Source organism: Equus quagga, chromosome 4 (genome assembly GCF_021613505.1).
Source record: "Equus quagga isolate Etosha38 chromosome 4, UCLA_HA_Equagga_1.0, whole genome shotgun sequence".
Classification (NCBI taxonomy): domain Eukaryota; kingdom Metazoa; phylum Chordata; class Mammalia; order Perissodactyla; family Equidae; genus Equus; species Equus quagga.
Genome location: NC_060270.1, coordinates 110486604 through 110554281, shown reverse-complemented (window position 1 = coordinate 110554281; position 67678 = coordinate 110486604). Strand labels below are relative to the sequence as shown.

At 40.2% G+C, this 67678-nt stretch overlaps 1 protein-coding gene across 4 annotated transcripts; it reads right to left on the bottom strand.

Annotated features, from left to right (window-relative positions):
• Nucleotides 1–16405: 16405 nt before the first annotated feature.
• Nucleotides 16406–44145, bottom strand: ERICH2 (glutamate rich 2). 4 transcript variants are annotated; one of them, XM_046657928.1, is made up of 12 exons: nucleotides 44018–44145; nucleotides 43855–43900; nucleotides 37050–37085; nucleotides 36040–36070; nucleotides 35786–35834; nucleotides 35524–35560; nucleotides 33331–33426; nucleotides 30816–30964; nucleotides 27741–27928; nucleotides 22109–22166; nucleotides 17470–17541; nucleotides 16406–16596 (listed from the first exon to the last, which is right to left on the bottom strand). In XM_046657928.1, the coding sequence occupies exons 1-12, from the start codon at nucleotides 44043–44045 to the stop codon at nucleotides 16475–16477; spliced, it is 912 nt and encodes a 303-aa protein (XP_046513884.1). In that variant the 5' UTR covers nucleotides 44046–44145; the 3' UTR covers nucleotides 16406–16474. The 4 variants fall into 4 exon arrangements, with proteins under 4 accessions (XP_046513884.1, XP_046513885.1, XP_046513886.1 ...); XM_046657929.1 differs by having other exon boundaries at nucleotides 33331–33405; XM_046657930.1 differs by lacking the exon at nucleotides 17470–17541.
• Nucleotides 44146–67678: the final 23533 nt, after the last annotated feature.

Here is a 67678-nt window from a genome sequence, read left to right as displayed (position 1 = left end):
CGAGGGCGCGGGGGATTCGGCTAGGAGGGCAACGGAGGCTGAGCGTGCGATTTTCCAGCGGAGCCGCGACAAGCCCCATTGGGCTCTCAGCAGCCGGCGGGCGGGCAGGCGGGGGGAGGGCGCACGGGGCGGGCACGTCTGGTTGGGTGTCTGGTTCCCGTTGTTGTGTCTGGCTAATTCCCTGGAAAGAAGGAGGCTAACTGCTCCGAGGCCCGGGGACTTAGATGAGACAAGGTGAGAGGAAACAAGGGTCTCTATCTTTACGTTCTCTCTCAGACTTGGCCGGGGAAGAACTATAGGCACCTTGCACTACCAGACAGCTAGGAAGCAGCGGGCTGGAACCCCGCTCGTCTCCTTCTTGTCCCACCCCGCTTGGAGCCATCTCGAAGCCCAGGACGAGGCTCGGTCCGGGTTTCTGTATTTCCCTTCGACCCAACTCTCCGAGGACCCCAGATTTCTCGCCGTACAGACCCGGAGAACGTGAAGGAGGCAAGAAAGGGGAACGTCACCGGTGAAACGAACTTGCGCTCAGTGCGCCAGAGTCGGTGGACAAGGATCCGTGCGCGGCGCCTCTGCTCGGCGCTGGCGCGGTGGCATCCAAAGGCCCCGGGACAGAGAGCGCGCGGGCGAATCTGGGTAGATCTAACACCCAGCAGAGCAGCGCCCGCCGGCCACCGCCTCCACACCTTCCATAGGACCCCGCACCTCGCCCCGCGCGCCCACTCGCACAGCAACGCAGGCAGCAGGTAGAGCGCGGCTTCTGGGGAAGTAACAGGTTACCGCTCCGAGTCGCACCTTCGGCTGCTGCTGCCTAAGGACCCTTCGGTGAGATGGGCGCTCGCAGCAGGGAAGCTCAGGGGAAAATCGCTCTCCTTCCACTTCAGGGCGAGCTTCAGCCCGTGTGCATCCCCGGGGCGTGAACCCCGTTGGTGCGGACAGGGAGGGAGAGTGCGAGGGCAGGGGTCCCTGCGCCGCGCACCAAGAGAGAGCCAGGACTGGGGCGGGAGGGATGCGCTCTGCTCAGGAAGGTAGATGGCGGTGGCTGGAGGTAGGGGTTGGCCGAGAAACCGCGGGTGAAGAGGACCCAGCTGAACCGCCGAGGCTGGGCACTGGGAAGTCCCGGCGGCCGCGCGCTTACCCACCTCGGCTTGGTGGCAGCAAGCCTGGCGCTCCCGACGCTCCTCTGCGCAGCGCCCAGCGGTGTACTCGGCTCGTCCCGGCCCTGCCACAGGCGTGATCTGTCCGGCGTCACCTCCAGCTGCTGCCTCGCTCCCACTAGCACCGTCCCGCACGCGAGCGCCGGGAGGAGAAGACAGAGATCCGGAGAGGTGGCAGCTCGGCTTCGGGGGAGGCGGGGGCGGAGTGGGGAGGCGGGGACCGGCTCGGCGGGGGAATCACGAGGCCGCTGCTCGCGGGGGCAGCTCGTCGGTAGAGCGGCGGGGCTCCTTTGCAGGTGCCTGACCGCCTCTGGAGCTTTATAGGGCGGTTATAAATCCAGATCACGGTTTTGCGCCCGGAAAAACAAAAAAGGCCCTATGAGTAATCCAGAACGTACTCAGCACACTCTATTTTTTGAAATAGGCACAGTGTCGGGTAAGACGAGGGAAAAGATAATTCCTATGAAGGCTTATGCCTCGCTGAGCGCTTCTTCCTCCTTCCCCTCCCCCTCCTATGTCTTCGAAAAGACAAGAGCAGTGGCTTTGCCTTTCTTTCTTTCCCCGCGACTCCCCAAGAACTGCGACCCCGCGACGCTTCCTTGAGCGAATGCTCGCTCTGGATCCTGTCCTCTCTGGCTCTCTGCTGAGCCAGGATTGTTGCAAAAGCAGAGGCAGAAAGGGGAGGGGGCGGCACTCAGACCCTGGAGGAATCTCCATCTGCTTTTCACTACGGTTTCCTCATCCACCTGGGGAGGTGGGGTCAAATTACCTCACCTGAGCGCAGCTACCCAGTGCCACCGGCAGGGAAAAGGGTCCCGTTTCCCACGCACTATGCTCTCCCTGCTACCTTTGGTCCCCTTGATGGTGGGGAAAGAAGTCCTCCTGATTGATCACATCTGAAGGTTAATAACACGCACGAGCGCCTCTCCACACACACAGGGAACTCGAGCACAGAGGTGGCCCCGGGCAGGGGCTCGGGGCGGGGCGGGGGTAGGGACGGATAGGCCTTCCCTGCCCAGACCCCCTCCCCTCACTCCCCCTTCAATTTCATGCTTTAAGGATTCTCCTTTCTCAGTATTTAAGCATATTTAATGAATTGCCGCGCTCGGAAAAGCCCCTCACGATAAACAGGCGTTCCCGAAAAATTTTCCACCAGAGGGCGCCAGGCGCCCAGAGACCGAGAGGCCCGCTCCTAGCTGGGTCTTTCCTCCCGCGCCCGAGCCCACACCTGGAAGGGCCGGCCAGGCTCTGTCACTCTCCTGCCTCTACAAGACATCCCCCCAGCCAGCCACTCTCGTCGCCCATTTATGTTCTCCTCTTTCCTCTACCTCAGTTTCTTTTTCTTTAGAGCAAAACAAAGGTGATCTTTGTGTGTGTCTGGGTGACACCATGTAACCAGTGATTCCTTTACTCATTTTCACAGTGATTTTTTTCCTCTTGTGGTGCTGCAGGCGTGGGTTATTGATGGACACGTCTGCGGCCTTGCTGGTCCACCCGAGGCCGGTCCCTTCTCTCTGAATGTCTTATCACCTTTCACCATGACACAGTGGGAATGCCAAAAATCTTACAAATCACCGAAAATTTCATAAGGGAGATCGAAGATTCTGCCCTGAGAAGATACAGTCCGATCAGTAAGAGGGATCTCGCTATGACGTTTGAAATAAATGCGTTGCCCTTGATACTAAAGAAAATACTGTCGCCCTCTCTCCACCTTACAACAAAAGCTCCGGCCCTTCTTAAGGACACAAAGGCATCCTGAACGGCGAGCGTGCAGTAACCACAACTCTGGGGCGCGAGCTCCGGGCTGGGCATGGTGTGCGTGCTTGCTCCGCTCAGCTTCTCCGCTATGCTTCAAATGAGCGGTTTATTAGGAGGTCAGGCTCGGAATTCCACCCACGCCCCCTCCTCGAGCTTCCCTGAAAGAGACGGTTGCACCAATCAGGGAGGCTGGTGCCAGGGACGCGGGACGGGATTCGGGACGCGCGCGGGGCAAGGTGACAGGCGAGAGGCGGCAACAAATCCCGGCGCCCCTCGGGGTCAGCTGTCCCAGGAAGACGCCCGCTCGCTCTCTGTCTCGTCAACCTTCTCCCAAGATTCGAGATTCTCTAGAAAGGAAGATTTTTACCTTCACCTGTGGCATCAGACTGAGAAGTTTCCAACCACGCCCTCTTGTGACCCTCGTGTCCAAAAAGCTCAGCCCTAATGTTTTAGCCAAGAAAATTATCTCGTTGGAAAAAGAAATCTCCTACAAGACTAGGCATCGCAAATTAAAGCTAAGTCCGTCCAGCTGTGAGGACGTACCTCACTTTCTGCTTTATGGAGGGGAAGGGGAGGAATAAAGGCTCCTGCTCGTCTTTAATTTAAAATTGTTTAATCAAATATTAGTAATTAATTAAACGAATATTTATGAATCACCTACTATGTACCAAGCACTGTTCTTACAACCGTCCCAGCAACTTATATTATCCCTGCACTTAAGGAGTTGACATTCCAGTTAAGCGAGGAGAGCTACAGACTTGGGGAATTCATGGCTTTGATTTATTTTCAGATTATCTCCCATTCCAATCCAGACTCGGGCTCAGCGGAGATAATAAGGAACTGAGGGCCTAGAATCCCACACAGTTCCGGCACATCTAGTTCGGAGCAGGGCCCAGCTCTTTCAGCACCAAGGACAGCGCCCACCATTCGGTCCCTTGAGCCTCGCTTAGGTCGGCTTCAGACATCAGCCCTTAGCCAGTCGCCCCCGCCCGCCTCCCTCCTGGTAGTAACGGCTGTGTTTGTTTTCCCTTGTTGAGAGTATTTCGCCCCCATTTCTCCTCGGTAAGAATTTTCTCGGAGAGTGGTTGTGGTTGTCTTTTGGCTCTACAGAACACTTGGAATCTATATTTTTGTTTGTGTTTTTCACTCTTCTTTTCATCTTTTATTACTCTTGGGGGAAGATGCTTTGAATAACGGGGGGTGGAAATAAGATATCCTCCCTGGGGCCTCGAACCGGTGGTGAGGGGTGGCCCGGAAGGGAGTGGTATCCGCCCAGCTGTTTCGTTTGCATTTGATCTAAGGTTTAGTGCTTTGAAGAGACGAGAACACGACGCCCAGAGGCAGAAGGAGTGGGCGAGCGCGACCCCTCTGGACTCTCTTTCCAGGGGTTCGCGAGCCTGCAGCCCCGGCTACTCGATCCTGCCCGCCAAGGACAACCTTCCTTTAGGTCAACGATGGCTGGGACTTGGGAACACGACCCTCCACCTACAACGTCCTTTCCCCGGGAGGTTTAAAGATATTCCAACCGGATCTGGAGGCGAGCCTTTCGGCGAAGGAAAAAAGGGAGTAGGTAGGAGGAGAGTAAGGCGCAGAAGGGTCACCCAAACAGGCTGCTGGGATTTTTATGCGTAAAAATATGGTCCAAGTCAAGGTGAGTAAATAAGAAACGTCAATCTATTTTGTTTTGACGCATTTAGCATTTTTAGCCTCCAGGAAAAGTAATTTAGAGCCACAGTGTTGGTTCATTTCAGCTGGCTCTTTAAAGTCTATTTTAAGTATCTAATTTATGACCAAAAAAGAGAGAGAAAAAAATGGCACTGCTCACCGTTTAAACGTCTGTCTCCAGAGACGAGGGCTGTGGGAAGCGTTGTTAACCTTACGCTCGGCTTTTCTTAAGTCGGAGCTAGTGTCTGTTCGGTGTGTTTGCGTACTTTAAAGATAGTTCCCCAAATAATTCTGGACTTTCTTTGGAGACAATAGCTAGATCGACAGCTCTACCCCAACAGACCACACCACACTCGCTCCTGGGAGACAGGAAAGGGTTAAAATGGTGGCGAGGGAGGCAGAATTCCAGCCAGAACGCTGGAGAGGACTCCGGAAATTACAACGTTTTCTTCTTAAAAAAAGAGAGCCGAGTCCCTCAGATAATCGTCAAATAGTCCCTTTCCCCTTGATATTGAGAAAATGAAAATATTCTAATATTAAATAAATTAATCAAGGCGGACAGAGTGGTTTGTATTTGGGCAAGTCTTGTGCAGATCTTAAGACGCCCAGTTCTTGCTATTCCAAACACGGTGACAGAGGGACGACCACCAGATGGCGATAGATTACAATTTCTGAAAAGAAAGGAGGGGCCCCTTCGCACTCATACCGTGCCATATTTCACAAAGCAGGGCCTTTATTTCATGCTGAAAGATGCTGCCAGAAGTGGCCTGAAATACCCAGAGTCTCTGTCCCTTTGGTGAAAGAGAAGAGGATGCGGAGTATCCGTTTCTTTCCCACACAGCTGCTCCTCAAAGGGAGCCTTAGGATGGGAACTCTTTGATATCAGGCAGTGTTTCACCGCAAAACTGGAGACCAAGGAAATAACAGATCTGAATTGTAATTCTGACAGTTTTTAAGATGTATCTGTTTTAAATTCTTCTCTCCACAAAAACTAAGTCTAAATCAGTCCTTTCCAAAAAGAGTGGGATGAAAGAAAGATGATTTCCTACATGAGAGGCTTTGAGTGAAAGAGTATGGAATGGAATACTAGGTATAGTAATATTTTTGTCCAATTTTTTCAGCGTAAAAGCTCTTGAACTATTTAAAATAACAGGTAGTTAGCCCTTGTTTTCAGACTTAGGTGCCTGGGACTTCTGTTTGTGAGAAGGTTCTTAGTTGTGGAGAATCTGGTAACTTAAACGTCTATTTCAAATCCGATTCCTTCCCTGATCCTACTCAGGGGAGAAAACTGGACACTTAAGAGGGATTCATCATTGCTGCTCTAGCTCAGTCCCCTTCATGTCAAGAATTACATGTAAGAGCTCATGGAATTTATTCACACCTGAGGTTCTCACTTGTATCATCTGCAAATCAGTGCCGTGGTTTTTCCCAAAGCAGTTAGTCACCTGGACCCCGTTCTTTCTCTCTTACCTTCAGTTGCAAGGCTGGAGTCCTGTCTTCTTTGCCTTTGGGTGAGTCAGGAATCCTTTAGATCTGCACAATCTGAAATCTCAAGCAGTCCCTAAATATGCAGATTAAATGATAATACCTTCTCACTGGGGCTATAGGCACACTGTCTCAACTTCTTAGCCAGGGACAAGTACGGACAAGCTTCGGAGCATGGGGAGACTTGAACTGGCAAAACTTTTCTCTTCCCTAGCTCAGGACTGTTCATTCCACTCCACCCCACCCCACCCTCCTCTGATTCCTAGAGAAAATTTTCTGATGGAATATTTAGACTTACTTGAAAAGGGTGAAAGGAAGCCTGTTTTGTGATGAAGTTCTTACTCTGTTCTTACTCCAGTGACACTCGCCTCCTGTTTCTTGAACATTCTAGGCTTGCTCCCACCTCAGAGACTTTGCAATTACTGTTCCTCTGCTTAAAAAGCTCTTCCCCCAGGTATCTGTAGGATTTGTTACTTCTTGTTCTGGCATTTGTTCAAATGTTCAAATGTTATTTTCTCAGTGAAACTTTCCTTTATCCTTCTATTTAAAATTGCACTTCTCTCCCTGCCATGGCACTCCCCATCCTTTCCCTGTTTTTTTTCCTATAACACTTTTTACCACTTGACATACTATATATTTTACTTATTTATTGCTTTTTTCTTCCCACTAAAATGTAAGCTCCACGAGGGCAGGTATCTTTTTTAAAAAAAACAAAAAACAAAACACCAAGTTATTCCCAGAACAGAATGGTTCCCAGAACACTATAACCACTCAATGCATATTTTGCTGGTTTTTATTTTGTGCAGCTGAATAGACAATGTATTCCTAAAATCTTCAGGTGGTCATCTGGAAGGCAGCTGGCAACTGCAGAATGAGTGTGGGCAGTCATTTTGCATCAGTTTCTTTCTTCTCTACATCTGGATTCAGATGAGTTGAGAAAACATAAAGAAGAAATAAGTCCCAAAAAGAGCCACCTAGGAGAACTCAACTAGCCTATGAAGGAGTAGCCAGTTACACTAGTATTGAAATCATTGCTCTAATAGGTTATAAAAGATCTCACTTTAGGAAGTTTTAGTTTGAGACAAGTTTCAGACTCTTTCAACTCCATTTAGTACATACGGTTTTTAATATTTTTCCTCGTAGTTTCCTTCATTGGTGGATTGCAAACTAAGAGAAGATAGCTTTAGGATGATGATGTTATCTGCTGATTCAAGTGTTCTGCGCCATCTTTGCTTGAGTTCTGATGCCAACAGGAAGAAGCTGGATTTGGTACCCATTATGATGAGGAGGAGATTTTCCTCCTAATACACCGTCTAGTGGTAGACAGGGAACTGTGAAATTTACCATCTTTGCAGGATGCTCACCTTCAAATAATCATTTTTATGAAAACACATTTAGAATAATTTTTATTAGAGATGAATGTACTTAGGGACCTGATGGCATGAAACACCAAAAGCCTTGTTCCAGAGTAGAAAAGGAGGCAAGCCAAAGTATTAAAAAAGAGGGAAAAGAGCTCATGAAAGTTAATCAACTATTAAAAAAATATTTTTACAGTTATGCAACAATAGGAACTACATAAATTTTAAGAAAACAGGGACTTTTGAGGGGTTATTGGTGGTGGATTGCAATTATCCCTACTTAAATTTTCCAATTAGGCATAAGGGTAGGCAAGTTTGTGAGTGGACTAACTGGTTAATCTTCCATGAAGATCAGCAAGTTTCTGTCTCAGATGACATTTCCTTTCTGAACATAATGACCTATTTATTTATTAGTATTCATCCTCATTAGAAGCTTCCAGCACACCAAAAAGGGAACTAAGGCCTGCTAAAATGCCTCACATACCACAGGCACTCCACAAATACTGTGTTTTGTTTCTTCCATTCTAAGTGTTAACTTTCCTGTACCTCAGGTCACTTTTACCTTAACTCTCAAAGTTTGCTTCTTTAAAAAATACATAACTTTTCCTTTAAAGTAATATATCATTGTTAAAGAAAGTATATGACTTTATAATAAAGAAAAATGAAATAACCTCATCATCCAAACACAACCATGGTTAACCTTTTTATTAAGTGTGAGGTATATATGGCTTATAGTCTTAGAGGACATTATTGGTATCATCATGCTTGCTATGCTGTGGCAGATACATTGGGTAGGACTTTCTCAGCTGCAAGTAATAGGAAATCTGAAACAGGCTTAAATAGTAAGAAAATTTGTTGTATTACATAGGATATTCAGAGATAGGATAGGTACTAAACCAGAGTTGGTTGAGTCAGTAAAATCGTCAACAAAGACCAGACTCTTATTTTCTCTCTGCTCTGCTGTCTTTAGCACTGGCTTCAGCATACGGCCTCCTCATGGTTCTAAGATGGCTGTGAGTAGCCATGAGGGCTACACACTTTCTCATCCACATCTAACTCCTGCTCATGTTTTATTGGCTGAGATTGGCTGATTCTGTCTATGTCTGGTAATAACTAGTAGCAAAGGGATATTGGTCAGAGGGTACGAAGTTTCAAATATGCAAGGTGAATAAGTTCTGGAAATCAGCATGGTGATAGTTAATACTACTTACTATATACTTGAAATTTGTTAAGAGGATACATCTTAAATTAAGTCTCAACACATGCACACACACACACACACACACATTGGTAACTATGTAGAGGTGATGGATATGTTAATCAACTTGATTGTGCTGACCATTTCACAATGTATATCAAATCATCAAGCTACATGTCTTAAATATATATAAAAATATGATTTTTATATGCCAATGATATCTCAATAGAGCTGTTAAAAAAAAAAAAAACCACCACCTAGAGGCCAGCCGGGTGGAGTAGTGGTTAAATTTGTGGGCTACACTTCGGCAGCCCAGGATTCACAGATTCAGATCCTGGGCATGGATCTAAACACCATTCATCAAGCCATGCTGTGGTAGCGTTCCCACAGACAAAATAGAGGAAGACTGGTATAGATGTTAGCTCAGCGACAATCTTCCTCAAGCAAAAAGAGGAAGATTGGCAAGAGATGTTAGCTCAAGGCCAATCTTCCTCACCAAACAAAACCCCAAAAAACAAAAAACACCTATTAGCAAGGAGGATGGGAGTACCAAGATTAGCTTACACTTATCATCTAGGTCACAATGGATGTAGGAAAATCAATCACAATGTCTGCTATAGGCTGTCTCCTGGTTCAAAGGTACATTTTGAATAAGGCTATGCAAGCCAACTTCATCTCCCAGTGTGTCACTTCACAAGCCTCTCCAAGCTCTGTACACTTCCCTCACCCCATTACAACTCATATCCCATGGCAGCTGGGGAGTTTATTAGGAAGGCCAATCAGAGAGACCTTTGCCCTCCTTAGTCTGGCCTTGGTGGCCTCATCTTACCTGCCTCTTGTGAACTCTCAATACCTCATGATACAGGACACTTGCCCAGAAATGCTAAACATTTCCAAGAGATCTAGGCTTTCCTTCACATCTGGCATCATGAGTTCTGTTCATGTGCCCCCCCTTGTCCAACATCAATATTTCAGGCAAAAAACAAAGTTACATAGATCTTACATGTCAACCAGGGTAAAGTTAAAGGGAAAAAACACACCTCAATTAGAGAGAATGCAGGTTATCACACTGTTTAATATATAAGGAAATGTGGGATAACTGAAGACTATACTTTAAGGACTAATACTGGAGAACAAAGGAGAGGCAACACTGACTCCATACTTGGACTCCTGGGGTAGCAGTCCAAATGGAACCAACTACCACACACTAAGGTTATGTTATATACATTTTGTAAGGTTATTAGATAGACTTTACTTCACAAATTATCCCCCTTTCTTCAATCTGTTTCTCTCTACTGTTCTCTTAGAGGAGAAAGGACGTGGTGAAAGGCAGAGCATTAGAATAAAATGACCTAGATTTGGGATACTGCACACTCTTTCTTTCCAACCTGGGCCCAGTAGAATGGCTGTTGCAAGGGGTGGCAAGAAGAAGGGCCATTCTGCCTTCAATGAGCTAGTGACCACAGAACACACCATCAACATTCACAAGCCATCCATGGAGTGGGCTTCAAGAAGTGTGCCCCTCGGGTGCTCACAGAGATTTAGAAATTTGCTATAAAGGAGATGGGAACTCTGGATGTGCGCATTGACACCAGGCTCAACAAAGCTGCCTGGGCCAAAGGAATGAGGAATGTCTCATACAGTATCCGTGTATGCTTATCAAGAAAACGTACTGAGGATGAAGACTCACCGACAAGCATTGGTTACTTATGTACCTGTCACCATAAAAAATCTACAGTCAGTGTGGATGAGAACTGACCATAGATTATCAAGTAAAGTTATAAAACCACCAAAAAAAAAAAACCTAGATTTGAATCTGCCAATTCCCAGGTGTGGGATCTTTAGAAAGTTACTCAATCTCTCTAGGCCTCAGTTTCTTCATTTATAAACAGGGATAATAATGTCTACCCCATTATGTTATGAAAACGAAAAACATTAACATATGGAATGCTTAGTGCAGTGCCTAACACAAAATACACTATCAGCACATCTAATTATCATCCTTCCTACTAAATATGCTCATCTTAAAAAATTTTAAAATAATACTCCTTTTGCCTTGTGTCTTTCAACAATACTTCATCTTTTTTCTTTACTTCATACTCAAACTCCTTGTTCTCCTTTTCCTTACCTCCAGTGCATTCAAACTCACTGGAATATGGCTCTCCCCTACTACACTCAACAGATTCTCCTCTCCCTAATGCCACCAACTGCCTCTTTGTTGCTATCCAATCACTCTTTTAAGTTCTTATCTTCTTGTCCTCTCTATAACTTATGATAAAGCAGATTTTTCCAGACCTACCTACCAACTGTTTTCTGAGTTTCTGCAATGTATTCAATATCGGGACACTTTTGGCAGCAGGTAAAAGAAATCTCAATCCAAACCAGTTTGCACAATAAGAAAGTTTCTCTCACAATAACACTAAGCTCAAACAGAGGGCTGGCTGGCTTCCAGAGCAGTTGATTCCATGGCTGAATATCACCAAGAACCTAGGCTCTTTTTGCTCTACCATCCACAGCATCAGCTTCATCCTAAGATTAGTTCCTCTCATGATCATAAAATGGCTGCCAGCAGTAAGCAGAGCAGCATGCTTCCTGGTTCTTAACCAGAGGAATGGAGGAACCTCTCCTCCCAATCATGAAATAAAATCCTTGGTCTGATTGGGCCAATGTAGGTCACATGTCCTCATTTGGAAAAATAACAATCACCAGAGAAATGCCATGTACTGATTGGCTGTGGGTGTCTTTCCTGAGTCCCATGGCTATGCGTGGGGAGTGAATATTTGATCAGAATCAGGGCTCTCTTAGCAAAGAACCAGGGAGGGATAAACGCTGAGTAGGCAACCAACGGTATCCACTGTATTTGCTTTCCTGATTTTCCTCTTGGCTGTTCTTCTCAGTCTTGTTTGTGCCTTTTTCTTTCTTGGACTACCACTTAAATGTTCTTAAATGTATTATTTAAGATAATTCTATGTTCAATCCTCTTCTGTTCAGACTACACTTTTTCTGTGGGCCAACACTGCTTATCTTTGATTATCTCTAATCAAAGAGATATCTCTGTTATGTGTTATCTAATTGAGTCTAAACTGATAACTCCTAATTAAGGTATGTATCTCCAGCCAAAGTGTCTCTTCATATCCATGAAGCTCCATACCATGAGTTCCAAAAACATTAACACTTACCTAATCCTTCCTGTGGTAGGCAGAATGCGTCCCCCTACTCCCAAAGATGTCTATGTCTTAATCCCCAGAACCCATAAATATATTAGGTTACATTGCAAAGGGTAATTAAGGTTGCAGATGGAATTAAGGTTGTTAATGAGCTGAGTTTAAGATAGGGAAAATGATACTGGATTATCCAGATGGGCCCAAAGTCAATTACAAGTGCCTTGAAAGGTGGAGGAGGGAGGCAGGGTGTTGAGAGTTTAGCTAAACTATTCCATAATGTTGCTGCCTTGGCATCCATTTTGTGTGGCTAAGCAGCCTACAGGGGCCTTGAACTGACACTAGCCTCTCCCTCAAGTGAATGCCCTAGACAAAAGCCCACGCACCAGAGATAAGAGCCCACAGAGTCCCAAGTAAGTTCCTGATGTGACTTCCCTAATGCCCCTGATGATAAATAGTCCCTCTTGCTTCCCAGTTCCTTCCCCTTGTGTGCTCCTGGGATAAGACCCCCATGGAATTTACCAAACTCTGCTCTTTTTGGTTTGACTAATCTGGCCTCAGCCTGGGAACCCCAAAGCAATCACTCATGGACTCGAACAAAGACATGTATCCCAGGTCCTGCCGCACACTCTGCATGCACCTTGACCTCCCCATGTGGGCCCTCCAAGGCGGGCATTGTACCTCCTCCAGGACCTGTGAGTAATAAACTTCTCCATTTTACTTTCCTTGGTGGTCTTTGTTGAACCATGGCTCACCATCTGACCATCCAAAGTTCCACTTAAGTGTTAATTTAACAAAAATCACAAACAGGGGAGAGAGAACTTGAGAGATGGCAATGTGAGGAGGTCTGAGTCAGACATTGCTGGTTTTTAAGATGGAGGAATGGAGCCACCAGCCAACGAATGCAGGCGGGCTCTAGAAGCTGGAAAAGGCAAGGAAACAGACTCTCTCCGAGAGCCTCCAGAAAGGATGCAGCCTCGCTGACACCTTGATTTGGGCCGAGTGAGACTCATTTTGGATTTCTGACCTCCAGAACTGTAAGATAGTAAATGTGTGTTGTTTTAAGCCACTAAGTTTGTTCTAACTTGTAACAGCAGTCATAGAAAACTAATATTTCCCATGCTCAACTTGTATAAGTGAACTGCCATCTTCTCCAGCAAATCCGCTTTTCTTTCTGTGTTCCTTTTTTGGAGGAGGGCACCACCAAACACTCAGTTATCTAATTGGAAGTCATCCTTGACCTCTACCTCTCCCCGACATTTAACTCATCACCAATTCCTGTCCGTTCTTTCTACCTCTCAAATAACTCCTCCCTTCCATTACGTCTCCCTGCTATTACCTCTTTTCAGGCTACAATTCTGAACTGCTAGAATTAACTATGTAACAGTGGAGTTTTGTATTCCACTCTAGTCTGTCCTCTACACTTTCAGATATATATTTTTTAAATTGAGATCCATAGGAAGAAATACGTTTCACATCAAGATCTAGGACACACACACTCTTGAACCAAAAGTTCCACAAAACCATAATTCCAATACTCATTTGCAATTTGCTATTTTCTATTCTATGTATTTAATTTTAAAAAACCCCAGCTATTAGTGACTCACTACAATGATTTCATAACTGACCAAAGGATCATGACCTGTAGTTTGAGACATTTTTCTACCTGGCTACTAGAATGCTCTTTCTGAAATACAATCATTATTTTCCTTAAAATCCTCCAATGGCTTCCCACTACTTTAAGGACCAAGTTCCAACGTTAACGTGGCTTATGAGATCCTCCATTACCGAGCCCTTTTATCATGGTAGCTTCATCCATCTCGTCTCTAACTGGTTCATTTTCATTTTGAATCCAACCTTACCTACTTACTTGCTGGACTTAGAATGTATTTACTGATAGAACGTTCTTCGGCACATCCTCTTCTTGTAGCTATTTCTTATTCGTTCTACCTTCTCAACTTAGACTTCCCTTCCCTCTCAAGGCTTTCCCTGGATGCCTGGCCTGGGTGAGGTGCCCCTGCTGTGTGCTCCCGTAGCACCCTGGACTTCCTCAATGGTGGTGTTTATTAGCCTGTATTTCAACTGCAACAGTGCTGTTTAAGAATAGGGACTGGGTTTTGTTCCCCATAGTATACCTAGTAGGCCTTCAGGAAATATTTCAGTATTTATTGAATAAATAAATGAAACTATTTCAGTGCGTTCCCATCTTAAATCCATTGAGTAAACATTCTCACACATTCCCATGTTGTTGGATATTTGGGTTCTTTCATACAAGTGTAACGTGTTATAAAGTTTTGAAGAAGGCACACGTCTGGAACTGAACACTTTACATAGACACAACTTGCTTGCTGATTCATCACACGGTTTCTAGAGTTTAGCTACGTGTGAAGCAATGGAATGTTGAGTTAAGATTCACTAGATCTCATACTGGGACATAACCTAGCATCTCTAAGTCTAAATTTCCTCATCTAAATTCTAATACTCCAGTTAACTTCAACCCTTGGATATCCCTAAGCATCCCAAATTCCATTCACGTAACTGACAGGGATAAGCATGCTCTTGGCACTAGTGTGAGAAGCCAGTGGGTTAAGTGATATAAAAATACTTTGCAGATTATTTCTTAGCTATTACTACTACAGACACACATGCCTATGTTAGCTTATGCCAACACTCTAAGTGTCATTGACTAAGGAGTGCAATTAGTATGAAGAATATAGATAGAAGGGGACTGATCATCCTGCATGAGCAAACCCTGCAAATTCTTAGATTTAGGTACAACATAGCCTATGAGACCATGGCTATTTATTCAGAGAGCTTTGTCCTCAGAACTTTCCTGTTCCTTTAAAAGAGAACAAAAATCTTACCAGTGTAACTTATTTAGTCTGCAATATCAGTTTTAGGTTATTTTATGGACTTCTTATGGGAAGGGGAGCTCCATAATCAGGTAAGTGTCATCAGATTGAAACATGGTGGTTTTCCTGTGGTGGGGAGGAATAACAAATCCTCAAATGAAAAGAACAAGCCATTCCTGAGGTCTGAGTCAGCCAGCCCTCCCATGCCATCTGACTATTTATGTAACTAGAGGATTTCAGTCACTCCTATGAAATGGTGCAGAATTTCTTCCTCTGAACATTAGCAGGCTACAAAATGCCCAAAGAACAAACTATGTTGCAAGCATTTTTGGGTATGACATGATACTGCGCTCATATAAGAATAAAAATTAAAAATCCCTATCCCTGGGTCCGGCCCCGTGGCTGGATGGTTGAGTTCGCACGCTCTCCTTCGGCAGTCCAGGGTTTTGCCGGTTCGGGTCCTGGGTGCGGACATGGCGCCACTCATTGGGCCATGCTGGGGCAGTGTCCCACATAAAATAGAGGAAGATTGGCACAGATGTTAGGTCAGCAACAATCTTCCTCAAGTAAAAAGAGGAAGATGGGCTCAGATGTTAGTTCAGGGCCAATCTTCCTCTCACACACACACAAAAGTAAATAAATTAAAAAACATGGGGCTGGCCTGGTGGCTCAGCAGTTAAGTTCGCACGTTCCACTTCTCGACGGCCCGGGGTTCACTGGTTTGTATCCCAGGTGCAGACATGGCACTGCTTGGCAAAAGCCGTGTTGTGGTAGGCGTCCCATGTATAAAGTAGAGGAAGATGGGCATGGATGTTAGCTCAGGGCCAGTCTTCCTCAGCAAAAAGAGGAGGATTGGCAGTAGTTAGCTCGGGCTAATCTTCCTCAAAACAAAAACAAAAACAAAAAAAGAACATAAACATTTTCATTAACTTTCACTACATTCACTCATTCACTAGTATATATATCCTGTTACTTGTGAGGCACTTGTCCATTTCTAGGGACAGAATGGTGAAAAAGATAAAGTCCTGGGGTCAGCCGGGTAGTGTAAGTGGTTAAGTTTGTGCACTCCACTTCAGCAGCCTGGGGTTCGCCAGTTCAGATCTCAGGCATGGACCTACTCACTGCTTATCAAGCCATGCTGTGGGAGGCGTCTTGGTAGAGGAAGATGGACGCAGATGTTAGCTTAGGGACAATTTTCCTCAGCAAAAAGAGGAGGATTGGCAGCAGATGTTAGTTCAGGCTAATCTTCCTCCCAAAAAAAAAGATAAAGTCCTGCTTCATGGAGGTTACATTTTCTGACAGAAAGGGAGAAGATGAAAAGAACACATAAATAAGAATTTCGGGTACTGATACACGCTATAAAGAACACAAAACCGATGACGTTAAAGTGCCTGAAGCGGTAGTCAAGGGAGGGTCTAAGAGTATGGATTCTGGAGCCATAATATCCACTAACAAATCCAGGCTCTACCAATCAATAGGTATATGATGCTGGGCAAACTACTCACCTTCTCTGTGCCTCAGTCTTCTCATCTGTCAAATGGGAATACTACTGGTACTTAGCCCATGGGTCTGTTGGATTAAGTAAATTAATGTGTGTAGAACAGTACCTGCCACACAGTTAGTACTATGTAAGTGTTTTTAATTACTATTTTCCTCTCTGAGTAACTCATATTGAACTAAGACCTAAATATTAAGAAGGAACTCAAACGAATACAGATAAATTAAAAGAACTCTGTACCAAATAAAGAACAATTAGACTAAAATGCAGCTCCCTTCTTTATGTTTCCATCATATACAGAAATGAAAATACATGAAGATTAAACCACAGTGGCCGCTTTCGTCACTCGTCTTCACACTCGTCGGAGCTTTCTTCACTCAGATCCTCACTGCTCTCCCCTTCACTCTCACCGCTACTGTCTTCTTCACTATCTTCATCATCTTCCTCAAGAGTCTGAGTTTTCTCTACCACAGAAAGGAAGAGAATTGTTTAAAATGTTTCTTAATATTTCCTCTCTTTGAAAAATCATAGTTCTCCTTGTTTCTCCCTCCACCAAGAAACAGACATTTTTGGAACGTGAGAACTGAGCTGAACTTTGCTAACTGTAAGTAGAGTCAAAATAGTAATACAAAGAAGAATATATTCTTACGGGCAGAAAGATGTTTGGGGATTTAAAATAAATTTAAGACACAGGTCTATAACCATTGTGAACATAATTCTTACTTAAATAGAATAAGAGTGAGTAAGACTTAGGGTAATTTAGAGAATACTGGCTTTCTTTGGAGTTGTGGGATAATCCCTTTAATACATGGGGCAATTAGCATATTGTCTTCCCTGTGAAGACTCTGTCGGTGCCTGATTGCCTGCTGCCCAGGGAGCCTGCTCTGCTTGGGCAGTTCCACTCCACAGAGGAAAGGGAGTCATCTGGACCGTCCAGAGGACAAGCTGGTTTTATTAAACCATCCAAGACAACCATTCGGACTTTTCTTTTCTTTTTTTTAAAATTATTTTATTGAGGTCACATTGGCTTATAACATTGTGTAAATTTCAGGTGTACATTATATTTCAGTTTCTGTATAGACTGCATTGTATTTACCATCGATAAGTCTAGTTTTTATCTGTCATTATACGGATATACCCATTTACTCCTTTTGCCCTCCCTCCACCCCGGTCCCCTCTAGCAGCCACCAATCTGTTATCCTTATCTATGTTTATTTATGCCTTTTCTTAACCACTTCCGGAGGATGTACTTCACCAATCTGCTGGGATAACGAGTTTTTAAATAGTGACTGCTCATAGCTCTATGAGAAAGAAGGAACTTCAATTTTTAGATTTACCCATCAGCAACATTTCTTCAATAAGTGAGAAAAACTCCTTGGCCTCAGGATTTTCTGGCTCATAGATTAGAACTGAAAATGGACAACAGGATGTGTGTTATTAATGTTCAAAGTGTTTTAGTAAACAGGCTCTTCAGAATGAGATTGAAACTGTCAATCAGAGTAAGTGAAAATGCAGAAAGCGATAAACACCAACAATTATACCACTGGTGTATCTAAGTGTAAATACAGAAGAGGCTCTACTTATCTCAGGTGCTTTGTAAAAGAGATAATCCTCTTTCTATTTTCTACTTCCTGTCCAAAGAATGCAATCTCCATCACTATGAGGCTGCCTTAAGAGGCCTGTAGCCAAAGTGTTTCTTGATTATAATTATTCCCCAAACAAGGTACAAATCTTGAAAATACAGAGACTTCAGTAATGAGAAGACTGTGTGCCTAGAGGTCTACTAACCCCTCATCTCATCTCACCCACCCAATGTCTACATGGCATCTTTTACTAAAGGCCTCATCCGAACGCAAAGGAACGGAGCTGTTTTGTTTTTGTTTTTGTTTCATGCAAGCTCTTCTATAGTAGAGATGTCATTTTTAAAAACTCATCCTTGAAATAGAGAAAACTGATGCTTCCTCTTTCTCATCATCAGGAAACTTTTACCTTAGTTCACATCCAGTCATCACCTGCTTAACAGTGTCCTGCCGTCTTCAGCAGACCCACTATTTTTAGCACTATTTATTCCTTTTTGCTCACCCTTTATGTGAATATGTCATCTTTCCTTTGGGCCATACCAATAGATTTTTTTTTTTAGGCTTGTTGGGATGTTACCATTGTTCTAGAGGCCAGAAAGATTTACACCTTTTGCTTCAGAGTTTTTTAAACTATTTTATTTATTCTTTCAGATCTCACTCTACAGATTTCTCTCTGTCTTCTTCCTACCTGCCTTGAGGAGTATTCATAATCCTGCACCATCCATTTAAGATTGTGATGCCTGTGCAATATCCTGATGGCCCCTAGGGGGCACTGAAACATCAAGTGTGCTATTCACCTGGCTAAGCATGAGAGAGAGAACTTGTGGATGGTTCAACTCGGCCCTGTTGGTTCACAGGACCTCACCCCATATGTCTTTCATCCTGACACACCAAACCAGTGTCTTTATTTCCTAATCTACTAATATAACAATTTACCATCAATCTGGGTTAGCATGACTGCACCTGGCTCAAAAGCTGCTTTCAAGGATCTTATAGGTATTTATACAGCTTTTAAGGTTTCTAATAAAAATAACTTTCTATACATTTTAACTTGGACTAAAATATGCTTATCATTAGCAATCTAAATCTTTCTTTGAGGCTAAGTGTCTTTCTAGAGCAGGGTTTTTCCAATTGCTCCTTGAGATACTAGTTTCTTAAGACATTAATACACATTTGGGAAACTAGGTTAAATTAAGTTAATTAGGTAAAGCTTACAGTAAGGAGCAATTGCAGGACTTTTTACAGAACCATTAATATGCTCACAATTATTATGAATCTTATAGAGAAGAGAAAGTGGTTTTCCCAATTTATTATTTCCATGGAACCTTTTTTGGTGGAAAACATATTAAGAAATCTTGAACTAATACTCCGTGGAACACAGTTTAGAAAATTTCATGTTGGAATTAGGATTATCCCATGAGATTGGAGTATGGGAACAGCTACTCTCACGGTTTAACAAAAACTGCTAGCAATTGTCAATTTTCAGAGTCGGGGTACGGTATCTGTTTTGAGACTTAGGCCAGCAATATCCATTCTAGGTGATGAATAAAAAATTCTTACTCTTTGACAGGCTAGTAGGGTTTTCAAAAAGGTAAGAGAAGCTTTTAGCACATGCAGTTGGTATCCTTGGGGTTGTTTCCCAACCTGGGCCCATACGCAGGGCCCAGTGTGGCCCCTGAGAAAAGCTGGTCAGATGTAAATCCTGGTTCTGCCACTGTCTAGCTGGGTCATCTGGGGAAAGTATTTACTGTCTCTGCACCTCAGTTCCCTTTACTGTAATAACACTATCGACCACATCAGGGTGTTCTGATGAATCAATGAGATAATGTAAGTAAAGTAGTTAGTCTAGTTCTCGGTGCACGGTGAGTGCTGAATAAATGTTCATTAATATCTGTTTTCCTGGAATGGTTCTGGGCCTAGAGACAGGCTTCTTCCTTCCTAAGCATTCAGTGGTTGCTCTCTTCTGGCTGAAGGGCTGAGGTGGGGAACAGAGGGGTTCTGCTGCTGGTGGGGCTCTAAGTCTCTCAGACTGGGGGCTGTTCTAGGGTAGACACAACACTGGTCTTGTGCACTGTTGCACCTCTAGGAGAGTGCCTGGCACAGAGCTGGAGCCCCAGCATAACATCTGGTACGTAGCTGGTGCTCAGTATGAATTTGTTGGAAGGAAGGAAGGGACTGAGTTTTCAGACAGATATAACCACATTAAGATAGACCAGTTCGAACTTTTTCATCCCCCTTGACCTGGCACTTAATGTGTGTTTACTGGTTTGAGTTAGGTCAATAAGTATACTGCACGGCTAACAGCCAAAAGTGACTAAGAGATGTGGTGATATCAGTACATATACTGTGTAAGCTTCAGCCAGAGGCTCTCCAAAATGATTGATGAATGGGGAATTTATATATAAGTTTTCCCACAATTAGGCTCCACAAGAAACTCAGAGAATAGGGAGCTAGAGCTACAGAATCACTTCTACCCTGGCCCCACAGAGAGAAAGGTGGAGTGGGAGAAGGAGGCTTGGGTTCCAGCTCTGGTTGTGTCACTATCTCCCTGGGTGGGGCTGAGCAAGCTGCTTAACCTCTCGGCTTCAGTTTCATTATTTACAAAAATAGAGAACTGGACATGGTTCTCTCTAAGGATTTCTTCTGATTGGAAATTCTATGTTTGTGTGCCACCAAAAATAATTTCGATCAAAATATTTTATTTGATGGCTTTAAAGGTGAAAAGTGCTTGAAAGGATTAAACAAGGCAAAGTATTTACCTTGGATATAAAATAGGTAGTTTTAAAGCATTCAAGGAACCCATTTTAAAAACCAGCCAATGATTTAAGAACTCCTGTACCCACGGTAGAGACTCTGTACGCGGCAAGGAGCAGACCCTCACAGTCCCTATGGCATTTACGCCAAGGACTGCTAACTTAAGTCTAACACTCGTTAGTATTTTGAGTCCTATTATCAATAAAGGTTCATTGTAAAGTTGCCATTTTCTCTTTTAAAATAACTATGAGTAACGTATTAGAGAAAAACACAGGCAAAACAGTTGAAAAGACTGCGGATTTCAACAGAGAGCTGGAATCTTTCAAAATCATTAAATGGACTTTCTGAAATTGGAAAATACAATCTTTGAAATTAAGAACTCACTGGATAGTTTTATCTACAAATTGTACACAACAGAAGATAAGTTAACTCAAAAACAGGTTGATAGAAAATATCCAAACAGGAGAGAAATAAAAAGAAATGGAAAAAACAGAGATGAGTATAAGATACATGTGGGACACCATGAAAATAAGTCTAATTTATGTCTAATTGGAGACCCAGGAAGAGAAGAGAGAATAGGGCAGAAGTGATATTTGAAAGGAAATGGTTAAGAAGTTTTCAAAGTTGATGAAAACATCAACTCACAGATTTAAGAAACTCAGCAAACCTGCCAAACCTCCCTTTGTATAAATACAAAGAAAATCACAACTAGTTTGAACATCAAGTCAAACCACTAATAACCAAAGATAAGAAGAAAATCAAAGCAGATCATATTATTCCTCTGCTCAAAAGTGTCCAGTGGCTTCCCACCTCACTCAGAGAAAAAGCCAAGGGCCTTAAATTGTGAAAAGGTGCCCTGCCACCTGCACAAGCCCCAGCCCGTAACCTCTCTGATCTCATCTACACACTTCCCCTTGCTCATTCTGCTCCAGTTACACTGTCCTCCTTGCTGCTCCTCGTCAGGCGCACTCACGTCTCAGCACATTTGCTGTTAGTCCTGCCTGGAACACACTTCTTCAGATATCCACATGACTGATTTCCTCAACTCCTTCAAGTCTCTGCTCAAGTCTATCAGTGAAGCCTTCCTGCACCATCCTATCGAAAACTACTTTGCCTCCTCCCAGGACTTTCTAGTCCTTCCTCCCTACTTTATTCTTCGCCACAGCACTTATTTATGACACCATAGTTACATATGAGTTTATCATCTGTCTGACACTAGATACAAATATGGAGTTGTTATCTGTCTTGTTGACTGCTGTATTTCCAATGCCTAGAACAGTGCCTGGCACATGTAGGCACTCAACTATTTGGGGAATAACTGCATATCAAGTAAGGTTTGCTGCGCTACCTGACACTTCTTTGGAAGTAAAGGCATAAAGTTACTAATCCATTATTATGAAGGTAAGGATTTTGCCTTATTTTCCAGTGGGGGTGATTAGTCTCTGTTAGTTTATCCCACTCAAAGTCATTCCAGAAGTCTAAATTAGTCCTTATACCAATCAACCTGATTTACTATCAAGGAATCATTGAGATACTATCAGGGCATTCACTAGACTTGCGATCATCAAACCATCTTACATATTATGGAATGTATGTAGAATTAAAGAGAAGATTGGAAAACGGAAAAGTAGTTTGTACTTACTCATCTGACATAATTTTTTTGCCAAATGGTAGTCTTGGCTCATTTCTGCTCTCAGGAACTGGAAAACATTAAGAAATTCTTCAGATAAGTAGTTTCAGAGGGAATTTAAATGTCAATTATAAACTCCCTAGAAAATATTTCGTTCATGATCAACTATTTTGCTTTTAACATTTACATGTTTTTCCAGGAGTGAGTGTGTAATCAATCAATTAATTAAGAATATTTAAGGATTTCTCATGGCAAGGCAACACAGAATAAGTATGATACGTCTGCTTTGCTGCAGCCACACTATATATGTAGTACTGAACAATTTGAGAATACATAGCTTGGTTCAACTGGTAGAGATAGTGAAGACACTAATCACCTTAATGCCCCTTTGGTTCAGATACACCTTTTATTTGTGACCTTAGGCCATAAGTACATGACAATACTTAGCAGGAAAATGTAGACTTACAATTATGTGTATTCAATATTTTCCAGTATTGTTCTTATGCCAGCCAGTCTTGCTTTTACTATTTTTATTAAATTTTTCTTGTTACAAAGTAATACACATTTTTCTATGTAGGAAATTTAAAAGCTCAATAAACCCATTCTGTCCCTAATTAAAAACCATCTATGTTTCTACTATCCAGAGATGTTTATTTTTAACATCTTCAAGTATGTTTAGTGTTTTTTTCCCCCATAAATGAACACATTTACCAAAACTAGGATTATTCAGTAACTTTTAGAAAATAAACCACACATCATGATGATTTTCTCCCCATGGAGTTAAACATTCTTATATATTTTTTACTTGGGCTATAATTTAATAACTAACCTTCTATTATTAAATTTAGACTGTTTCCACTAAAATAACCCTACACTTGGATGATTGTTTTTGCTTGTGTGTGACATATTCTGAGCCATATGCAGGTAGACCAGGTTTACTCTGCAAGAGATGGGGCATTGAGTGATATATAAAAGACACTTCTCACACGTTTCCAGATCTTTCATAAATACTCAGGTGCCATTTTAAGAAGCAATTCTCTACCAGTTTTCTCTGTTTCTCCCATGAGCACTGGGATTACATATATTTTTCTAATATAAATAGAACTCTTCTGGAGATTTTTCTATAAACCATTAATTCATCACAATTCTCATTTATTCACATATTAAAATGCTTGTTCACTCATGAAATAGAATTCTCTTATATTTAAAAAATCTCTTCTTGTTTAAGGTTAAGACATGTTCATTTTCATCCCTTTTTGGGTTTTTCTTCCATTTTAATTTTGATATGTAGTGGTTTATCTATGTCATTCTCCAAATATCCAGCACTTGATATATTAATTTGGTTTTTAGTTTGAATTATTAGTTTCTTTCTTTTTCTTATTTTCCTTATGTTTATTTTGTTCTTTTTCTACCTTCTTGTATTAATATGTAGTTCATTTATTGTCATTCTTCCTGGAATCATCATCATCATCATCATCATCATCATCATCATCAAAGCATTTGAAACTTTATGATCTTTTCAAAAGTTTTAGTATTTACTGTTGTGGCTATCCTTGTTTTCTAAATAGTTTGTAAGTTTAGTTATGAGTTTTTCTTTTTTGGTGAGGAAGATTGGCTCTGAGCTAACACCTGTGCCAATCGTCCTCTATTTTGTATGTGGGATGCCACCACAGCACGGTTTGACAAGTAGTGTGTCGGTCCATGCCTGGGATCCGAACCGGCAAACCCAAGGCCGCTGAAGCAGAGTGCATGAACTTAACCACTACGCCACTGGGCTGGCCCTAGGATTTTTATTTTTAATTCAGATGTCATTTAGAAGAATATCTTTCAGTTTTAAGTATTTTAAATTTGTTATGATAGTTATTTTTGTTATCAATGCCTAGTTTAATTGATCACAGTCAGAGAATGTGGCCAGTATAATACGCAGTTATAGTCTATATTTTAAAAATCTTCATGGAAAATTTAAATATACACAGAATTAGAGAAAATAGTAAAAGAAATAACACGTCCCCAATTCTCACCTTCAAAAATTAACACTTTGCCAATCTGGTTTTATCAATATCACCACACACTCTTTTCCTCCCTCTGCCTAGATTATTTTAAAGGAGTTTATAGATATCATCTCAGTTCACTTTAAAAACCCAATCACAGTATTGCTATCACATCTAACAAAATTAACAAGAATTTCTTACTGTCAACTAATATCTAGTCTATTTAATAAAGCATTATATTAATACTAGCCTCAGAAAATGAAAAGGAGCATGGAACCAATTTCAAAGGCTCCTTTGCATTGACCTATTTTGTTGTTGTTTTAATGTAAAATATATTTTCCTTTAACAGTTCAAAAAGCAGTGAAATTAAGAAATTCACGCAATGAACATTTCTCTTTTGTGAGAATTACTTAAGACTGCCAAATTAAGCTGAAGACAGGTTTAAAAAAAGATCCTATATTAAATTATTTGTGACATTCAAAAAGAGAAATGCTTAACAACTAAACTCGAAACATGAATTTAGATGGAATCCTGAGCAGAAAAAAATACAGTTATAAAAGCCATTTTAAAGACAGATTTGGAAATCTCAATTTGAATATAATGTATTTTATTACAAAATTATTAATTTTCTTAGATGTGACAAGGATATGATGTTACATTGAAGAATGAACTCATTCTCAGGAGACCCATGCTCGAGTATTTAGGGGTGAAGTTTTATGACGTCTGCAACTTACTTTCAAATGTTTCTGCCAAAAATATATATCTAGGTTTTATCTATAGCTTATCTATCAAAAGAGAGAGAGAAAGCAAATGTAACACAATGTTAAAAAGTGGTGAATCTAGGTAAAGTATATACATGTGTTCATTGTTATACTCTTTCAACTTTTTTATAGGTTTGAAATGTTCAAAATAAAAAGTTGGGAAAATTAAAAAGGGATGCATTCTGAAAACAAAAGATCTTATGCATAGGCACAGTACAAGACAGGAAAATAAGCAATCTCACACTGTCTGAATACTTATATGAAAAGGAATTAATGGATTACCTTTATAATTAAATGTCAAAAACAAAGAGAGAAGAAATAAAATGAGCAACTCCAGACAGTTTGGTTATGGCAAACAGGGTCTCCGAAGGCTTCACAATTCATGAACGATTTAGATGTCCAGTCAAAAGGACGTTTGTCAAGTGAAATCTTTCCAACACTTCACATCAATTTTTCCCCCCTTATTAAAAGCACCTTATAATATTAAGGAAGTTTCAAATTTTCCTAAATATGTTTTATTATAGGAGGAAAACCTAATAAATATGTCTGATTTCCTTATATGATTCCATGGCTGGCATATGGGTTAAATTATCTAAGGAGGCAAGCACATTAGCATTTTCCTTGTGCTAAAATTTGAATTGAGGCTTCTAGCTATGATGGAGTTAACAGAGATCAAATTTACTCTGCTCTCCTTAAAAAAACAGAAAACACAAATAACAAACAGACAAAATAAGTGAAACAACAGTTTTCAGACACTGGACAACAGACATTACAGGACAGTGATCTCTGAGAAAAGGGAACCAAGATGGGTCCTATAATTGCCTCAGTTTACTGCTTTTAGGCTGTTTCCAGGTGCTACCATGGGTAGGGAGAATCCAAGCGAGATGAGTGATCTCTCTGAGTTGAAATAACACAGTTTGGTGTTCAGAGAGGCCAATGGGGCTATAATTTTCAAAAGAGGAGTGAGCTTCACAAAGAGAGAGAGCTCCTGCAATCTGCAGGGCTGTCTCCTTGAGTCTTTGGCTGGTACTTATCTGCATATATAGAACGAAGAAACTATCTGAGGATAGAGAAAGAATCACTGGAATGAGCAGGTGGAACAATCACTGGACCTCACACAGGGCTGAGATGAGCTCACATTCTCTCCAGCCAGAGTGGAAGATCCTGATCCTGCTAATACATGGAGCATTGGGAAGAGTCCTCACAAGGTATTGCCTTAGCAGTGTCCCTATTCTATAAAGGTTGCCCTGGACTCTCCCAACAAAGCCTAAAAGCAAGACTCAAAAAGAGAAAATTGCTTCCAAGTTACTCAACTGTGTCCCAGATCAAAGTCCCAAAACATTTTTTTTTTTTAAAAACAAAAGTTTGCACCCAAGAACATAAAATTTACGATGTCTAGGATTCAGTAAAAAATTACCAGGCATGCAAAGATGCAGGAAAATATGACCCATAAGCAGGAAAACAACTTAATCAATAAAAACTGACCTAGAATTGACAAAGATGATAGCATAGCAGACAAGCTATTATAAACACATGCCATATTCTCAAAAGTAGAGAAAAATATGAACACGATGTGGAGAGAAAGGATAGATATAAAAATATTTAAATAAAACTTCTAGAGATGATAAATAGAATATTGCAAATGAGTTTACACAGAGAGAGAGAGAGAAAAAGAGAGGGAGGGGGAGGGAGGGAAGATGGGATTAACAGCAGATTGTAACAGCAAAGAAAAGACCATGAACTTGATGACACAGCAACAGAAATTTCTAAAGTGAAATATATATATAGAAAAAAAAAAAAAAAAAAAAGAACATCAGTGATCTTTGGGACAATATTGGGTGATCTAACATACATGTTAATTGTAGCCTAGATGAAGAGAGAGAGGGCAGAGATCAGAAAAAAATATTTGAAGACTTAAAAATTGAACATTTTTCCAAACCTAGTGCAAACTATAAACTCATAGATCCAAGAATCTCAATGAACAGAAGAAATATGAAGAAAACCACATCGTGGCACATCATAACCAAATTGCCAAAAATAGTAATACAGATGCAAAATGTTTAAAAGACAGACAAAAAGACATATAAATGACGTCTAAAGATAAGACGAATAAAGATAAGATGATGAATAAATATAAGATGATGAATAAAGATAAGAATAACAGCAGACATCTTGTCTAAAACTAAGCAAACTATTAGATAATGGAGCAATCTTTCAAAGCACAGAAAAAACCTGGTAACCTAGAATTCTTCAGGTAACGTACCCTTTAAAACTGAAGGTGAAATTAACACTTTTTCAGACAGAAAAAAGCTGAGAGAATTCAATGCCAGCAGAACTGCATTATAAGAAATACTAAAGGAAGTTTTTCAGGTAAAAGGAAATACTATCAGGTAGAAATTTGGATCTACATGAAGCTCTGAAGAACAGAAGAAACGTGTACCAAAAAAGATATTTTCCAATTTAAAAAAAATCTCTTTAAAAGAGAATTGGCCATTTAAAACAAAAATAATAATGTATCCTGGGGCTTATACGCAGAAGTAAAATCTATGACAACAATAATACAAAGGAAGAGAAGGGAGAAATGAAAATGTACTGTTATGAAGTTCTTACAATATACATGAAGACAAAAAGTTGTGCAATATTAATTAAAGGTAGACTGTGATACCAAAACAAGTGAGGTAAAATTGCCTTGTTATTCATAGAATTATCAGTAAATGTTTATGTGCAATTTTTGCATGTGACATTTCAGGCTTCAACGCCTTTGCACTGCTATTTCCTATGCCAGGAATGCCTTCTCCATTTGTTTACCAGATTTTTTAAATCTTCAAGGCTATATACTATTTAGTTATTTTAGTATTTTTAAGTTTCTTAAATTATCCAAGTAAAACTTACTTCTGCCATTAACTCTAATGGGGCATGAGTATCCTTATTAAAGGTACTGTCTTCGTCATTATCTTCATCATTGGTATCATCTTCACCATCGTCATCTGTTGATTCGGACAACTTATCATCAATATCTTGAAGGCAATATTCACTAATTTTCTCCTGCTCTGCAATGACTGCATCTTTGCCAACCCCACCTAAAACAGAATATACATAATTTAATCAATAAATATTGAAAAATTCAAATATTTAAAATGGTTATTCCTAAATTATAATGTAGTAAGTGTACATGTTTACTATATGGCTTCCTGTTCTGGAGTTTATTTATTTTTCATGACTAAACAGCACTGCAATAAATTTAACCCAATTTCCATTTCCAAAAAAGGTGATAAAACTGCCAAGTGAAAGACGAAAAAACCCAAACCAATTAATATTGAGCTGATGTCAGTGTTAATTGTTTAGTGCATGAAATTTTAATAAACGGAAAAAAGTTTTGTTTGTAGAATATAATAATTTCAAGAAAAAAGAAATTAATGCTATTCTATCTCCAGAAATATATTTCCTAGATTGTTCTAATGAGAAGGTAAATACTAAATAAAGAGCTTGGAGAGGAAAAGTAAGACTGCAGAGGCTGAGAAGCAAATAAGTTGTCTTAGGCAGATCGTGTCAATCCTTGGATATCTGAGAATAAAGTTCTCTGTCTCTCAACACACACAGACATAGATTTAGGAAGAGATACATGTGAAGTATTCTATCAATGACCAGAGGTTACATAACATTCTCAACGATTCTTCTTAATGTCAAGCCACAGTACCTACAACTAAACACAGATGACTGAAAAATAAAAAATAAGCATTACTAACTACTCGTTCAGTGCTCAGCACTATGCTGAGCCCCAGGAACACAAACATGAACAGTCCTTGACCTCAGGGTGCTCGCTCACACTCCAATGGGGAGTCAGAAACATAAGGGATAATGATAAAACAGTATGAAAGTACAGTGATAAAGATGAGTACAAGGTAAATGGGAGCACAGAGGAGGGCCCCAACTTGGTCTGGAGAGCGTTCAGGAATTGCCAATCTGAGTGGATCAGTTTTTCCAAGGGGAGGGGACAGCATGAGCCAATGCAGAAATAAGAATGTGTGTGGAGCTACAAGCACTTTGATGCTGCTTAAGGGCAAAGGTTGAGGCTGAAATGGTGACAGACACGGCTGGAGGGGCAGGCAGGCACTAGCGGGATAATGGAGGGTCTTGCTGGCCAGCAGCCTTGGAGTTAGGACTTTATCCTAAGAAAGAAGGGACTACTAATGAAAGATTTTAAGGAGGGAAATAAGTATGATCAATTCTGCATTTCTGAAGGAATACTTGGATAGCAGGGTGGAAAGTGTATTTGAATGGAGACTAAAAAAAAAAAGAGCAAGGAGAGAGGTTAGAGGTCTCTTTAAAAAGTCCAAGTGAGAGATATGATGAATGATAGGGCACTGGTAAAACAGGAATGGAGACGAGGGGACAGAGAAATACTTAAGAGATAAAATCTCCACGGCACAGTCTATTGGGACACTTTCCAAACTTCAGTAATTCCTATTCTGCCTTCACCTATTTTGCCATATATGAGTATCATCTACACTATTAATAGTTTTCTTTGAACCTACTTATAAATTGTCAGATCATAAATACTATCATCTACGAAACCGATGGATATAGTAATAAAAGTAACATAATAATCATAACTAACATTATATGCCATTACTCTTCTGAACACTACATATGTTAACTCACTTAATTCTCTCAACATCCCAATGAGGTGTGTACTATTTTTACCCCATTCATAGTCGAAACTGAGGGACCGAGAGATTAAATAACCTGCCCAACTTCACACTACTAATTAAGTGGTAAATCTGGGAGTCAGTTTGGCTCCTGAGTCCATATTCTTAACTATGTCTTATATTATTTTTTTCTAACACACATTAAAATATACTATTAAAATAATTTTTTTAAAAACAGTTTACTATTTGTTTCCTAAAATTATCTCTTTGGGAAACACTACTGTGTGACAGAGTGGCTCCTTTGGCCCTACAGACGTCTTTCACAGTTTCAAACTGAACTTGTGCCACACCACCCCTTTCTTGTAAGATTTTGAGTGTCTGGGAAGTCTTGTGAGATGCTTTCTTTGATGGGAGTGCGGCCATGAGCTACTCTAAATAACAGAAACACTTGTGTTAGAAGAAAGCGAGGAAATCCTATACTCAAGAGGAGACAATGTGAAGAAAACACAGGCCACAAAAAAGGAAAAATTGGTAAAACTCCTGACTTTAAAGCAAACTCCTGACTAAACAAAAAGTGCTACCCTGAAAAGGATACCAAGTCCTTCCAAGAGGATGGCGGGGCTATTCAGGCCATCTACCTGCTTCTGTTTCATTTACTGTCTCCATCGGCTCACAACCAGCCTGATCTTCCAGTATGCACCGCCTGTTCACTGACTTATCACACTGATGTCATCAGGGAAGGTCACAATAGGGAATTAAGGACTTTATGTGATGTCACAGGAATGGTCTCATGTCAATCCACAAACACTTACTGAGCATCATGAGAGAGGTTTCCTGATCCCGAGATCTAAGGTGGTCTTCTTCCAGGTGCCATTTATTTACTTCATAGCACCCAAAACAACCTGTCATTGTCTTATTTGTGTTTTTTTTTTTCATTATTTTTAACAGCTGGCTATCTCCCACTAGAATGTGAACTTCATAAGGGCAAGGATCTTGCCTATTTGCCAAGTGTTGTATCCACAGCTTCTAAGCCAGTGCCTGGCATTCAATAAACCATTGTTGAATGAATGGAACTTGTTAATGCTTTCATAGGTATTTTAATTCACTCTAAAATTTAATACTCTATCATTATCATTTTATGTAATGTATACCCATGAATTCCTTGCCTGACTGCATATCAGAATTATCCAGTACATGAATTTGAAAAATTACTGGTTCCCATGACCCACCCCAGACCTACAGAGTTGTCAATATCCCAGAGTCATGGATAAGGAAGGCTAGATTAGAAGCTACAGTTACTCAAAACAAATATTATTACCTTTGCTTTCTTTTAAGAAGGAAGATGACCATAGCTTAGACTGTAGATTTGTTTCTATGTCTTTATTCTCAATACTCTTTGAAGATACTCTATTTTCAGTATTCTTTAAAGAGACTTTATTTTCAATATTTTTTGAAGAGACTTCCTTCCTAAACATTGAAGTAGAAAATGAAAACATACTTCCTTAGGTCACAATGCTGTTTAAGGCTTTATATGGATTTACACACACACATTTAATATAGATACACAATATACCAACAATAAACTAAATAGCTAAACAGCAGTATCTTCTTTGTGGAAAAGCATTAAAAATAATTTTTACTGGGGCCGGCCCGGTGATGCAGCAGTTAAGGGCACACGTTCTGCTTCAGCGGCCCAGGGGTTTGCCGGTTTGGATCCCAGGTGCGGACATGGCACCGCTTGGCACGCCATGCTGTGGTAGATGTCCCACATATAAAGTAGAGGAAATGGGCACGGATGTTAGCTCAGGGCCAGTCTTCCTCAGAAAAAAGAGGAGGGTTGGCAGATGTTAGCTCAGGGCTAATCTTCCTCAAAAAAAAAAAAATTTTTACTGACGAAAATTCTATTTCTATTTGGCATTTATTGTTGTGTAATGATTCTAACAACCTTTTCAGAGTTGTTTAACACAGAACATGTAAGCATCAGTTACATGAATGTCCTTGGCACATCATTGTGATAGAAGGAATAAAACTATTTAAGGAATACTAGCTTTGAGGGTTTTTTTCTTTAAGTTTGTAAATCAATTCTAACCATTGCTAAATGCTACACTTATGGAGAGAGTCCAACACTAACATTAACCCTTGGTCATAATACAAAAAGCGTGCTTTTTCTTTAAGTAGCTGAAATAGAAACAGCTTAATTTTCTCTTTTAGCCTTTAAGCGTGAAACTGCATGTTAATAAATAAGGCATTGAGACAGGATTCTTGCATGGTGCACTCTGTTTACAAAGACAGGCACACACGCTGGTAGAAAAGTAACCCCAAGTCTGTTTTTCATGGTCTTAAGATTCTTTTAATATGTCTCCTTTACCAAGTTTAAAAAATTCAACTTCTAGTTTTCATGGAAAGATATAAAGTATTATTTTCCCCCCCGAAGTTATGGTGGATCTCTTTTTTCCCCACTGAAATGTGAATCCAGAACATTAGTTAAGTTAGTGGTCTTGTACTGTGATTTAGCGAATAGGCTGAACAACATGTCACAGTCTTAACACTAAGACTTAATACTAAGTATTAGTATTCTTAATACTAAGAATGGAATCTTCACTTCCCCTGTATATGCTGCTAAGCAAAATCCCTCTCTGGTAATGAAAAATGCACAGCAAAGATAATTTACATTTGTTCTGCCTCTGCCCTCCTCGATTTTCTAATTGTGAAATAAAGCATCCACGAAGAAACTCTACATATGAAAAGTTGAGAAGTCACTTAAATATTCAATTTCTAGCATGGTGAGATTCCTGTTATGCCAAAGGTCACCACAAGTGATTATTAGAAATTATATGCTCTAATATCTAATCTAGACAAAAGGGCTTTACTGTCTTTTTTCCCCCCACGAATTACAGCATTTTGTTGAATCTAAGATATCATCTACTTACTATAAGACATAGCACGATTTAAGAAAGAAAAAGCACTGCCAAGTTAAAGTGTGAGATGCCATCAATTGTAAGAGATGTTAAAATATGAAGAAAATATGTGTGCTTTAGAATCTATGAAACATAGTCCCCATATATTCACTAAGCTATATGTCTAAGGAGGGGAATTTATCTAGTATAATTCTGGGTATTTGAATAATTGGAAATACTTTAAAAATCCTAATGACACAACACACAGGAAGCCACATACTCAACAGCCTGAAGATAAATGGGATATTACTATTTGGAAGCAGTGAACATGCCATAAAATAAGTATGAGAACTGAACATCATTTTAATAGGAAAATATGAATTCCTCTTCTGCTCACTCTCTGTAGTCGTTCTCATCCACACTTTCAAAGAATCAAAGGCCCAAAGTCCAACCTCCTCTTCAATTACAATCTATTGCCTCTCATTTGAAAAAGTAATGCTATTTATGGTAATAACGCCTCTAACCATTTAAGAAAAACAGATAACTAGTATACGCAAAAAAGATCTGTTTTCTTTAATTTAAATACAATTTAAATTGTAACTATCACTTCCTCAAGTTACAATTGAGGAAAGAATTCAAATTTTTACTTTATGTAATATCCTTTGTAAATGGAAGGTATTTAATTTACTATTTCCTAAGGTTAGAGGGTTAGTCCAGTTAGATATCCCACGGGAACATACTTATGCTAGGGGATAGATAACCTAGGTGTTAGGGCTGTTCCTCAGTATGTTAAGAACATTAGGCGTATTTATGAAATGTCCCCAAATTTGTATTGGAATTAATAATTTTTTCAGGAAGTTTATATTTTAAACTTTGTTTTAAAATGATTTATATTTGCCAAACATGGGCCTAAAAACAAAATTAATTAAAACTTACTTTTCTGAGAATGTCTTAGCTACATTCAGAGAGACTTGTGCTGGTGAGGTATAAAGTTTGCTTGCTAATCTTGGTCTGCGTTCAAAGAGGCATTTACTTAAAGCAGGAAAACGGAAATAAAAAATAACCAGTTATTTTAGAAACATATGATTATGAAATAAGCTATAGATAAAATTTTTTCAACCGTGCTTCAGCATTTTACAACCGGCGGATGTGCTTCAGCCATTTCCCCCTCACATCTTTAAGTATGCTCGAAAGCTTGACCAAAAAACCAACAGATCCAAAGTCCAATACCTAAAAAACTTTGCCCAGCATTAAAGATATATTTTACTTTTACTGCTGAAAATAGTTAATTAAGTGCAATTTGCTGGGTAGACAAAATCTTTCACACATGGATCCACGGGGAAAAAAGGAAATGATACACGCGGGCTCTATGTGCACAGAAGTTTGAAACTCTTGGTTTATAAAGTCCACACACTTCTTGAGTCTCTGCCTAGAAAGAAGAATCAATTGAAAGATTAAAGCAGAGAACTGGTGCAGAAAGAAAACTTCTAGTTTTCCCTAACCCAACTTGGATAGGACCTTTTGGCAAATTCCACTTGCCAGTCAGACTATGGAGCCAGTAGGAGGGTGGAGATTAGAATGGAAGCTACAATGGCAAAATTTATCAACTGTGCAGGTCAGTTACACTGCTCCACAAGCAAAGGGCCCCCAGGATTTTCTGTTTTCTTACTTGATCATTTTTTTCCAAGACTGGCCCTGTTTACCTCCAACTCTGGGTAAGGTACCTGGGGTGACAAAGCCACTCACCCGTGAAGCTTACTGGCTACCCTAGTCATTCCTCCTTCTCGCCTATTCCAAACCACCACCAACTCAAACTCTTCTCTGCAAGTGAATCGAAGGGAACAGGATCATTTAGCCCTTGCAAAAAGCAGTTTCGTAAGCAGAAACAATTATTAATGAGATCAAGAGAACACGTGATCACTTTGCTTTTCTATTTTTGCCTAGGCTGCCTTTGATTCACCCCTGGATTTAACTACCTCAGGATGTAGATTACCCCTTGCTCCAGTTTCAACACTGTTACCACAGTCTATGAACAGTGGGACTCATAGACACAATAGTAATTATCTTCATTAATGGTCTATTAACTTCCCTTATTATTACTGAAAGTTATATCATATTTCCCTCAAAGACTACCAAAATTTTCTTAGACCTTTTTATTTAAATATGTTTTCAACCATGTAATAGGATATATATATTTGCATATAGATTAACAAATTCAACAGGATATTTATTTTTTCTGATTTCTATAACATTTAATCTGAAATAAACATAGATTCTCTGTCATTGATCTGGTATACATTACTTTTTCTTTAATATAAAATATGTATTTAACATATAATTTACAAGGTGGATTCTAATTTTAATTTTTAGCTTTGATAGTAGGAAAAATGAAAATATGTTATATAAGTTGGAATTTTTCCCAGCCAATAATATTCAGAATAAACCAAAATAAGATCAATGTGAATAGAATCCCACTAGAATGGTGCCCACCAATCTGTCAACAATTGATCTCTATGAATGTGTTTTATGATCAACTTCAAAGCATAGTTTTTCATTACAGAATAATGGAAACAATAGACTATTTTTTTCAGGGGGCAGGAGATGATCATAACAGGAAGGGCTTTGATGAAGTATCAGAATCAATGCCTTGAACAAAGCGAGTACTTAAGAGTTAGCTACTAAATTGAAACTGGACTGATTCTTTTTAACACCAATCTCTTCAACTAGTTGGGTGATTATTTTCCGTATTTATGAACAATTCATCTCATAGTAAATAAAGAATCTGTTTAATTTTAAAGTATATATTCATTAAAGAGATATTCTGAAAGAAATGAGCAAGTATCAAAGGGAAAAAGAAATGAGCAATGAAAATTATCTAAGTAAAATATAGACTAAGTGGTTAAGCATTTAAAAAGTAGAAGGGAATATTATCTATACCTCTACATTTTTATCAAAATTCATTTTTCAATTTAAATGTCCTTTTATCTAGGAACAATTGCAAAAGCTAAAGTGCTAATCCATGCATTTCTGGCCTTTCAAAATTAATTGGGTGACAAATGATAGCATTATCTAGTTCTAATTGCTTAAAAGCCATGTGATAGATCAGCCGTGCAACCAGAGACATCATACTTTGACATTGTTTCACTTGGTTCAATCATCACTTTTTCTGAAAGAGAAGAAAAAAAACCTCAGTATTTTATCAGTAGTGATGTTCCTAATAGAAATTCTTGATTGGCAAATATTTAGGCACTTTTTGAATGACAGACAATATAATAAAGGATTTAATTGCTAAGTCTTTTGACCACATTCAACCATTCCAGTAGACTATCTTCCTAATACTTAGGACAAAATGGCAGTCAAACATATTCTTTTTAAGTAATAAATCATTTACCCTTTGGATCCAACACAAGCAACCTGCCATTCTGTCTATATTTTGGTGCCTAAAATAGAAGCAGAAATAAAAACTAGCATTATCATTATTTTAGTTTGAGGTATTTGAAATAATTTATTTATAGCCTTTATATAAACATTTCTATTATCTAGGCTAAAAGGTAATTTTATACTAAAGCCAATTATTCAAAAACTATATAAATTGATGATAAAATAGAACTAAAACATTTTTAAAAATAGTTTAGGTAGTCTTACCTTTATAGCATCTGTCTTGTCTAGATAATTCCTGCAAAAAACCAACATATTTACTTCATGTCTTTAAACATTTGTATACATTTAGAACATAAATAAAACAGAATGCAGAACTCAGTCTGTCTGTAGGGTATTGTGGAAGTATTTTGTTTTTGCATTTAGTAGCATTATTTCCATCCTAACTGAAAAACCTCATTCTTCTGGATTATGAAATTGGGTTAAAAAAGAGTCTAGAGAAATTAACTCTTCCCTTTCTCTGCACTTCATCCCGGAGTTCATGTAAAAAGAGCTATAGGAATAATGCTGCATGTTAGAAAGTGGTGTCTTAAATAAGCCTCTAATTCTGTTATCTTTTTGGTTGCACATAACCTGGACTCCACACGTAGATGCAAATACAATCGACAGCAGGTTAAGGACTCCCCTTTCCCGCCGAGCTGACCCGAGAAATCACAGATTCAGCTCGGCTCATGTCTACAGTACCATCTTTCTTCCCTGCTTTAACAAGATGATATGCAAACCAAACTATCTGCCACATTCCAGTTCATCTGTGTTATGAAAAATACCTTTATAGAGTGCATATAAGCCAGAACAAGAAATTTTTCCATATTTCAAGATATAGTATTTTTAATAAAATATTATTTCAATAAATACATTTAGAAATTAACATTTGATTTTATCCAAAAATATCTTTTAAAATATAATTCTTACCTTATAAGTTTCTTATTAACACTTTTTTCTGTGTTTATTAACACTTACAGATTATAATGTTTTCTCTGTGAATGTTTACCTTTCTTAAGTCACTCTATATAGACTGATTCTCCTGTAAGTTGGCCCTTTATAGTTTTCGATAAATATCATTCTCATTATAAAGGGAAAAATCAACTCAAGGTTTTTTTATGAGAGAGGCTACACGTACGTTTTTCATAAGTAACAATTCATTTGCCCTCTCCTCCCCCAACACTTGTCCCCACATCCCAAACCAGACTTTTAAAACTAGTAGCAGTCATACATACCTAGGAATTTCTGGAATACAAAATTCAAGGCCAAAACTGTGGACAATAAAAGGGAAGCTTCGTTATTTTGTGTTCAATTTTTCTCTTTTTAAATCTGTCTCCCTCACACTGATTTGCACTCCCAAATAAAGCAGCAGCATACAAACTTTTGCCTCAGGCTTTCTTTCTGGGGAACCCTGACCAAACCAGACATTATATATGTTATTAATCTGATTATCCCTCTGAGCAGTTCACAGAAAGCTAAAGTCCATCAGAAAAGCAAGGCATCTTTTTGGGAAAAACAGTTGTAGAAGACCAAACTCTAGGAGAAACGAAAGATTTTTTACTCCTAATTCTCTAGGGCTGTAGTGCTCAGAAGCTCAACCAATGCAATAATGAACCAAATAAGGCCTGAAAGAAATCTAAGATGACCTCTCCTAGGAGCTGCTTTCACTCCACAAATTTCCACAATCCTGTGGGTATCCACATGTCTGGGTAGACATCCCCTGTATATTTAGAGCTCTCCTCTCCTTTCTAGCTCTAGGATCTTTACGGATTGCTACATTTCACCCATTATCTGGATGAAACATCAATGCATATAATTCTCTCATTTTCACTTGGTTAAAGGAAAACCTAGGGTGGGCAGATCCTAGTCCTTGATGGAACTCAGGCTCTTCTAGGATTGGCTTTATTATTACCTAGAAGTGTCTATTTAATCTTCTTTCACAAAACTGAATTCCCTGGGGCAGTACAGAGTAATACTCAAGAGTCGGAGGGGCTCTTGAGTGAAAGAGACTGGATTCACATCCCAGTTCTGCCACCTCCCATGTGAGCTTGGCCAAGCTACCTAACTTCTTTAGGCCTCAGTTCCTCCATCTGTAAAATAAGGATCACAATGGTACCAACTTCACTGGATCATTATAAAGGATGATCTCAGTAACGTGTTTAGCACAGCACCTGGCATATAGGTGGGACACTGTAGGAACAACTTGATGTTTTCTCTAAAGGAAAAATTGGGAAGATGTCCTATGGGGCTGATTAAGATTGCTTAGGGAAACAAAAAGGAGGCTTTACTGTGACTGAGACAAGCAGACTAGCTCTGAAGACTTTTAATTAATTAATTAATTTAAAAACCACATAAGCCCCAAAGTAATGATACTTGCTTAGAAAGATCACTGACTCCAGGGAAAAAGCAGAGTAACAGAACACAGGTAAAGTTAAAGCAGTGCCCAATAAGCTGGGAAGAATGAGGTACATTGTATAGGTAATACATATTTTTCAAATAACTATCAATGTGCAAAAATTATCTCTGAAAGGAAGTGCTTTCAGAAAAGAAACTGATAATATTGGTTGACTCTGGGGAAGAAGAAGGAATGGCTGCAGAACTAGGGTGGGAGGGAGTTTTTAACTTTCTGTCCATTTACACCTCTTGAACTTTGAACAATATAAATATATTACTATTTAAAAATAAACAAATACAATTTAAAATTTGCAAAACGATTTGTATCTCTACATTTATCCATCTCTTACAGGCATGAGAGCAGTATGGTGGCCTTGTGCTACTTCAATTCTCTTCTCCACCCAGTGGCACCTGTTCAAATTGGGGTCATGGTGTCCAAAAGAACGGTATACAGGCGCACACCTTGTACATTTATTACCATTGATTATGGTTAACATTATCACCACAACATTCATTTAATCACCCCTGCACATCTCCACCAAGTGTACCCCCTGGCTTTTGGAACATGAGCAGACTCTCCTAATGTCTTTCAACAGTTCCAATGGTAATGGGAACAACACAGTTACGACAGTTTCTAATTTTCACGTAATATTCAATGTCTACTTAAAACAAACATGTCATAAGCACCTACTATATATTGATATGTCTGTAATAAGCTCTGGGGATACAAGAGAAGCTCAGAATTTTATAGGGGAAACAAGTACTAACTCCCTATATATATGGGACAGACTAAGCTTCAAAGTACTGTACTAAATGCTTCCCTCTAAGGGGCTCCAATGTAATTTTCCATACTGCCCAAACAGGATCAATCGAATCCCTTCCTTTGAGTTCATGAACTGGAGATACCCAAGAGTCAGTAGGCAGTGAAGGCAGAATTGAAAAGACAGAGGAAGAGCGAGTCCAGCGAATGGAGCTGTCCCTGAATAACCTTCCAGTTCCAAAATCCCATTCTGAGGCCTATTCTCTGGGTTTGCTATATTCCCCCAGGTATTATAATTTCTACAAGTGTTCTTAGAATAAGGTGTTGTCTGTCTTCCTCCTTATGTAGACAAGAGATCCAGCCCACCTGAACACAAGAGTAGCACTGTCCTAAGACAGACCAATTATAGTAATTCATAAGATAACACAGTGACTGGACCAAAGGCTGAGCCAATGATCCAAGCTAAGCTCATCACAACCTTTCTCTGAGACTTTTCCAAGTGGAATTGTCACAAAGGTAGGAGAATATGAGTGTAAAGCTCCCAGCAGCCATGGTTTTAGCCTTCAGGAAAAAAACGGCCTGAGAACGAAGTAGAATACACAAAAGAATTAGGGATGAGAGATGAAGAGATGAGGGAGTGGTGAGGCTGGAAGGGGGCAGGGGAGGAGAGAAGAGAGACAGACAGACAGACACAGACATACCCCTGATGATATGAGTCCCTGTTTCCTGTTCAACCTCTGCCTTTCCCTGGGCCAATTTTTCTTTTCGCCAAAAGAAGCTGGAGTTGTTTTTGTCATTTGAAACCAAAAGAGAACTTGACTAATAGGCTCCTATGCCTTGAAACCAAAAGAAGCTAACACATCTGATAACATGTAACAAGAGCTACAATACTAGAATTAACATAGCCCATGGGAGCACAGTGAGATGTGATTAATTCTACCTGCTATAGGAAGCAAGACTGAGTCAGGCTCACAATGAAGGTGGCATTATTTAGCCAAGCAGTCAGTCAAATAGAAGGGGAAGAGTATTCTAGTGGTGTGTCCGAGAATGGCAATAGATGAGTCTGATATGTATGTGGGAGCAAATTTTAAAAGTAATTAATTGCTGTATGCTAAGAATTTGGGGCTCTAACCAGTGGGCAATGGATAGAAAACCAAAGACTTTGAAGAACAACCATATATAATCAGCTCTATCTTAGAAAAGAAATTCTGTGGAGGGTAAACCTGAGAGAGAATGGGAGGTGGGAAGACCAGTTAAGAGGCTACTGAAATAGTCCAGAGCAGGGGTTAGCAAACTCCAACCTATGGGCCAAATATGACTTGCTGCCTACTTTTCTAAACGAAATTTTATTGGAACAAAGACATGCTCATTTGTTCGTATGTTGGCAATGGTAGCTTTCAAGCTACAATGACAGAGTTGAATAGTTTCGACAAAGACCATATGGCCTACAAAGTCTACAATACTTATTATCTGGACTTCTACAGAAAAAAGTTTGCTAAACCCTAGTCCAGCGGAAAACTGATGATGTACAAAGCCAGGAAGGTACACTTGGAACAAAAAGAGAGGTGAAACTGAGAGTCACTGGACACACAAGTGAAAAAGAAAAGAATTTGATGGTTCTAGCTTGGATGACTAGGATGAGGATACAAGGGGAGAGCACATAGTGAGGGATGATGAGTTTGTTTTTGGAAATTCTGAGCTACAGATGCCTGTAGGTCATGTGAAATCAAGTGTTATTCTATTCTATTGAAAACAGAGTTAGAACTCAAGAGAAAAGACATATGGGACAGCTATGAAAAAGTGGGAATGGATGGTATGGCCCATGCAGAATAAGACAAGGCCAAGGATAGAATCCTGGGAAACACCAACATTTAAGAAGCAGATGGAAGAAAAAAAGATCAGTCAACGAAATACACATAAGTAATATGCAGACAGACAACTAGAGTGGCGGAATGACTATACCACCAGCACAGAAAGTTTTTGGAAAGCAGAAGTTTCTGGAGAGCAGTTCTTACTCATGAGTGTGGGTCTCCCACCACTTTAAAGGTACTCAGATATTGATTGAATGAATAAAACCAGTGGAATTATATAAAGTAACTTAATTGCCTTAGAATGCTCTTATAATTAAAAAGAAAGGCCCACATAATTGGAAGGGATGATTCCTAGAAAGAGTAGGGGAAACGCAGATATAGATTTATTTTTATTAAGAAAAATATACTGAAAGACTTACATAGAAAGATGGGTAGTATTAATCAGAAGATCAATGTATCTGGCTAAATAAGTATATAAAATGTGCACAAGAAAATGATTTGTAAAGGCATAATTATGTGATTATATAAGTTTGAAAATATTCTTATGTAAATTAAAATGTACTTTGGGAGTCAGGGCACATCGGGGTGGAGGTCATCACAGGCTCATTTCTAAAAGAAAGGGCTTGGTTCTTGGCTTCTTAGCTATATTAGTCTGGACTCTTGGTTGCAGAAACAACGCTCAAGTTAGCTTAGGCAAAAAAAGAGAAGTGTTGGCTCACAGAGTCCAAGAGTTGAAAACCCAAGCTGTGTGGAAGTCAGGACACAGAGGATACAGCTGTGTTCAAGGAGGTGCGTGGGGTACCCCGTCCCTTGTTCATCTCAGCTGCTTCTGCATGTGGGCCTCACTCTTCTCTCTCACTGAAGAGAGATTTTCTACACATGGTGCAAAACATGGCTCCCAGTAATTCTTGAGTTTTATGTGATATAGTTCTAGGCTTTAAGGAAAAACTGACTTTCTCAATAGCCAAAAATCTAAGTTAATGGCCCAATTAGTTCAGCTAGTTGGGCTACATAGAATAGACAAACTCATGCCACCCTAAAAAATATCTCTAGTGCCTAGTGCATAAATATTTGTTGAATGAATGGAATGGGAAGGAAAGAAACAAGAAAGCAAAGGAAAAGAATGTATTAAACTAGAGCTTCACTGTCCAATATGGTAGGCACCAGCCACAGGTGGCTATTGAGCACTTGAAATGTTATTAGTTCAATTTGAGATACGCACACCAGATTATAAAGACTTAGTACCAAAAAAAGAACATAAAACATCTCATATCTCCACTCCTTTAGGTAAGTGTTCACTAACCAGCAGCCAATAGGGCCAAATAGGTTTTGTTTGGATTCTACAGGCTTCAAAAAAACCTTTTATAAAATGAGTTACCAACATTTAAATTCAGATTTCACAAAATTCTCCTTTTTGGTTTCTCTTGTAATAGTGGAAGACATATTTTTTTCTTCATCCCACTTGTGCAATTGTTTTCTGCTTTTGTACTACTTGTTTCTATAAGCCACCCTGTGTTCTAATAGGCAAGGAATGAATAAATAAACAGACAGCTACATGCTCAGGCCCTGCAACTGTGGTGGGGAGAGAGCGCTGACGGAGCACCACCCTCCATCCTAGAGGAGCTTAGTGGGGAAACATAATAGGATGCGGGGGCAATATTTCACTGCATAGCCTCAAATGTGTATAAAAATGGTTTCAATGATCATCTATCACTTACATTTATATTTAAAAATGACTACCTATAAATTTTATATATTTCCTTTACAGCATAACATAGCGCTAGGAGCCCAGACTCTGGAGTCAGAATGCCTATGTTCAAATCCCAGCAAACTGTGTGACCTTAAGTAACTCCTTAACCCTTCCATGACTCGCTTTCATCAACGGTAAAATGAGGATAAAAATACTACCCACCTCATGGAGTTATTGTGAGGGTTAATAAAGATAGCTAATAATAAATAATAGTAGCACCCATCTCCTTTTACAATTATAATTACAACTCCTCCTCCTCCTATTACTATTGTTATTACTAACTACAGCCTAGCAAGGATGGTGTGAAGGTGAACTCTGACTAAGGAAGCCAGTTTTAAGTGCACAATTTAGACTGCCTGGGGCAAAGAAGGGGGTGAAAAGACTGTAGATTTAGCTCAAACGATGGGGGTAGGAAACGGGCGTTCTGAAGTGGTGCAGTGGAATTGAAATTCAACTGTGGTAAACTCTTAAGAGCAGTGCTGCCATTTTCCTGAGATTAAAAAAACAAAACAACTTCAATTAGCAAAAAAACCAAAAAATTTAACAAGATGGATTTGGGGATCCTTGCATTTGGTTTTTAGCCCAATGAAACAAAAGACATTTTTCTTTTTCAGATTTATTTTTAAAAAGCAACTTCCAGGGGTCTTTTGGGGTAACAACGGATATATCTAACTCACCCATGTCGTCAGGGAAGGCAAACGATACATTTATAATAATGACATGTTAGTTTAAATGCTACTGGGGCGCAGTGTGGAGTAGTCAAAAGACCGCAATATCTTGGTTTTGGAAACCTCAAGTCAATCTCGTCAACTCATGGAAGGCTGAAGACTGGACCTTAGAAGCGATCCGTTGTCCAAGCCCCTCATTTTACAGAAGATGCAAACAAGGCGAGGGAGGTGACATAATTTGCCCAAATTCCACCAAAATTTTTTATGGCCGAGCAAGTTATGTCTAGCGAGTGATGTCTGAACTACAGCCAGTGAGTGCTCGCTTCTATTAGCCATTAAGCTGTTTCCAAAGAAACGTAAAAGTAAAAAAAGAAAAAAAAGTAAGGGAAAAAGAAGTTTTAAGGGGGGGGGGGGCGAGGACCGAGGGAGGCAGTCAGAAACTCTGAGATGGAACGTGTCTATTTTCACTGGGTTGGTTTTCTGGCTGGGGAGGGGGCGTGCGAATCCGCAGGCAGAGAACGGTGGTGTGGACGCGCCTGTCAGAACTACCCGGTTATCACTCGCACCCACGTAGAAATACACCCCTTCCTCAGTGCCCGACTACAGCCAGAGGAGGAAGCCCAGTGCGAGGCGCACGTCCAGCCTCGCGGATCCTACCTTCTCGCGCGCCGCCTCGGCAGCCGGGGGGCCGCAGAGCCCGAACCTGGAGGGGGCAGAGAAGTTCGCGGGTTCAGGCGCCGGGCCTAGCGGGGGTCCAACGAGAGGGCTGGGTCGGGCTGCACACGGGGATGGGGGAGAGGGCGACCCGCACGCCTCTTACCCGCTTGTGGTCCTCTCACGCCGGCCATCGAAAGGGCAGACACCCCAAGCCAGCTCTGCTGGCAGCTTGCGCTGGGTTCGGAGCGAGGAGCCGGAGCCGCCGCGTCGCCATGGAGACGAGACCAAGCGCGGCTGGATCCCCGGGAACAGCCGAGGGGAGCGGCGGAAGGGAGGGGGCGGGGGCGGGGGCGCGGGCGAGGGCGGGGCGAGCTCAGGGACGCGCGGAGCGGCGAGGAGGGGGCGGGACGCGCCCTGGGAGCAGCGGAGGGCGCCAGACGGCGGGGGCGGGACGGGGGCAGCCGGGGGCGGGCCTGAGAGGCGGAGCCGAAGGGGCGGGACGAGCACGGGATGGGGCTGAGGGGGCGGGGCGGGACGAGCCTGAGACAGGGCTGAGGGGCAGGGCGGGGGCGGGACGGAGGCCGAGCAAACTCGGGGAGTCACGGAAGGGGCGGGGCGAGAGGCTGGGGACCGGGCCAGCCCCGCGGTTCTGGGGATCCCTCCGCGCCGCGAATTGGGTCCACACACCCTCGGACTCACTTGCGCACGCGTACTGGTTACTTTGAGGACGGCAGAAGGGAGGGGTCTTGGGATTTGGTTGTCCATGCCTGATCCTGTTCTTAGCGGGCAGAGGGAAAATGGGGGGCCTGGTTAATGTTTAAGCTTGTAGAATAAAAGGAGAAGTCTTGAATTGGGAAAGAGGGTAGTCCCTAGAAGTGGATGAACAAGTGTCCCCTGCAGGACTTGGTCGCCCAACCTGAGGTCGCCCCCAAAAGATTATGGTTTTCCTGGGGGGTGGCTGGACGCCGGTTTCCCCAGAAACCAGGTTGGAGTGATTAGAACCAGGGATTCTCCTCTCCCACCAGCGGGGGCGAAGTACCGAATGAAATTGACATTGGCCAATGGGAGCTTTTACTGCTTAAATAACTGCTTTGGTCACAAAAGGGGGTGGGGGAGCGTTTCTATTAGAAAATTCTAATCGTTCCTCAAGCTTGGCGTCTAGGAAGGAATTGGTGGTTTTTCTCCACTTTGGATGTAGGGAAATCACTAGGATTGATTTGTTGCTAGGCATCGTGTTTTGAAGGAAGCCCGTTAGTTGAAATCATATCTGGATTCGAATTTCAGTAAGTTGCCACGTGATGTGAGGTATAATCGGTATTTAATCTCTGGGGTTAGGTGCCTTCTGGGAATAGGTACCTTGATAGATGGTTGTGAGCTTCAAATGATATAAAATGTATAAAGCTCTGACATGTAGAAGATAATAAATAGCAATTTTTAAATTATTGTTATAAAAATAGAACCAAGTGGACCATTTCAGGAACCAAGAGTATACAGAGATCGTTATTTTTAACTTCTCTTAATCATCTGTCCACATTCACTCTAAATCTCCTTGGAACGCTGGATGGTAGGAAAGAGGTAAGAGGGAAAAAGCCGGAATGGAAGTTTTTTGAAGAACTCAATGAAGTCATTGACAAATACACCCTAATTTGATAAGGACACAGCAAACGGCTACCTCCTCTATTATGGGAACACCCTTAGATATGATGAAGACTTTTCGTTTAAACAAGGCAAAGGGAAATTCATTATATTTCTTGACTAATACCTTTGAAAACGTTCGTTTTGATGAATTTGCTTAGTACTGATAAATGGGTAATGTCTGACTGGCTATTCCTATGGTCCTACTCCAAGGAAAGTAAGAACACCTCAACTCTAACTGAATAAGCTTCCTCTCGTAACGCCTCTACCCGCCCCAAATAAGATCAAGACCATTTGTAGAATGCAGTGTTTTCAATATTTATTTTTGGTTCCTAAAAGACAGGGCAAAAATGATTTAATGATGTTGGAGAATAAAAATATTTCTCCGCATGGAGGAGTGGTTAGATCTGGCTTCCACCTTGGGCCTCAAGGTCTTCAAGTAGTGGAGATAATATACACTACTTGCCCCGTGGCTTAAAACATGAAATGAGAGAAAATAAGCCCCTGACGCAGAGCCTGGCACATGATGATTGATCAATAAGTCCTAGCTATTGTTATTACTTCTACTATAATATTATGTATATGAATAAAAGTGCCTACTTCCAGGGTAGCTGTAAGGATTAAAGATCATTTAGGTAAAGTGCCTGGCCCAGTGCGTATTTGAATCCGTGATGGTTATTTCTCTCTGATGAAAAAACATTACATTTCATCTTTGTATAACTTGAGAAATAATTCACCTACCTCTATAACTTTTGTACACAAGTTTTTGTTGGTGTAATACTCAAAAGTAGAGAACAGTTTAGCTCTGGCTCCTGCATTCAGGCCACTGAATAAATTACCAAAAGTATCTAGTGAAGGTTTGTTATAACAAAGTGAAGGGGAAAAGCCACTCTTATATGTACAAATATTGAATCTCTGCACAACTACCTTTTATTAAGTTTCATGGTTTTTAATGGATAAGTTTCTTTTTTTTGGGGGGAAGATTAGCCCTGAGCTAACATCTGCTGCCAATCCCCCTCTTTTTGCTGAGGAAGACAGGCCTTGAGCTAACATTTGTGCCCATCTTCCTCTATTTTATGTGAGACTCCTGCCACAGCATGGCTTGATGAGCAGTGCATAGGTCCACACTGGATATCCAAACCGGTGAACCCCAGGGCCACCGAAGCGGAGCATGTGAACTTAGCTACTGCACCACTGGGCCAGCCCCATCAATGGATACATTTTTATTACAGATCTGCATGTTAGCAGAACATCATAAAAAATCATAAATAACATTTAATGTTTTTCTGATTGTAAAAATAATTCATGCTCATGATAGACAATTTGCAACGTACAGAGAAAATAGAAAGAAAAATATTAAAACCACCTCAGTCAATAATTTTATTTTTCCTTTTAGCCTTTTTGTAAGCATATACATATTTATAAAATTTGTTTTAATGTACACATTATTAGCATCCATTTTGCTTAACATTCTCTCCAATGTCTTAACATTTTCCCAATGTCTTTAAAAAGTCTTCAAAACAGTTTTAATAATTATATGTAATCAAAATTATATATAATTTTGTATGACAAATAAAAATGGCAAGCAATAGGATATATTGGAGTATATGAGGAAGCCATTTGGTATAAACCTAATTCGGCCTGACTTTTTTTTTTCCAAAAGGGCCTGACTGTGGCTATTGAGCACGCATTGCATATCTACTTAGACATTTCCTATGGCCAGAACAAAGGCCCTTGAGATAAAGGTGCAACTTTCCCCCACATTAGCATTTCCTTAGGGATAAGCATTTTTCCTTAGGCTAGGAACTGATTGCTGCACTCACCTCCCAGCTCACCTGTGACCACCCAGCTGGAGACAACAGACTGCCACCCTGCTGTGTTCACAGAGACAGAAGACCTACCTGCTATTTCCATCAATCGCTGTGCCGACAGAGCAGTCTCGCGACTATTGTAAAAGGGACATTTCAATCCTATGTGAAACATCCTCTTTGAGGGTATATAACCACCCTTATACCCACACTTCTTTGGAGTGCTCTGTTCCTTTGTGGAAAGACTCTCCCGGGTTATAATCCTCAGATTTAAGCTCAGAATAAACTCACCCAAATTTTCATTTATAGATTGGTTATGGATTATTTTCGTCGACATGTATAATATGTATGTCACAATTTACCCATAATCATTCAACTAGTCCCCAATTTGGAAATTTCTAAATTTTCTGTTGTGATTAATTCTTTCAAGAATATTTATTGAGCGCTTACTACAAAGTAGGTGCTACGCTAGGCCTAAGACTTAAGTGGTGAACAGTAACTATAAATAAAAGGTTTCGGTGAAAATCTTTGTGCAAAAATCTTTGATGGCCTCCTTCATTCTTAGACTGAATTCCTAGAACTGTGAAAACATAACTTCAAAAAGCATTTTTCCTGCTTCAAAGGCAAACTTAGGAAATAAAATTCTGAACTGTAAAATATTAACTTTTTGGAAGATTCCCAGCAATAGAATTAATATTTATTTTGTGCAAAGTGTGAACTTACCCAGAAGACGTCAGTGACTGTGAAACATCAAGGGTTTTTGAAGTATATTGACTTTGGCTTTTACTTCTAATTCTTTCCAGGATTTGCAGGTTTTCTCAAAAGTGTGAGATTGTTTGAAGTCTATGCAAATTGCCCTACTTCCTCCTCTCAGGGTTAAAATGTTAACTGTTTTATTTCCAGCTTTCCTCTTGTAAACATATGGCTTTTCTACATTCCTTTCATTTACCTTCCTGTGTGAAACATTTTGTGTTTTCACACTTTTTAACCTGAAGGCAGCTTTTCCTCTTTTAAACCCAAGTTATAGTACACACATTCCTGTAAGGCACTGGGCTTAACATACCCTGTAGTTAAGTTTGGTCAAGAAACTTAATGTAAATTAACCAATGTATTTAGGGAATTTCATAATAGAGATTATTTATTAAAAGTAATAACCATTCCCCCCAACACATGTACACACATCCTACTATTCTTTGACAATTAAATGTTCATATATAAGGTTGAACCAAATGAAATTGCCATTTGTGGATTAAAAAACAGTCAAATAATGACAAATTCATGTGGTTCTGTCTATGTAAATATTTTATTAACTAATTTATAATTTTTTCAACTTTCTCCAAATATTAAACATCCTAATTATCTTACTAAGGATATCCTTTATTACTGCACAAGATGATATTTGCTTTGACTTTCATCAATGCTGGAATCTAGTCAGGAGAGCGCCATAACATGTTTGTTTATTATTTCAGAGACAGTAGAGGGAGCCTGGAGCCAAAACATTGTTATTTTAGGCCTCATGTAAATGATGCTTGTATCCAATTCTTGATATGTGGATGAATTTAAGTATTAGTATATATGTGAAATAGCAACTTTCTTCAAAATGTTGGTTGTACTTAAATAATCACTTTAAAAAGATGGGAAAGGGACAGTTGCCTGCCAGTTCAGGCTAGACCCCATCAGGGTTAACACTGAGACCAACCTGAATCCCCCTGTTCTCTGCTTTTCTCTGAGTAATGCTGGAGACAGCACACTACCACACTGACATATTTGTGCTCCACAGTTTTCCCCTTTCAACCAATAATGTAGATCACTCATTTCCATGGGTCTTACCTTATGATTCTTTAATTCATCAGAACTTCAAAAGTATGTTATCATCTCCAATTGTGTCAATTTAAAGTGGATTGTAGATTAGTTGATTGCTTCCTCCAGATATGTGATGGGGTTCAGGGCAGGCCGCCCCAAGATGCGCCACTCTGGCATGCGGATTATTGTGAGTTGAAGACAATAAAGGCTCAGAAGATTCAGGAAGAATCTTCTCCGACCCAAAATGCCTAAAAGAATGTAACATAGAAGGCCTGTTCCAGGAAGCAGCTCATACTGTATGATAGCTATAGTATGATGTAAAATAGGTATGATAAAAGTGCACCAACAAACTCATTTTTTTGGCCAAGCCACATCTGTTTAACAAATATTTGCATTCCATTCTGTGTAAATTGTCATCCCTTCTGAAATCCCAAATCACTACCCCCGACATCGTCCTTGTCTGTAGCTAAAGATATTTAAACAGGCAGCCTCAGCCAGATGGCTGAGTTACTCAGTTTCTCCCGGGCGTCTCCCATGTATACATGCTATTAAACTTTGATTTCCCCCTGCTAACCTACCTCTTTAATTATTTGACCAGCCATGAGAACCTTAAGGAAAAGTGGGGGGCGGGGGGGGGATTCTCCCACTTCCCCAACATGTATAACGAGGCACTTTGATCCTGTCTTCAGCTCGCACCCTTCTAGGAAGGTTAATAAATTACCAATCCCTTCACGAGGGGAGAATTTTCGTTAGCTGTAATGAAAGATGTTGTCTCTTGCTGACCTCTCCTCAGCCATCTTTATCCTCAGTCCAATCTTTTGTTAATTCCCCTCCGGCCCTAGGTTTATAAAGGGTTCCCCGAGGTAATTGGTGGTGTCACTACTATTCTTCACTGTAGATTGTCTAGGGAGGGCTCCTAGTCCCCCAGGTAACTCGAATCCCTAAATCTAGAGATAAGATAGAGAAGAAACTCTCCATTGTAAAACCTAACAGAATCCACAGAACATAGGTAGAATTAATTTGCTACAACAGGGTTTCTTAAGCTGGTGTTAAGGGAGAATTCTTCTGGTTTGTTAATAACATGCAGAGAAAAAAGCATTCCACTGGCGATATTTGTTTGTTTGTTAAACTGTTAAACAGGGTTTTTTGTTGTTGTTTAATGTAGGAAGTCTCAGAGCTTTAATATGCTGATGCACTTTGTCAGTCTCTCAGAGGGAGATTTTTAATGTATAGACTTTCTCAAATTTATTTGACCAGAGAATTACACTTCTTTTCTTAGCGCCCGTTTGGGAATGCTTAGAATACTAGATACTTCCTCTGTGATTTGAAGATAGCTCCAAGTGAGAAAAATGCCCTGGCCCCCAACTGAATCGGGAATCAGCTAACCTAAATCTGTAACAGAAAAAGCAAACAAATCTGGGAATTTTAACGAACTATATACTGAGATGAAGAGTAATACTGCAAAAACAAAATACAAATAGAAGGGTTTTTCATGAAAGCTGCAAAAGCAAGTGTTGGAAAAAAATGTCCTTTTAAGAGTGTAACACTCCTTTTTTTCTTTAACTACCTTTTCCCCCTCAATTAATAAACAAGCTTAAGTCAAATAACCTTAAAACAAAACAAAACTAATCAAAAAAGAAAACACTTGGCACTGAAGGTGCCCTCCTCTCTTCTCTCTGTGTGGATTCTCTGTACACATCAGCCTCCATATTCTAATTTGCAGTCCTTGCTCAACACTCGGTTGCCGGCTGCCTGCACCATGCTGCTGAAACTACTTTGGCAAATGGTGTTGGATTCAACGGAAGAACCTTCTGGTTCTCCCGTTACTAGAGCTCTCTGCTGCATTTGACATACTTACTTCTCACTCCTTTTTGAGACTCTATCCTTTTAGCTTTGACACACCTCTTTCTCCCAGTTCTAATTCACGGGCTTTGTGGTGTTTTCTGCTGTGCCCACCCTCTAAAACCCTGGTGTGCCCCAAGATCCTTTCCCCATCCGACTTTACTTGGTCTCCCTGGTGATCTCATCCACACTAATGGCTTTATTACCGCTATGCTGACTGACGCTTAACTTTCCGCTGAGCTTCAGGCTCATATAATCTAACTACGTGCTGGACAGATGTACTTAGATATCCCATAGGCATCTCAAACTCTACCTGTCTAAAACTGAACTTATCAATTTTCCCTCTGCTCCTGAATGTTACTGACCATACTTTCATGTCATTAAATCCAATAAGAATCTTTCATCTCATCTTATTTGACCTGTCAGCCACATTTGACACTGTTGGTGTTCCGTCATTTATTTTTTCTGCTTTATCTCCCCAACCCCCCCACCCCCCCCACCACACACACACACACACAGTTGTATATCTTAGTTGCAGGTCCTTCTAGTTGTGGATGTTCCCTCATTCTTGAAACACTCTGATTTCTGCGGGTCAGTTCCTTGTTGCTGTGACACTATATATTTCTGATTTTCTTCCTCTCTTTCTGGTTACCACTTTTTTTTTTTTTTTGCCAGCTTTGTTTTCTCTACCTGATATTTAAATATTGGGGTTTCTCAAGACTCTTTCCTACATTCCTGCATCACTGGTCTACTGCTGCATAACAAACCACTTTAAAACTTGCTGGCTTAAAAATAGCAAATATTTTATTTGTTCATGATCCTGTGGGTTAGCAAGTTGGCTTTGGCTTGGCTGAGGGGTTCTGCTGCTCTTGCCTATGGTCACTCTTGCAGCTATAGTCATCTGATGGTAAACTGAGGGCTGGATGATCTAAAATGACTTTACTCACAGGTATCACAGTATAGTATTGGGTGTTGGCTGAGCCCCCCTCTCATTGTCACTTAGCCTCAAGAAAGCTAATCTGGACTTCTTAACATGGCAGTCTTAAGGGCAACAGCAGAACCTGCAAGCCTTCTGGATATGTAGGCTCAGATTCCCACAGCATTACTTTCACCATATTCTATTTGTTGAGGAAGTCACAAAGCTGATCCAGACTCAAGAGGTGGACAAATAAACTTCACCTCTTAATGGGAGGAAAAAAAACTCATTGTAAAGAGTCATGCAAACCAGGATGAAAGGAATATGTGACCATTTTTTACAATATACTATAACTCACTTCACTTCTTACTATGTATTCATTTCCTAACAGATTTCCTTCATTCATTTGGCTCGTTGTCCATCAATACACCATCAATAACTCCCTAATATATATGCCTTCAACTTCACCACTAAACTCATATAGCATGTGCCTCCTTGACCTCTTCACTTGAATATACACTCATGAATCGCTTAACTACAAGGATATGTTCCGAGTGTACTTACACAAACCTAGATGGTATAGCCTACTACACACCTAGGCTATATGGTACTACTCTTATGTGACCACCTTTGTATATGCGGTCTATCATTGACTGAAACATCATTATGTGGCACATGACCATATCAATGATACTTCAAGCTCAATAGCTATAAAATTACATTAATGATTTTCCACTGGAAATGTCCTCTTTCAGTGTCCCTATCTTAGTGAATATAACCATTAGCAAGAAGCCTGAACAAATATCTCTTTTTTATTGCTCACTTCCATTCTATAACCCAGTCCTGTCAATTTTACATCTTAAATAACTCTCCACAATGTGTACTTTTCTCCATTTCCACTTCTACCACTTAGACCAAGCTACCAGCACCCTTTACTTGGATTAATACAACTGTTTCCACGGTATTTGAAAAAATACTGCTAAGACCAATGTTGAAGAGCATACTGCCTATGTTTTCTTCTAGAAGTTTAATGGTTCCAGGTCTTACATTCAAGTCTTTAATCTATTTTGAATTGATTTTTGTGCATGGTGTAAGAAAATGGTCTACTTTCATTCTTTTGCATGTGGCTGTCCAGCTTTCCCAAAACCATTTACTGAAGAGACTCCCCTTTCTCCATTGTATATTTTTGGCTCCATTGTCAAAAATTAGCTGTCCATAGATGTGTGGGTTTATTTCTGGGCTCTAAATTCTGTTCCATTGATCTGTGTGTCTGTTTTTGTGCCAGTACCGTGCTGTTTTGGTTACTATAGCTTTGTAACTTTGTAGTATAGTTTGAAATCAGGGAGTGTGATACCTCCAGCTTTGTTCTTTTTCCTCAGGTTTCCTTTGGCTCTTCGAGGTCTTTTGTTGTTCCATATAAATTTTAGGATTCTTTTTTCTATTTCTGTGAAAAATGTTGTAACTTTGATAGGGATTGCATTGAATCTATAGATTACTTTAGGGAGTACAGACATTTTAACTATGTTAATTTTCCCAATCCAAGAGCATGGAATACCTTTCCATTTCCTTGTGTCTTCTTCGATTTCTTTTAACAATGTTTTATAGTTTTCAGTGTACAAATCTTTCACTTCTTTGGTTAAGTTTATTCCTAGGTATTTTATTCTTTTTGTTGCAATTGTAAATGGGATTGTACTCTTAATTTCTCTGTCTGCTACTACGTTTTTAGAGTATAGAAATGCAACTGATTTTTGTATGTTGAGTTTGTAGCCTGCAATTTGACTGTATTCATTTATTATTTCTAAAAGTTTTTTAGTGGATTCTTTAGGGTTTTCTATAGATAAAATCATGTCATCCACAAATAGTGACAGTTTCACTTCTTTTCCAATTTAGATCCGTTTTATTTCTTTTTGTTGCCTGATTGCTCTGGCTAGGACTTTCAGTATTATGTTAAATAAGAGTGGTGAAAGTGGACATCCTTGTCTGGCTCTTGTTCTTAGAGGGATAGCTTTCAGTTTTTCTCCATTGAGAATGATATTAGCTGTGGGTTTGTCATATATGGCCTTTATAATGTTGAGGTATTCTCCTTTTATACCCTTTTTATTTAGAGTTTTTATCATAAATGGATGCTGTATCTTGTCAAATGCTTTCTCTGCATCTGTTGAGAGGATCATGTGATTTTTATTCTTCGTTTGTTAATGTGGTGTATCATGTTGATGGATTTGCAGATGTTGAACCATCCCTGCACCCCTGGAATAAATCCCACTTGATCATGGTGTATGATCTTTCTAATGTATTGTTGTATTCAATTTGGTAGTATTTTTTTTGTGGTTTTTTGTGTGATGTTCATCAGTGATATTGGCCTGTAATTTTCTTTTTTTGTGTTGCCCTTGTCTGGTTTTGGTATCGGGATAATGTTGGATTTGTAGAATGAGTTAGGAAGCTTCCCCTCCTCTTCAATTTTTTGGAAGAGTTTCAGAAGGATAGGTGTTAAGTCTTCGTTGAATGTTTGGTAGAATTCGCTGGGGAAGCCGTCTGGCCCAAGACTTTTATTTTTTGATTAGTATTTCGCTCTCCTTACTGGTGATAGGTCTATTCAAATTCTCTACTGCTTCTTGATTCAGTTTTGGAAGGGTGTATGATTCTAAGAACTTATCCATTTCTTCTAGATTATCCAATTTTTTGGCATATAGCTTTTCACAGTATTCTCTTATGATCTTTTGTATTTCTGAGGTGTCTGTTGTAGTTTCTCCTCTTTCATTTCTGATTTTACTTACTTGAGCCTTTCCTGTTTCTTTCTTGGTGAATCTAGCCAAAGGTTTGTTGATTTTGTGTATCTTTTCAGAGAACCAGCTCTTGGTTTCATCGTTTTTTTCTATTTTTTTGAGTCTCTATTTTGTTTATTTCTGCTCTGATTTTTATTATTTCCTTCCTTCTGATGATTTTGGGCTTTGTTTGTTCTTCTTTTTCCAGTTCCTTTAGGTGCACAGTTAGGCTGTTTATTTGGGATTTTTATTGTTTGTTAAGGTAGGCCTGTATTGCTATAAACTTCCCTTTTAGAACTGCTTTTGCTATATCCCATAGATTTTGGCATATTGTATTTTCATTTTTATTTGTCTCCAGGTATTTTTTGATTTCTCCTTTGATTTCTTTCTTAACCCAGTCATTGTTCAGTAGTATTTTGTTTAATCTCCACATATTTATGGCTTTTCTGATTTTCTTCCTGTAGTTGATTTCTATTTTCATAACTTTGTGGTCAGAAAAGATGCTTGGTATTATTTCGATCTTCTTAAATTTATTGAGACTTGTTTTGTGGCCTAATATGTGATCAATCCTGGAGAATGCTCCATGTGCATTTGAAAAGAATGTGTATTCTGTGGGTTTTGGATGGAATGTTCTAGATATATCTACTAAGTGCATCTGGTCTAATGTGTCATTTAAGGCCAATGTTTCCTTATTCATCTTCTGTTTGGTTGACCCATCTATTGGTGTAAGTGGAGCATTAAAGTCCCCTGCTATTATTGTGTTACTGTCTATTTCTCCTTTTATGTATGTTAATAATTGCTTTATATATTTAGACGCTCCTATGTTGGGTACATAGATATTTACAAGTGTTACATCCTCTTGTTGGATTGTTCCCTTTATCATTCTGTAGTGCCCTTCTTTGTCTCTTGTTACAGTTTTTGTTTTAAAGTCTGTTTTGTCTGATATAAGTACTGCTACCCCAGCTTTCTTTTCATTGACATTTTCATGGAGTATCTTTTTCCATCCTTTCTCTTTCAGTTTGTGAGTGTCTTTAGGTCTGAAGTGTGTCTCTTGTATGCAGCATATATATGGGTCTTGTTTTTTTTTTTTGTCCAATCAGCTACCTTATGCCCTTTGATTGGAGCACTTAGCCTGTTGACATTTAAAGTAGCTATTGATAAATATGTATTTATTTCCATTTTGTTGCTTTTTTCTGGGTGTTTTAAGTTCTTCCCTGTTCCTTTCTTCTTCTTTTGCTCTCTTCCCTTGTGATTTGATGGCTTTCTTTAGTAATATGTTTCATTTCTTTTCTCTAACTTATTTACTTATCATAGGTTTCTGGTTTGTGATGACCATGAGGTTCATATATAGTATTCTACACATATAGCAAACTGTATTGAGTTGATAGTCTCTTTAGTTTGATCTCTGTCTAAATGCTCTACTCTTTTACTCCCCTCCTCCCACATTTTATGTTTCTGAAATCATATCTAATCTCTTATTTTGTGTGTCTATCCATTATCCTCTTATCATTGAAGCAGGTAATTTTAGTACTTTTGTCTTTTAACCTTCACATTATCTTCATAGGTGGTTGATCTAACTTTCTGTATTTTTGCCTTTACCAGTGATTTTATTGCCTGTTTTTTTTTTTTTTTTGATAATTTTCTTATTCCTATTTGTGGTCTTCTCTTCCCCACTTAAATAAGTCCCTTCAGCATTTCTTGTAGAACTGATTTCTTGGTGATAAACTCCTTTAGTTTTTGCTTGTCTCTCTTTATCTCTCTTTCCATTCTGAATGTTAACCTTGGAGATAGAGTATTCTTGGCTGTAGGATTTTTCCTTTCAGCACTTTAAATATGATGTGCCACTCTCTTCTAGCCTGTAGGGTTTCTACTGAGAACTCTGCTGATAGCCTTATGGGCTTTTCTTTGTATGTCACTTGTTGCCTTTCTCTTGCAGCTTTTAGCATTCTCTCTTTATCTTTAATTTTGTACATTTTAATTATAATATGTCTTGGTGTGGGCCTCTTTGGGTTTGTCTTGTTTGGTGCGCTCTGTGCTTTCTGCACTTGGATGTCTGTTTCCTTCCTTAGGTTAGGAAAGTTTTCAGCTATTATTTCTTCAAACAGATTCTCTGCCCTGTTGTCTCTCTCTTCTCCTTCTGGGACACCTATAATATGAATGTTAATGAGCTTGATATTGTCCCAGAGGTCCCTTAGACTGTTCTTGTTCTTTTTATTTCTTTTTTATTTTTATCTGTTCAGCTTGGGTGATTTCCTCTAGTCTTTCATCCTGCTCGCTGATCCATTCTTCTGTATCATCTACTCTGCTATTGAGTTCCTCTAGTGAGTTTTACATTTCCAGTATTGTATCCTTCCTTTTTGATTGTTTCTTTTTTATATTTTCCAATTCTTTGTTGACATTCTCACTGTGTTCATCAAGTCTTCTCTCAAGATCAGTGAGCATCCTTATGAGTTTTTGTTTGAACTCTTTGCCGGGTAGATTGCTTATTTCTGTTTCATTTAGTTTTTTTTTCTGGGGTTTTGTTCTTTTCCCTTGCTTGGAGCATATTCCTTTGCCTTCTCATTATGCCTCTTTCTCTGTGCTTATATCTATGTGTTAGGTGAGTCAGCTACACCTCCTGATCTTGGAGAAGTGGGCTTATGTAAGAAACTCCTTTTGAGGCCCAGCAGTGTGCTTCCCTCTTGTCACCAGTCCAAATGTTCCAGGAGTGACCCCTGTGTGAGCTATGTGTGTCCTGCTGCAGCAGGGTTGCCCTTATTGCAGGTACCCAGGGAGTCTAGGCTTTCCCTCCCTGGCCAGCTATTTGTAAATCAAGTTTGGGGAGCTCCAGCACCATTGGCTGCAGGATCTAATAGCAAACTCCTGTTGCAGTTTTCCTGTTGAGTAGGCACCCAGTGTGGCTGGTTGCTAGGCTCAGGGGCTTACAACTGCTGTCGGCCTCAGGCCTTCAAAGCTGTTGTCAGCTCTCTTAGCATTGCTTCTGAGTGTGGCTTGCCCAAGGCACAGGAGCACCCAATTGTTCCAGGCTTTGGAAAATGGGGCTGATCCCCTTTGTGGCTGTTTGTGAAGCACAGGTCTTCTGCCACTGATAAGCCCCACCCCCCATAAGTCCACATACACTGTCAACACAGTCCTGGCCCATGCATACTTCCCCACCCCCTGGAGTATACCCAGTCACCCACTGCAGAGGCCCCCACACTCTCCACCAATGCCCCCTACAGTTCACCTGCTCCTCACATAGGCCCTGCCATACAGAGGTGGACACACTCACCTGCCTGTAGAGGATTGAGGCACCCAGCTATGCAGGCCAACAAGTAGCCTGAGGGCTTGCTGTTGGGTGGGGCCAGTTCCTAGGATGGGCTGCCTGCACTGGCTGAACCTGATTAAATCTGCACTCTAGTGGGTGTGGCAGAATCCCTGTGCTAACAGGCTGAGGGAAGAACTCCAATGGTGTCTGCCAGCATCTGTGTCAGCACACCTGTGCTAGGTCACAAAGATGGCTGCCGCCAGTGTCTCAGTCTCCAGAGAGGTCTCACCTCTCACTGAGATGCACCCAGAGACTACCAGGTGAATCTCTTTTCACCAAAGAACTGTGCACCTTTCTTTCTGTTGATTTTAGGTTGCTCTCTGAGAAGGGTGGGTGAATTTGTATGTGGGCCCTTTAAGAGCTGGGTTTTTTTGGCTTACATCTGATAGCTTTTCTGGGGGTATTCCCTGTTGCAGTTTGTAGCCAGTGAAGGCAGAAATTATGACTCATCTCAGCTGTGCTGAGTCTGAAGGATGCTAATAGCAGTAGCATGCCCTGGCTCAGGTCCCTGCTCCTCCAGGGGAGGCTGTGTACCTTAGAGTGGCTCCCATCAGCTGTCTGTTCAATTCCTCTGCTCACAAAGGTGGCTTTTTCTCTCCAGAAGGAATTTCTGCCTCTTCCACCTCAGTGATGACTGTCCCTTGTTGTGGGGGCTCTTTTTATCCAGTTTTCAGTTCTCTCTCTGGGGTAATTTATCCAAGAATAGTTGTAATCTGGTTGTGTTCATGGGAGGAGGTGAGTTCAGAGTCTGCCTAAGCTGCCATCTTGACGAGATCTTGAAATTAGTTTTTTAAATCTTTACATTTCAGTTTAAAGCTTTACATTTCAGTTTCACTGAATAAATAGAAAAAAGTGATTATGATAGCTATGAAATTAATGGAGTTATTTCTAATTTTTATTTGAAATCCTTATTAGATTATTCTGAAAAGCAGAATGCTAGATATCAATATATGCACATAAATGTAAATGCTATTATTCAAATAATAACAGGACTAGTTAATAATGGCAATTAGAAGTAATTAATAGTAGGACTAATTAAATAAATAATATGTGTAAGAAAAATCTAAGAATATTTTAATAATTTTATCTAGTCCTTAGATATGGCAATTTATTTTATCTCTTTTTAAACTCTATATTGTATATTTAAATTTTGTAGGTTGTGTTATTTTATATTTTTAAAATATGTAAACATAAAATATTTTAAAAGGAGAACATAAATACCATAGTGCTAATTAAGCAGATATTATCTATATTTAATAAAAAATAACTGCATGTTTCCTTCTGTCTTATGATGTTATTTTTAATATTTCTGTTTCTTTTTTCAATAATATTTCTCTGAACTGCCTTCAGCCTTTAAGGCATCCTTCTTTTCTTTTATGTAGTGGTAAGACTGAATATAGTCAAATGTAAATTCATTTTGACCTACAGCTCTGCTATTTTCAAGTCCACATTGCAGAATTTTATAGACTGAATAGGATTTGTCAAGATTTACATAAGTACTCTCTGCTGAAAATGCAGAGAGATGAGCAAAGTCTAGTTATCATTTGAACAAGATATTAGCAATTTTTTGTTTGTGTTTTCTACAGTTTTATTAAAATATTCACAGAAATCAAGAAAAGATTTTCAAAAATGAAACTTCATTTTCCAAATTAAAACACCTAAGAGTGAGTGAAAATTTTTTATTGCCACAATTTGACACATTACTTAATATATTAGAGTAAGTGTGACCACAGGTAAGATCTGATGGAATGAGCTCTACACTGTAAGAGGCTGTAGTGGGTTGAATAGCGTCCCCCCATATTCACGTCCACTTGGAACGTGTGGATGTGACCTTATTTGGGAAAAGGGTCTTTGTAGATGTAATCAAGTTAAGATGAGCTCATGTTGCATGACTGGCATCCTTATAAGAAAAGGGAAGTGTGGACACAGACACACACATAGAGAGGGAAGATGGCTACGGGACGATGGAGGCAGAAATTGGAGTGATGAAGCTACAAGCCAAGGAATGCCAAGGATTGCCAGAGCCACCAGGAACTAGGAGAGAGGCATGAAACAGATTCTTCCCTAGACCCTCAGAGGAAGCATGGCCCTGCTGGCAGCTTGATTTCAGACTTCTAATCTCCAGGACTTGGAATAAATTTTTTTGTTTTAAGCCACCTGGTTTGTGGTACTTTGTTATGGCAGCCCTAGAAACCTAATACAGAGGCCAACATATCTGTTCTCAAATTTCCTCACAGGACAGTTTAGTGCCAACCTGTGAATCAGTAAATGTAACCTTACTCAGTTCCATAAAGCCACAACAAAGAATGATAAAATAATGTGCATTCATTTGTGTGGTAGGCCCAAATGAATTCTGTGGTCACTATTGTCAACTGAACATTGGTGTCTTTGGGAGACAAAAAAACTTTTGATTACTTTAGAAGTGTTTCCCTGCCTAATCCTAGACTGGTGAGACTCAGTCTCCATATGTGTTTTCATAATCTCCTCTGCCATGCCCGGTCCAAAATTATTTCCTGCATATTGTACAGCATGCTCTATTTGGGCTATTTTCCTCCCTAATCCAGTTGTATGTGTCCTCCCTTCTATCATTAAGACAACACAGTCATTTAGCCCCTTTTTTAGTGATGATGGGGTCATGCTTGTGATATTGCAACCATTCCCATTTTCATGATCTCAACTTTCAGAAAACATCATCACACTATTTGCAACATTAAAAATTAACCTAGCACTCTCTCTATAATAGGAGGCTGACTCCATTTTTGATGTGTGACTACCAACAGCTTGAGCCTCATCCCTTCCTTCTCCCCCTCTGCCCTATATCCGGGCAAGCTGTAAGAAAGCCTGGGTGCTTTCTCCTTTGGTGCCAGCGAGAGAGTCAAACAACACAAGCCCCTACCCACACTAGGAACTCTCACCCCCGCCCCCTTCCCCTTGCCACAATAAAAGCTCCAAATCGGTCTCCTTCCCCAGCTGCTGGAGAGGTCTGTCCTGTTCTTCCTAGAGACCTCAATCATGTAAATAACAAAACTTTCTATGACCTCTTAGTGGGTGCTTGGTGTCATCTGTCTCAACATCTGAACCAAACTTTGGGAGAGATTCCATCCTGATTTTTCAGAGTGGCCACAATAATCTTAATACAAAGCACAAGTGTTGATCCATAGGCCAAGTCAAACACGGACTGTTAGTGCCATGATCACACGCAGTTAAGTTGCAGACTTGACTCACATCACTTGAAGTGGTGGTCCATTACGGTAAACCACGAATCATGGCTGCCTCCGTCAGTGGTCAGGGAAAACCAGTGACAGTGACTCCTAAGGGCAGACAGTCTGCTGGATCCATTCGACACTCAAAATTGCACTGCTTTCAGTCCTGCTTTTTTTGGCCTCTGTATAGGTTTTATACTCCCCCCACACAAAAATTCTGCATCCATCACTAAAACCCAGAACTTTTCACATTCTTGGGAGTGGTTTCTCAGGACATGGAAATTTCAGTGCTAAAATGCAGACAGTGCTGATGAGAGACCTTAAACAAGAACTGCTCAGCTGAACCCTATCTAATTTCTGACTAATAGAAACCATGAGTGATGATAACTAATTACTGTGGTTTTCAGCCACTAAGTTTTGGGGTGATTTGTTATGCAGTAATAGATAACTAAAACAGCAACTCAAACCAGCTAAAGTTGGGTCCATCATCTTTTCCCTTAAAACCTGCTCTTCTCACAGGCTTTCCCATCTCTTTATGTAACAGCTCCATTCTTCCAGTTGCTCAGGTCAAAAATCTTATAGTTATTCTTGACTTTATTTTTTTCTCTCACAACCAACCGTTCACCAATCTTGTTGGTTCTCCCTTTGAAATATGTCCAGATTCTGACCACTTCTCTTGTCCTTCACTGATACCTCCCTACTCCAAGCGCCATCATCTGTTGCTTAGATTATTTCAATCATCTTCTAACTAGTTTTCCTCCTTCCTCCTTTGTCCCCCGTCAGTCTCTTCTCAACACAATATCCAGAGTGATCCTGGTAAAATGTACATTAGATCTTGTCGCTCCACTGCTCAAAACCCTCTCGAGGTTTCCCATCTCTCCTATAGTAAAAGCCAGAATCCTTACTATGACTTACATGGCCCTACATGATCTGCTCTACATTACTTCCCTTTCTTTATTCCCCTCCATATCCCCCGCTTGGTCAGTCTCATTCAGCCTACAAGCTTTCTTGCTCTTCTTGAACACAATAGCGATATTCCTGTCTTAGGGACATTGTACTTGCTGTTCCCTTTGCCTAGAATGCTGTTCCCTTTGCCCAGAAGGCTGTTCCCTTTGCCCAGAAGCCTGTTTGGCTTGCTCCCTCACTTCCTTAAGGTTATCTTCCCAGTGAAGCCTTCCCTGCCTAGCCTACCTAAAATTTCAACCCCTCAGCCTGACTATTCTCCTTTCTTGATTTATTTTCTTCTAAATACTTTTCACTATCCATCATACTATACATTTTACATATTTATCTTGTTTATTGCTTGTCTACCCGCTGAAATGAAAGCTCCGTGAGGACAAGGATTTCTGTTTTGTCCGTTGTGTTATCCCTAGATCCTAGAGAACAGTACCTGAAACACAGCAAACTCTCAATTCACATTTATTGTTCACTGGATAGTCATCACAGTACTGTACATGCACCGCATATTCATTTGCAAGTTTAGAATCAGCAGTTAGGGAAATAACAGAAGATAATGACGATGCCAGAGCAGAATGTAAATGCTATCAGCCTTAAGGATGTGAAAGTATGGTGCAGAGGTTTGGAGGTGAAAGGGGAGGAGAGGTGAAAAGAAGGGAAGGAATACTGGTAACTTCATCCTGCAAAATATCAGAGACAAGAGATACTCTCTCTGGTGGTTGGAAAAAGAAGTAAAGTTGTAAGCACAGACTTGAAAGTTATAAGTATAAGTATAACTAACAGAAATAAGAACAGTGAGTTAACTACAGGAACATGGGAGGAGCATGAGAGTGATGATGTTAAGTCGCTGCTGTAAGTCAATACTGTGGTGCCCCCTTATCCGTGGGGGATACATTCTAAGATCCCCAGAGGAAGCCTGAAACCCCAGGTAGTACTGAACCCTAGATATACTATGTTTTTTCCTGTACATGCATAGTTGAGGTGTGACAGCAAAACTAGCACAAATTTCTTTTCCCTTCTTCACAATCTCACAGATAGCAGAGTCGCTCTTACCATAGATCTCAGCAACCTCAGCATAGGATTGTTTTTCTTTCCTTATTAAGTGGAGAACTTTCACCTTTTCCCTTAAAGGAAGCACTTTCTGCCTTCTCTTTGGCATATCCATATTGCCAGCATCACTACTCTTGCGCTTCGGGGCCATTGTTAAGTAAAATAAGAGTTACTTGAACACAAGCACTGTGATACTGAGACAGTGACAGTCGATCTGACAGCGGAGAAGGCTATTAAGTGACTAATGGGCAGGTAGCATATACAGCGTGGATACGCTGGACAAAGGTATGATTCATGTCCTGGACAGGACAGAGCGGGATGGTGTGAAACTTCATCAGGCTACTCAGAATGGCTGGTAATTTAAAACTTATGCATTGTTTATTTCTGGAATTTTCCATTTAATATTTTTGGACCACACTTGACTTTAGGTAATTGAAACTGCAGAAAACGAAACCATGGACAAGGGGGGACTACTGTAGATAATATTGGCAATATCTGTCAGCCTGATTTCCCTAGAAAACAGAGCCTGAAGCAAAGCTTAAGGGCTAATGCTTTATCAGGAGGTAAAATCCCAGCTCAGCAAGAGTTAGGGAAAAGGGAAGAGCGGCAGGAGAGGACCAGTAGCAAATACAAAGTGCCGTGAATAAACATAGCTGCTTCCTCAGCAGGTGACCGCTCAGTCATAGAGGACCTCTGTGGACAGGCTGTAGGAAAATATTGTGCCTGGAACAATCTATCAGAGAGAGAAAGGCAGAGAAAATGTATGTGCAATCTCCCTTTGCCTTCCATTCTCCATTGGTCAAAATCTGCCACCTGGAGATTTAACTCTCCAACACATGCAGGTTGTGTCACCTGGCCCCTTTGGAAGCCACTGGGGAACCCAGATCTATGAATGTGGCCTGATGGCCTCCTGCAATGAAACCAGAGGCTCAGACTTGGTTGATCACCATTGGGATGGCCTGGGCAGGGCAAGCTAACGGACTGGGAGAAAGGTGAGCCTGAAGACATCTAAGGAAGCACATAGGATGTGTCAAGTACAATGTCCATACTTGATAAATCAGATATAATCAAATTTTTTTTGGAAGTAAGAAGGAAAATATCAGAAGAATAAAATCAGAAAAGAGTTACAGTGGTTACCTCTGGGAGTGGGAACGAGGTTGGAGAGCAGAATGTTGCTGCTGCTTCTTATCTTCTTCTTCTGAGCTCTTCTGTACAATTTTTTTAAATGTATGAATTATATTGATAAAAATTATTTTTTAAAACTGCACAAAGTAGGTTTTATCACTTTTTTCCCCCAAATTCTTCAATGATGTCTCACTGCTTTTAGGATAATTAAAACATGTGGAATAACACTATTTCCAACGGGAATATTAGCTCTCAGATACTGCAAGTTAATATTGTCGCTGTGTCTATAGTCTGAATTTGTTCTGTTACAAAGGTACTATTCAAATGCCAGTGATTTCCTACTAACCTGCCACAGGTACATTATTTAAGGGAAAAAAGAGCACTTTCTCATTTTGATTTCTGGAGGTTTCAGTTCTGAACTAAAGTCCCTAAATATCAGGCCCCCGGCCCCTCCTGACTCACTGCAAGGTACTCCCTCTCCCTTTCTGCTCAAGCTGCGCTGCCTACATTCCTGTTTCTTGGACACCCCTCTCTTCCGCATCATGGCTTTTGCACCAGCATGCTCCTTCTACTGCTCTTGACTCTGCTTCCTACCCCATCCCCCAACGCACCAAATCCAGTATCCACTATGCTGGAGGTATCAACATATCACCTACATGACATTTGCCTTTTTTGTGTAATGTCTACCTTATTATTTTATTTACTACCTTTCTTTTAAATTGACAGCTTTGTTAAACATAGCAACATTTATTCTACACGGAAACTTATCTGCTAACAAAAACAGAAAACCAATATCACTTATCATGAATTGCACAAAACTATAAAATAAATACATAATAAAGACGGTAATAATACACCTCTGTACCACCAGTGGTTTGTGTTTATGCTTTGTAACACCCTAGTTTAGTTACTTGACTTTCTTTTCATCTTTGAGTTATTAGCTTAAATGGTGCTTTTTTTGGGGAAATCTTCTCTAATTCCCCAGACAGGCCCAAGCTCCTGTGTTACACACTTGGGGCTCCTGGACCATTGCTGTGTAACACTTATGAGATTAGAGCACTTGTAGTTATATATTTGTGGGATTATTTTAAAATGTCTGCCTCCCGTGAAAAGATGTTCATCATCGCTGATCACCAGGGAAATGCAAATCAAAACTACACTAAGATATCACCTTACACCCATTAGAATGACAAAAATAACTAAAACTAATAGTAACGAATGTTGGAGAGGTTGTAGAGAAAAAGGAACCCTCATACACTGCTGGTGGGAATGCAAACTGGTGCAGCCACTATGGAAAACAGTGTGGAGATTCCTCAAAAAATTAAAAATAGAACTACCATACGATCCAGTTATTCCACTACTGGAATTCCACTATCTATCCAAAGAGCTTGAAGTCAGCAATTCCAAAAGTCCCATGTACCCCAATGTTCATTGCAGCATTATTTACAATAGCCAAGACGTGGAAGCAACCTAAGTGCCCATCAACTGATGATTGGATAAAGAAGATGTGGTATATATATACAATGGAATACTACTTAGCTGTAACAAAGAACAAAATCATCCCATTTGCAACAACATGGATGGACCTTGAGGGAATTATGTTAAGTGAAATAAGCCAGATAGAGAAGGACAATCTCTATATGACTCCACTCATATGAGGAATTTAAAAATGTAGACAAAGAGAACAGATTAGTGGCTACCAAGGGAAAGGTGGGGTGGGGGGTGGGCACAAAGGGTGAAGGGGTGCACCTACAACACGACTGACAAACAATAATGTACAACTGAAATTTCACAAGATTGTAACCTATCATTAACTCAATAAAAATTAAAAAAAAAAAGTCTGCCTCCCCAACTGGGTTTAAGCTTCATGAGAACAGTACCTTTGTTAATTTTGCTCACCTCACATCTCCTGAGCTGATCACAGTGCGTGACCCATTTGTCAATGCTTAAAAAATACTTATGGAATGAATAAGTGAATTATCTCCTGAGATCAACCAGCTTCCTTGTTTTGTTTCCATGCCCACCAATCCATCTTCTAACTACAACTGAGTGTCCTCAAATTTTTTTAGAAAGAAAGCAGGGGAAAAATGAGTAATGTAGGAATGAATGAGGAGATGGATGTCAGGAAGAGAGTGGTCTGGAGTGGCAAATCATAGTTACTCAAAATGACTGCCACAGTATCTCCCATCCCATGTGTACCTGTGCAGAGGGACTTTACCACTCTCCCATTAAGAGGTGAGTCAAATTGAATCTAGGTTAGCCTTAGTGACTCACTTAAACTAACAAATGTGACTTCCAAGGCTAGGTCAGAAAAGGCTGTGCAGCTTATGCCTTTTTCTCTTAGAACACTCACTGTCTGGCGGCACCTCTCAGGACACCCCCCACAGGGCCCAGTGACCATACTGGGAGGAGCTCAAGCCAACGGTATGAAGAGCCCAACTCCAGCTGAGCCGTCTTCCAGAGTCACCACAGCCAAGGTATCAGACATGTGAGCGAGGCAGCCTTCAGGTGAGTCCTGCCCCCAGCCATTCAAGTTTTCCCAGCTGAGGCCTCAGACATTGTGGAGCACAGACAAGCCATCCTTGTTTGCCCTTTCTTATACCACTAAGTTTTATGGTAGTTTTTCTGCGGCAATAGATAACAGGAAAAGAATTTGGAATCTGGAAGTGGGATTCTTCCATAACAAAAACCAGAAACCTAAGCCATTGGCTTTTGACTGGGCAGCAGGAAGAGGATTGTGGAAATCAAGGAAAACCAATTAAATGAGAACAAACAAAGGCTATTTATTCAGAACTTGCTACAGCAAGGGAGTTAGCTACCATCAGTTCTGTTTTGCCAGAAACTCAAAGGCTGACACAGAAATGGGACAGTTTTATAGCAGAAAAAGGGAAGGCTTCAGGTGTGCCCAGGTTGGAAGCTGTTGGCAAGGGGATGCTGTAGGGCTCACTAGAAGCAGGAAATCCTATGTGATTGGTTAGGGTGCATATTTGGCTTTCTCTGGTTGGTCCTAAGGTGAAAGCAGGGACAAAAATTAGGGAAGCTGTCAGTTATTAATCAAGTGTTGGTCATTTGGGGCTGATTGTTACAGCGGCTATGTTTGGTTTCTTGGTTTGTTGCCAGAGATAGCAATCTGACTTCCTGCAAGTCTGACTTATGGCAGGCTGGCTGCCTGGGCTGCTTTCCTACGCTGGTTGCTGCAGATGCTGGGTCAGAGTTCTACTTTTATATGTTGTCTGGCCATTATTGGTTTGTGTATTCAGTCTCTCAAGCTCAAATGTCTTTGAGAAGTTTGTTAGTGAAATATGGATGGACATTGAGAAGACTGTCAGTGGAGACTGGAAGGACAGGAGGAAATTATTATTGGTGAGTGGTAAAAATGTGACCTTGCTAAACTGCAGCAGCAAGTTTAGCAATAC

Coding starts and splice junctions, on each gene's coding strand:
- ERICH2 (XM_046657928.1), bottom strand. CDS start 44,045: ATGGCCGGCGTGAGAGGACCACAAGCGG. Junction 36,071..37,049: donor TGTATTCCAGAAATTCCTAG/GTATGTATGACT, acceptor GGTTTTTTGCAG/GAATTATCTAGACAAGACAG. Junction 35,835..36,039: donor ACAAGACAGATGCTATAAAG/GTAAGACTACCT, acceptor CTTCTATTTTAG/GCACCAAAATATAGACAGAA.